Below are 72,089 nucleotides of genomic sequence, written 5' to 3'. Positions count from 1 at the left end.
GAAAATAAATAATTCTGTCAATATAGATCAGAAAATGATCTTCATTACACCAGGGAAAAATACTAAAGAAATTTACCCTCATGACACAAAAAGGCAAGCTCAGAGTTTAGAGCTGAATCTTTAATCTCTAGTGCTCACTTGGCTACTGCCTGCTGTCCTTTCTCCACATTTCTCAGAAAACCAGAAATATTCAGCGTTACAATTTTGACCATTCCTTCCTCACAGCTATTCACCACAACATAGGTGAGAAATGTGACCAAAGACTAAAATACTTCAATTCAAAAATAAACCTCAATATTTTGGACTCTATTCCTATACCTTTTTGCTTTCTCATTAATGAAACTTCTTTTTTCTTTTTTTTTTTCCTCTTTTAGCCTCAAATGAATTTCAAATGCAGCAAAATATATGTTAGTGTAGGAAAATGCTCTTATGGCCTTCATAGGGACATAGTCACTTCACATTTCTTACACCACTGTACAGTCTTCATGTACTTTTCTTAGTTATTATAACTATGTTGCACAGCTACAGAGTAAATCTCATTTATTTTGTGTTTTACAAGGAATTATGTTTTTTCCACTATCACATTTCAAATTAATTCCCCATATGTACCTCCATCTCTTCATCTTTTCATACAGGCCAAAAACTTTAATCTTCTTGGTAATCTAGATTTATTAAAAATAAAGGGCAATACTGAAAAAAATGACAGAGAACAAGACAAAATACACAAACCCACAGCTGGACTACCACTTTGACTGTCACGGGAGAATGGCACTGGCACCACCAACCAAAATGAAAGGGTATTGCACATTTCAGCCATCCAGCTCTGACAGCTAGCAAAACTTTGGAAGAAAAGTTTTACTTCTCCAGAAAATCCATGCCTAAGCAAAATGCTGAAATGTTTGTCTTCTTGTTTACAACATCAATTATTTTAAAAGAACACCCCCTGCCCTACAAACAAGGAACTCAAGCATTTATAATAATATTACATATATAGAACATGAATATTTTAAAATTGGGTTAAAAAAGTCTGGCTTGCATTGCTTAATGGAAGATGGAAAATAACACAGTCAATAGAGAAACATTACACTGCACAAGAGAAATGTTCTAATCTATTCTTAACTCACTTTTATCAATAATCCCCATAGCTGGCTTCTGGCCATCCCACATGAATAATTTAGAGCCAGGAAAAAACAGAGATCTGGACAGACATTGTCCACATCTGTAATTATCTGCCTTGCTATATTAAGTTATTCACCTGTTAAAATCCAATTTCCTACGATATAGTTAAATATGCTTAAAGGTTACACAGCTGAAAATAGCACTGCCTGCAGTATTCTATACTGTAGAATACATAAATTATCCTTGTCAGTATGTTACTTTAAAAAAGCATTGGTTTGTATTTCTAGCAGAAGGCATTTCAAAGATGTCAGGGGTTGCATTTTGGTCAAATAGCTTTGCAGCATATATAAAAGTGTGTTGGTAAAATCACGAAAGATATTTTATTATTGCCACTAAATTGGCAGAAAAAGATACTAGGGTTCTCATAGGGAATAGTAACACATGCCTAAAACTAGTGAAATTATGACATTTTGTTTTTGGGTTTTATTTTCCCCTTAAAGGATTTTTCTCTTGTAGGTGCTCTATGGCTGAACCAACTTCAACCTGCAAATTTCCTTTCTTCAAGGCCACTACCCAAACATGCTCCTTCTTGGAGAAATCTCCACTCTGAGCCTCCTTGAGCAAGAGGGAATGTGGCTTTATTCCACTTTGAGCCCATGAATAAAACCATTTGCGAAACTCTACATGTGAATCACAGCCTCAGCGTTGCTGTTGCTACAGCCCTGGTAGGGCTTTTTGGAATATTTATTGTTTGCTATTATACACAAGGTGGAAAAAAATGCTCTTTGACTCTTGGGATCCTGAGATGACTTTCACTGGCCTAAAAGTGGCAAAGGTTTCAATCTGAATCTGGATCTGGAAACCACTGATATGAGGAGACAACTCCACAGCCTCCATCTCCAGTGGCCAGGACATCAGCCTTCAGTGCCATTCAGCAAGGCTTCACTAGAAATGAAAGAAGATCTCTGCATACAGTCAGTCATTGTCTTGCAGCTTCCTCCTCCTAAAGAAAATGCAGCAGAAAAGCCAATTTGTGGCAGAATGCCAGTTCCATTAAATACAAAGGATGCAGGTAGTAAATTTTTGCCCATAAACCAAGTTATCCAAGGGTCAAAAAAACAATGGAAAATTGTAGTTTTAGCGTCAACACTATGCCAAGTATTGTCAGAAATAGAGAAGGTTTCTGCTCCAACCAAGCAGATGGAAAATATTCTATTGTTCAGAGATAAAGCAGAGTTCCCACCCAGGCCCTTGCCACATAATTACATCTCTCTGTGTGAGCCCAGCCTTTCAATTACCCCCCCCCCCCCCCCATGCAAAGCAGCTTTCAGGAAGAAAGTCTAATACTGCAGCTATTTTTACTTTTGTTCCTTATTTCTCTTGTCCAAAGATGCAAATGCAAGGATGACTGGTTCCACAAAAAAACCAAGAAACTTCCTTTGATAAACAGGATGTTGGGTTTTCTATGGAGTCACACACAGACACACACCTGTTCTCTTTATGGCTGGATAAATATCCTCAGCTCCCCACAGATCCTTTCACACACTGTGCACATCAAGCATCTTGCTCTGGCCCTGTTCCTGGCTGGGCTGCAGTGGGAGCAGCCAGGGTGTTGCTCAGGGTGCCCACGTAGTCAGCAGGGTACATTAATCACTCCTTATCTTGTTTGCAGAGCTGAGACACACAAGCGTAAAGATGAACACACCGATCCATTCACAAACATTGCAAAGAAATACTCAAGTTTTCCTTTCAGCAGAGCAAATATTGGGAAGTGAGCTGACAAAACACGAGGTCAGCTGGCATCCTGGTCTATAGAATGACTTTTATTTACTTTCTCTTGCCTTATCTCCCTTGAATAACTTGCATTTGGGATGTAAGCATACATTCATGTTTATCCTTGCGAATATAGGATCATGGCTGGAGTAAGCCTCTGCGGGAGTGAAATTCCACTCAAGTCAGTGGTATCCAGCCATGTTCCAACATGTGGGCTGGGTTAGCTTTTGTTTTCAATCTTTAGATTACATCCTTAAGCAGGGCTTTAGCTGCACCGAAGTTCAGCACTGCCCACGCTGCCCTTCAGACACAGGGTGTCGGCATGCCAGCCTCTGCTTCCAGCAGGAGGCTTTGGAATGCCAAGCTCACAGGGAGCAGTGTCCACCTCTCCTCACTCCTGTGGTCCATGCCGTTCACCCAGTTTTCTTTTTCATAGCTTCATTTCTCTCCATATCTCCAGATTCATACGGGCCTTCAGTTGCTCACACGTCCCTTTTCCCCGCAATGCCCCCAAGAACCAGACAATCCTGCAGGACAAGCCTTGGCTGCCTTTCTCCAAGGACGTTTACCTGCAGCCTATCAGCAGAATCAGAGAAACATGAGGTGCTCAGAGGCAAAGACAATACACGGCAGAGAGGGCATTACCCTTGAGGCAGGAGGCTCCCCCAGCAGCAGAGGTGTGTGAGCTCTCACTAACTCAAGACTGATTCTAAGCAAGCAAAAGTGCAAATTATTCCCTTTTAAATCAAAGTTATGTGACAGTTTACCAGCTTGAAGAAACCTAGGCTGGCTTAGGGTTCTCTGCAGACAAACAACACTGGTTTCATAAGCTTAACAGGTTTAAACCTCATGAACTCATGAGCCACAGTCAACTTTTATATTTGAATCATTTGACTCTGAAGCTTGAATAGTAAAGAAGTAGCATAGTTATGGACCTGAAACTTTCAGGCTTTGCACATATCAGATTTATGAGCTAAAGTAAATTAAATAAGATGAATGCTTTTGTTACAGCAGCTTCTTTTTAGAAGCTATTTCCCTGATGGACACTGAGTGGATGGATGGTGGTTTCAGAGAGGTAAATGCAAACCATCATCTTGCTGTTCATGGAAAAAAAGCAGTCCTTTGTTACCAGCACCTTGGAAATGAAGTAATAAAACAAAGAACACAGAAATGTTTGATGGCTGTTCTGGATTCCATAGGCTTGTGATTCAGCTTTTAAATTCAGGGTAGCAATTGTCTTGTAAGAGAGATACAATCCAGGTAATAAATGACAGACGATCTTAAAACATTTATAATCTTAATAATCAAAACACAGGGAGAGAGACAGGAAATCAATACATTACTTTTAGAAATAGCATCAAGAACAATGATCTGAGGGAGAATAATAAGAGGAAACCGAGAAGATAAAGGACACTAGTGTAATTTTAGACAGAAAGGCGACAATAACAATCTTCTAATGTAGCAAGGGAGCTACAGTGAGCTGATCTGGGTAGCTACAAGTTATAAATAGTATGAAACAATAGAGACTAAGAAACATCAGAACTTTTCAAGCTGAGGGAGAGAAAAGAAAACTGAGCAGCTGTTGTATTTGTGTTGACCCCAGACGAAGGGAGGAAGGAATGATGAATCTGACTCCATGTTCTAGAAGGCTAATTTATTATTTTATGATACTATAATATATTAAAGAATACTAAACTATACTATACTAAAGACTACAGAAAGGATACTTACAGAATGCTAAAAAGATAGTAATGAAAACTCATGACTATTTCCAGACTCCTGACACAGCTTGGCCCCGACTGGCCAATGAGTGAAAACAACTCGCACCAGAAACTAAGAAAACAATCACCTGTGGTAAACAATATCCAAATACATTCCACATGTGACCACAACATAGGAGAAGAAATGAGATAAGAATTTGTTTCCCTTTTTATCTGAGGCTTTTCAGTTTCCCAGGAGAAAAATCCTGGGCAAAGGGATTTTTTCAGAAAATGTGAATGTGACAAGCAGTCCCATAAAGTTATTTGTGCAGTAACTAATACTCATGTGAGTGGGACACTACTATTTTTCTCATCTGTGTTTACAAGTGTCCCTCTCACTACATGCCAGAGTTAGAAAGACCAGAGCTGAAGCAAAACTTTACCTAATAGCAGGGTTACTCTCATAAAGCCACAGGGCAAGATCAGAAAATTTGTAATTGAGCGTTCCTTTCCACAACTCCTGTTGCCATGATGTTGATGGTAATGATGGATGAGCTCCATGACTGGCTCATCTTTGAGAAGAACCATTTGGGTCTAATAAATTGTTCCTTTTTTTAGAAACAGAGTCATTTCACAGGGATTACATTTTCTCTTCCTGGGAATATTTTACCAGCTCATGATACCCTCTGGTATCATTTGCTTTAATCAAGCATAAAGGTACAATAGGTGCAGACATTTCTACTACTCTGCAATGCACAAGGAGAAGTTACAAACAAGAGGACATGAGAAAGAAGAGATGCAGGAGGGGCAATGGTAGCCAAAATAAGAACCATACTTCTTGTGATTTAAGAATTCTTCGGTATTCCAGTGGCTCAAACTCAGGCAATCCCGTCTCGCAACACATTTAATGACGTGCCCAAATCAGCACCTGGACATTTCACAGAAACCCTTTATTTAGCTTATGGAAACCTATTTATAGCAATCACTGTAACCGTGCAGTTTTCAGACCTTTCATGGATATTTCATGACATTCTCTGTTTCCAAAATGAATCATTCTTCCTTCAGAGTAATTTATGAAGATGACATTACAATATGCAGAGATAATGCAATATTTTCCTCCATACAGACATTTTCTCATTTAATTTCTTATTCCATTACAGAGGACATTATAAAAATGCATAATGGTATATCTATTGTTCATGGGTCATCAGCTGCTTTTAATCAGCAGAGTTTCAGTTCAGTTACAAGTTCTAATGAGATTTTCCCACTGAAACTGATGCCTTGAGAGGCTACCTAGAACAGAGGCTAGACAATATTAAAGGAATAAAGCAGAGATTTATTAAAGGCTTTCACAGGATACACCTTGGGCAGCACAAGAGCCTGGCCGTGGCTACACCCAAGATGGACCCTGGGTCACAAGTTTTCGCACTTTTATAAGTTTTGGTCCATTTCCATATTGGGGTTAATTGTCCAATTCCAGCCACAGGTTGTGCAGTCCCATCCTCCCAGTTTGCTCTCCTCCATTCCCTGTTGTTGGCACTTTCTGGGCCTGAAGCTGCAGTGGTGCCCTTGGTTCTGGGGCTGGAAAAGGATTCTTCTGTGTGACTGAGCTGTGAGGAGAACCTGCCAACACTTTATAAGAAGTTCAGAGTTATAAACTAATGCAGTACAGAATCTGGAAAATATGAAAGCTAAAACTTAAGGCATCAAAACTAGTGGAATGATACAGATAGATATTCGATTAAGTTTTGCCAAATTATGCTAACACCTGTAAACAAGAAATTATTTCTTTATTTTTAAACACTTGGAGAAACAATTAATTTCATTACATAAAAAAGATTAAGGGGAGTATAAATAGGAGGAGCACTGAAACATTATCACATATGTACTACAGTAATATAAAGGGGTAGGCAGAATTCTTTTGGATCAACTAGATCAAACTTTGAAAAATCCCTTGTGAATCACTGGGCAGTTTTCCCCCTAAAAGCAGTGGGAAAACACCTTCTACACCAGCTTGGTCTAAATCTCAGAGTTTGGTAAACATAAATTTGAAATATTTTAATAAAACAAGGTCACTATATTGTGATATTTCCCTGTATTTTAGACATGAGGGGAGAGAGGAGGTAAAGGACACAATCCAAGTTTAAGTTTTGCCACTACCACAACTGCATTTATTTATGTGCCTAAAAGAACCGTGGCCTTCCTCCCAGCTATCCAGGAGGCATTCAGGAAAACTCGTAAATCTGTGACCACCCAAACAGCACAGACATGCAGGATGCTCCGCACAGGTCACTGCCAGATCATAATTTGCAAGTGTTGATTAAAGAGTAATCTTGGCTATTTTTAAATCTAGAAAACAGGCCTAACAAGGACAGAAAAACTATTCGGTATTTGGAAACTTAGTTGCTGATAATGAGTTTGGCTTCCTTTGCCCTTGCTCTGTTCTGACCCTGGTGATTCCATATTTTATCCTCATGTTCAAACTGAAAGACCAGGACAAGACGCACTTGATGTCTATGACTGAGCTCTTTAAATATTCTAACAAATTCTTGTCTTCTCTCTTGCATCTCCTCCTCCCTCTGCTCTCCTACAGGCAAGAAACAAAAATATCTCAACCAACTGAAAGCTCTATTCAACCTCATAATAAAAATTTCAGTCAGAAACAATGCTCTGACAAAAGATTTTGTAATACAATCCCTTCTGCTCTGCTACAGGAACAACTTTAACACTGATTTTCATGTAAATAATATGAAATATGAAAACTATAGAGGTAGTTTTTTCTCGACTTTCTTTATCTTCATCTGGTACATTTTGTGACCAAGAAAAATAAAAACCTGCATTTTGTACAAACCCATGAAGTGAAAAGCAAACAGTCCCTGTTTTGTCCCACAGAAATATATACAGGTTTTAGTATATCTCTAGAAGAACCCACAGCATTCACTTCTGAAGTCAAAACTTCCAAAGTGCTAAAGCTCTTCTAAGTCAGCACAGCATATGGTTTCAGCAGCCCTTAAAATAACCACTGACCAATAATAAATTAGTTAATTGATAAATGTCCTGCAATGTAGAAGACAACTTTAGCCAAGAGATCATCATTTGTCTTTCAGACTTATTTAGGAGATTATATTGACATGTAACATTTGCTAGATTGAAATTTGACAATTCAAGATTCCAACATGTCCCACCACTGTATGTATTTTATATTCAAATAATATTTACAATAATGTAATAGGTAATTTTTTTTTAATCCTTATTTTCATTTTATGGATTGGGGGATTGGGTTGGTTCCTCAAGGCATGTTAGTATGTGTATTTGCCTTCTACTATAGTTCATCTGACATTTGTCGAGTATGTTGAGTAAAATCATACTTAGAGACGGTAAAAAGAATGCAGCATGAGGAGTTTTCATGAAGTCCTACAAAAGGTATTGCAAGTTCTGCAAAAGCAGAGAGGGAAAAGGGTGCAAGAACTGCTCCCCTTGCAGGCATGAGGTTTCTGAAATACCACAGTTCCTTTGCAGCAGTCCATTTTCATAGTGTTCATTGTGTTCCTGAAACATTGGTAGCACAATCCCTCATCTCAGCACTCTCACCTAGAAATCTTAAATATTGCATTTCCTTAGAGTGTATTATATAGGACTAATTACTAGTCTTATAGTACTTTCACCTGTAAAAGTCTAATGAAAGACAAAGTCAAAATATATTCTTCAGTAACACATCATCATTCTCTCTAATCTCCAAATTGAAAGAAGTGAGACTGTCACATTTTTGCAAAGCAGAAATTGGAAGCATAATGGAGATAAGAAACCTCTGCTCCAAAGCTGAGGATAAATCAACAAACCAAGGTTTTTCATGAGAACCTCATCCTCAAAAGGGTGAAAAAAAGTTAAACTTCAGAGTTTCATTTCATCTCCTAAGTTTGGGCATAGATTTTGAGGCAATCTGAATGCAATCTCTGAGGATGCAAAGTTCACAGACGGGACTGTAGAAGTGTATTAAAAGGTCAGTTATATCTACTTTTGCACATAAATGGAAATTATTCCCATCTGTGTATTTACTGGGCTCTTTGACAACATTATGGAATCGATCTGGTCAGTCAGAAGATTATTCAGTATCTTTCAGTGTATCATATGCTTCCCTCAAAGCCATTGCAAAATGGAGAGAGATTTCTGGATTAAGTATCTGAAGACACAGGAAATTTCTTCAAATAACCTTGTTCAATAATTTCCCGGTGATCCCATCCTTACTGTGGCTCTGATTGTTTCTCTCTCCTATCAGATGGGTACTGAAGATAAAGTTGTGCTTAGTCACAGAGGTGGGCTTATTATTTCAGCTCTTATTCTGACAAAATGAACAATACTGCCATGAACTTTCCAGCTAAGCGAGGCCTGGTAAAACATCAAGATGCATCCACCGAACTTCACACCTCTTGACATTTATGTGGGACAGCAAAAAAACTGCAGGTCTGCTGTCCCAGGCCACTCAAAGGCACTTATTTGCAAAAGATAATTCTGTAGGCAAGGAACTGCATGCCTCAAAATCACTGTATTTTCAGGTTTTGAGTTTGTCGTTTTACAAAAGATACAATCCCAATGGAATTTCCACATACTGCAATTCTTATACAAGAGAAATATCAAAATTATCAAAATGGTTATTGAAGCAGCTTATCTGCCAATTTGGCTCAAAGTTGTAAATTATAATAAAGCAGGTCAAATAGTTGTAAATTGTAATAAGGAAGGTCAAATTTTTCTCTCTGCTACCATGCACTTCAACAGGACTAGGGTTGTAACAGAACAGGATTTGTGTCACTTGCAATAAAAGATGACCAAGTCTCACTTCTCTTAAGTAAGTTTCATTTCAAGTAAATAAAAAATCCCAAATCAATCCTGGGAGTTTTGCATTACAGCATTCAGTGAATGCATTACCTCCACCTTATTGAATAATAACACCAATCACACCCAAGAAATTTTCCTTCATCTTACCCATAAGGAGGAGGCTTTGCTTTCCACCGTTTGAATCTGAGAGCAACTTAGTACCAAGGTGTTATTTAAAGCAAGTCCAGTTACTCATGTAGAAATATTTTAAGAATCTGCCTTTAATTTATTGCTGGAAGAAGCAAGACTGTTGAACCTTAAAGCTCTTGCACAATGTGAAAGCTCATAAAGCCTTGAGAGCTTTGTCCACAGACCCCACAATAAGTATGACTCATGGAATACTATTGTTTTCTCAGTATGCAATAAAGAGAAATATTATTTATAGCAGCATACAAACTATTAAGAAACTGTTTTTCTTTAAAGTTTAGACATAGCAAGTTGGACAATCGGCAGTATTTAAAATTTCTTTGAATTAGGGCCACATATCGTATCATTGCAAATATGTGGTTACTATGTAGTATTCCAATTTCTCAAAATAGCTCTGACATCCACAAGTTTGCTGAGGTCTAATATCTTATTGTTTTTGGCTCAGAAGTGACTTGAGCCCTAAGGCAATTTTAAGAGCACAAACAATGGAGCAGTTTCCTTGCCTTAAGGCTCTCACTTCCGTGCCTCACATTTGATCTTTCCATACGTCCTCAAAAAGGTCCTACAGTTCTCAAAAAATGTTCCTGGCTGGATTTGTCAAAAGCCTTCAGCATAGACTCATTTGTTCCCACTAGAATTTGTGGCGAGAGCTTGGTAAAACCCACTAGAGCAAACAGTTGTAACAAGTTGTACATTACATGACTGCTGCTGCACTTATCAGCTGTGCTCTGAGAACTTAAATCATGCAAGAAATCGTTCACCAGTGTTCATGTTATTCCAGACTAAAGAGAGAAAAGAATTCTTCCCAAAATGTCCCAAAGATGACATTTGAGACACAATCAGCTGTTACAAGATGTTCTAGAATGGCACTAGGTTTGTGGCAGATATTTCCTACAGAGAAAAACTGCTCTTTTTCTGAAGCTACTAGGAAGACCAGGAAATACATTCCTACAAAAAATAAAAGGGAATTGCTTCTTTTATATGTAGCAATCAGAGGAGAAATGTACATAGAATTAGAAACAATGCAGTACCTTTTAACTTGAGCTATAATATGCAGTCCAAAATGTGAGCATTTAAAGCTATGCCCAAATACATCAGTTTCAGGCCTACTCTATTTAGGTTAAAGTTTGTTTCGTATGCCTGCAGCTAAGTTGCATTTTCAAAGTTAGTAATAGTTACATAAGACAAAATAAGACAAAATACCCAGTGCAAAAACACTCCACCCTCTGTGAAAAGAAGCATGATAAATGTCTGTCGAAGAGTAGACAAAAGAAAATGGATGTGACTCCCTCTCTTTAGGACTTTCTTCATTCCCCAAGCTCCTGTAGTCAGCGAGGAAGAGAGGAGCCTTCATTGTCAGTCCTGCTAGGAAAATAATGAAAATATCACTAGTTTACTCCGAGAGCAAAATGCTTTTTCCAACAGCTGTTCACTGAAAAAAAATTCAATTTGTGCTGCAGAGTTTAGATGAAAGATTGAAAAATGTGCATACTTTTGATTTTGTCTTCCCTACCTTCCTGGCACGTCGTGAATCCATGCAACACCCACAGACCCTGACAACAGGTGACCTTTCCCGTTATAAACAGAATATTGCTACAAGATTTTGCACTTCCTGTGTTTTCATTCAGTACAACAATACAGGAATCAAATACAATAAAAAGCCATTACTGAAGCATGTTGTGAAAACTACCTGGATTGAAGGAAAAACTGTCACATTTTGCACACAATTCAGAAGGGCATTTGGGTTCCTGCTGTCACCAGTTGCATTTTAATCACTTCAGAACACGATACGCCTGAAACAACGATGCAAGAGCCGCATAACAGCCAATAATTTTCCTCAGGTCGTGTCAGGCAAAAAGTACCAGTTTCTTTTCTGCCCATCTGGTTTTATGCCATGTACTCAGAAAGTTGTTGTCTGGCCTTTTTGTCCCTGTGATATATTGCATCAGTATGCTGGTTCCCACAAGTTCATATTTAAACAGCTTCTGTTCACTTATGCCTGCCTTGTAAAAGGTCTCTTGTGTTGTTTTTCTCCCCACCCCCTTCAAGAGCAATAAACATTCTGCTAAGGAAAGGCCTTAGCATCAACCAGATTTCAGTGCTGATTAGAGGGGAGGCACTCTGGCTGCATTTGAAATGGGCCTCTTTTGACTGTTTTTGCTTCTAAAATTAGCTGGGCCATTTCCTGAGGGAAGCCTTGGGATAGACGCAGACACCCCGGCACACAGTGCCCCCTTCCCACCACGCTGGAGCCGTGTCGGACGGAAAGCACAGGGAGAGAGCTGCAGAGCTGCTCAGGGTGGCTAGGAAGGCCGGGAAGCTGCTCTCCTCCAGGCTGGCAGCGGGGCCGTGCAGAGCCCTGGCTGCCAAACCCGGCCTGCAGGTCGCCGTTTCAAACACTGAGCGTCTGAGGCACCAAGTGGAGGCCCGAAACTGCAGCCAAGGACAAAACCCTGCTCAGCTCCAGCCTCGGCAGAGCCAGGCTGTTATTGTTCATGCCAGGACTTGTTCTGCCTTTGGTTTGCTGCTCAGCAGTCACATTTTTGTGACAGCATTTCCGCTAACAGCAAGGTGTGCATTTCCCAGGGATGCCCTGGGCGCAATACTGCAGAAAGGCAAAGGCAGCAATTCCTCAAAATGTTTCCTGCCCCCATGCACAAAAAGATGCTCTACCTGATTTTCTGGGGACTGTTGAATTCAGCCCATTTACTCAGTTCTGTGAAATTCAATAGAGTAAGTTTTGGACCAGGGCACAAAAGTTCCAATACCCACACTGTAAGTAATGCATGTATCTACGTCAGAATCTGTGCAGGCCCTATTTAGATAGGTTTACAACCTAATAGCAGGACAAAGATAAAATATGTTACTTTTGCAAGACACGCAGGTCTGTCTTTGCTGGGGTTTGCTTTCTCCCACGAGCCAGCCCCTCTTATGAAACAAGAGACAAAAATTTGCTTCAAGTCATAGAGATGTGAGTCTCATGCAAGGGATTTAATAGAAAACATTCCCTTTTAAAATAAAGAACTGGAAAAACATGTCCTGTTATGGAGAGCTCTAGGACGGTGGGCTGAGCATGGATATTTAGATTAAATGCAGTTTCTGACAACAACTCAGAAGAAGACAAGTAAGACAGTGACTCCTTTTGAGGTTCTCCTCTAGCAGTATTCATCAAAAGTAACCAAGTTGTAACAGAATAGGGGGTATATCTAAAATAAGCATATAGATTCTTTATCTAACATGTAATGTATCAATAGAGATCTTCAGTAACCAAATGAAGGCTTTTAAACAAAAGAGACTCAGCCTGAGTTTCCAGGGAACAAATACTATAAATCCTGGGCATCCCTTAGAGGATGGTAACTTGGCAATACTGTGAGAAGCACCTTCAGGTTTTTAGGCAAAGTTTGGGATGAAAGAAAGAGGTAGAAAATCACTTGCTCTTCTGTTTCTTTCTTCTTCTTGACACAATAATTAAAAGATTTGAATTTTAACTTTGAGGATTATTTTTAATATCAAAATTAAGATCAGAAAGAGAGGAGGGAGCATCCCTTTGCAGTTTTGTTATTGTCTTTATGCACCTGAGGTTTGATTTACACAAATTAATGTTTAAATGCAAGCACATGTAACAGTCAAAACCAGTTTAATTTTTTTTTTAATTACTCATACCTACATATACAATAGGAATATTCCCACTCCTGTATTTCAAATATATATTTCAATAGTAATATGCAATGCTAATATACATACTGCTTCTGCTCTCATTCTGAATTTTTACAAAAGGTAAAATTTTGCTTTCAGGAGCTTCATTAGATTTTATTCCCACAATTACATTAACACATGGGAGCTAGTGCTGCTGCAGAATGATTCCACATCACTGAGTGCAGAGGAGATAAACTCATTGATGCCATCTGAGATTTTTGCACACTGTTATTAACTTCTTTTGCTAAATTTATACCACATCTTTTGTGCCATATCTATTAAGCCTTAACTGGAGCCTTTCAGAGGCCACTGCACTATCAACAAGAAAGGACTCCTTCTGAATGCATCTACTCAAAATAAACTTTAAAAAACAGAATTTTCCATTCGTTTCAGGAGAGTGGCTAACTGATATTTCCAAATTCGTATTATAGGTTCATAATTCAGGTAATTTTTTTTCCTGCTGATATGAAATAAAAATTGGAAGTTGTCATAACAGTTTTTTGGCAGATCCACTAAGGATTGAGTGAGCTAAACCCTCCACTTCAGCAACAGCAACTATAACTCAAGCACTCACAGCTAAGCTCTACTTCCAATTCCTCAAGAGCTCTACGGTAGACGTTAGTTTGAAGTCTGTGAATGGCATTTGAAACCCTTGTATTTTTCCATATCCAAAGCTAAACTTTGCAAAAGGAATGTTGTTTTGGACAGAGAACAAGTGAAACACCATGTGAGCTATGCGTACCAATGCAAATAGGATTATTGCACTTGAAATGTCACTAAAAGCCATATTTCTGTTCAAAACAGCTGTGGAATAATGAAAGTTCTTGGTGTTTGTTGGACATACAGGTGTTCAAACCCAGAACGGATGTTGAGAAACAATGCAGTGACTGACAAGCAATTATGCTTTTCTATGTCAGCAGATATCTTATCTTCCCACAAGACTTTTTTCATTTTGGTCTGGCTTTTTTTTTTTTTGGTGGGATGAGAACCTTTCATAGGTGATAACATATCAAAACCATATCAGTGTTTATGCAGTATCTTAATTGCAAATTAAAGGTTGATGAAAAAAAAATTATCAAGATAGTGATGTTGACAATTGTAGGCCAGATTATTTTAATCTACGTGAATACACTGACATAACTATTTAAGAACATAAAATGCAACACCTGTGTGACAGTGTTCACAAGGGTTCTTGGATGAGGGAAGAGATGAGAATGTTGACTCCATGTTCAGAAGGCTTGATTTATTATTTTATGATATATATATATTACATTATAACTATACTAAAAAGAATAGAAGGAAAGGTTTCCTCAGAAAGTTAAGCTAAGAATAGAATAGAAAAGAATGATAACAAAGGCAGCTGGCTTGGATAGAGAGCAAGAGCCAGCTATGCTGTGAGTGGTCACCAAATCCAAACATCCACAGGAGACCAATCATGGATCCACCTGTTGCATTCCACAGCAGCAGATAACCATTGTTTACATTTTGTATCTGAGGCCTCTCAGCTTCTCAGAAGGGAAAAAATCCTAAAGAAAAGGATTTTCACAAAAGATGTCTGCGACACACCTGCTCAGGAGAGTCATAAATAATCAACAAAATAAAGATTAAAAAGATAAAATTGCATTAAAAACCCCAAGGAAAACCAGAAAGCAACTAGTTGCACATCTTGAGGCAAAAATGGGATGCTGCTACCAGAGTGAATTTTTTTTCAATCCTGTTAAGGATTTAGACAGTGTTTTAACTAGAGGCATGACTTCTCTCTTCAATAATTTGTAGGTGTCAAGGACTTGTATAAAGAAGAAGATGCAAGCAAATGGATCATAAGACAGTTGATGCAAATGAACATGAGCACAAACATACTTATTTAATGAATTTCCAAAAATAAAATATAAGGGTGATTTCAGTCTAATCGAGTTAATATTTACTTCTAAGAGTTTGTGAATAATTTAATGTACTCTCTAAATCTGCATATGACTTCTCTACACCAGAAGGTGTACTGCCAGCAACTTCCATGTTATGATTTGCTCCAATTGCAATTTAAGAAATCTTCTTTTTTTCTTTTCATGCTTAAAGCCAAACCATGTTATGCTCTGTAAATTAGAAAGTAATTATAAACAGCACTCAGCTTCTTGTAGCCTAGAACAGGCAAATCCCACATGCTACAGCAGTACCTTGTGGAGAGAATATGAGAATATCTAGCAGGTACTGAGCAGTGGTTGAGTGCAGTCCTGGCTTCACCCAGACCCAGTCCTGCTCTGGGCAGTGATTCTCCCCAGTGCTGCCAGTGAAGAGACACACGTCCAAAAGCCACACATCATGTAAAATGTGTGTCACCAAGGAAGACATCCAAAATGGCTGAGGGTGGTGATTTTCAGAGAAACTCATGGCATCCAACTTCATTAATGAGTCCGAGAGTTTAGGTCTGTATCTTTTAGTCTTTTAGTCTGTCTTTTAGTCTAAACTCCAGGGAAATGTTTACTCCTACAACACTGAGGGGGAATTAGTGTCCAAAACACATCAAGAAGATGGAAACACCTACAAATGGTCTATCCAACCCCCAGTGTAGTATCACAAAGGGTGACACTGTGTGCAGAGTCCAGAGAACACCTGATAAGCACAATCCCACAATTTCCGCTCCCAACAAGAACAGGATTAACACTTTTCTTCTAAAGATGTGCAGAGGAAGAGAGGAGTGGTGGTGCTTACCTGCTCCATAACCTCCCCATGGTTAAAGGATTCTCCAAGGAAGAAGGCAAAAATCGTCTCATTTTTCCACAGGAATTGGGAGTAGCATAACAGGAGGGGCAGATGTACCTTCATCTAGATAAAGGCAGAAAATGAGAGCTCAATAAAAACCCAGAAATACTGTCCACCCTAGCAAACTAGCTTCTACAAGCAAAGTTCCTTCTACATCAATTTCTGCTGGCTCCAGTTTCTGCATTTTCACTCCAATAACCACAATAAATTACAGTTACAGTGTAGCCAGCTTAGAATATGCAGGTACAGCCTGAAAATATGAACAGCAAACATCTAGAGAGGAACCACTGCTATCAGCTCTGTTTTCTCTTAGTTTAGGACAAAATATTCACTGGTCAGGGTGTTCTGAAGGCACTTGTAAACCAGAAGTGGCTCCACCTCAGGAGAATATCCAGACCTGGTGCTCCCCCACGTGGATGAGGGGAAAGGAAAAGTCAAGCTCATCCTCCCAGGCTCCTGACATGTTCAGTTCTACATGACACCCAAGAAATGGGGTTCTCAAGTTAAAAAAGCCTGTTACTGCATGTTTTACCCTCTAAGAAATAAAAATGCAAAAGCATACGTTAGGACTGGACTAGTCAATTAGTCCTTCATGCAAAGCAGATTAGTCTAATATTTAGTAATTTTGAAGTAGTCTTTGCACCTATAAATATTACTCAACTGTTTTTCTTCAACCTCTTTCTATTTGGAACTCATGAAATTGATGTATTTTGCTAGGCCATACTCCAAAAGGAAAAAAGGTCAGGAAAGCAGTGACAAGAGAAACAAAAAATAAGTTTAGATAAATAAGAGGAATGGGAACAGTATATAGAAGATTTTTTATTCATTCAATAGATGGTTTAGCAGAAAAATGGTGACCTCAAACACTGAGAACTTACAGTAAAATATAAAACCTCTTATAAATAATGGACTAAGAACAAAATGAACTGAAGCCCAGACTAAATTAAACATCTCACTTTTAATTCATCACTCTCTCAGAGCTGTTTTGAACTTAGTTTTGTTTACAGTGTGAAAGAAAACACTGAAGGGATTTCTCACCCTCTACAGTTAAGACACCGGGATGTCACATTTGAAAACAATTTAGAAATACAGTGAGCAGTTCCTCAGAGACAGGATCTAATCAAAAACATAAACTGGACACGTAGGCATGAACCTTTCTACATGTCTACATGAGCTGTTTATGTAAGAAATTTGTCTTTAGTAAGACCATTCAAACGCACAGACTTTCAGAACTAAGAATGAGTCAAACTCTACAGAAAAAGCATTCTTCGTATGCAAAACTTTCAAATAGCTCAAGACAAGCCCTGTTATCCCTGTTTTGTAAGGGTTTGAATTGAGGTAAAAATCCTCCTTTCCCCATCGTTTGAGAGTTTTGAGAAAAATCACTTCTTTTCTGCTAATTTAGGGGATTAAATTGAAGGGAAGAAGGGGAGAACACATTTATTTGCCATTGTATTGGTTTAAGGGGAGGTGAACACTCATAGCTTGACAGCTTCGGAGTGTGCTTTTCCAAAAGGAAAAGGAGAAAACACTGACACTTACTTATGTTAGGTAATAAATTTTCTGTTGTGGAGAAAAAAATCAGTAGATGTTGAGGTAGTTCTACAGGTGTGGTTTTGGTTTTTTTGGAGTTGGGGTGTGGCATGGGTTTTTTGGGTCATGGCATGAGGCTTTCTGGTGGTAGCTTGGCTTTTTGGATTGGAGTAAAGTTGAATGGTTTACAAGAATAAGTTACCATTTTGGGAAAATTTTTTTGGTTTAGCTAATAAATGTGAGGTTAGTTTTTAAAAAAAAGTAAAACTTTTTTGGTTTTTTTTTCTTGGTGTTAGACAATATAGCTGAAAGATAATTTGGGGGAGGATGTGATTATTGTATATAAATTGGCAAAATTACAAGCACAAAAATTTGAATGATTTTTAGTATCTACTACCACGTTTTCTACTAATACTGCATCACAAGCAATTCTAAAGCATGCACACCCATTGCCTATATATATAAGGACTGTTTCAGAAGTCTTATTAGGATGAATTTCAAAATGACAGATATTTTGCTCTGTGTCCAAACAAATGTCTTGAGCTATGATTGCATTGCTTTCACAGATAAACCGTTATTGTTCTCAGACAATTCAAGATTCCAAATTAGTATTTTGCTATTTTTCACCAATTTGATGGGCCCATTCTCTATGTTCAGAAAGATAGGGAATAGCTCCACCATGATTTAGCCCTAATGCAATAACAGGAAATCTCAAATGCACTGAGGCATTGCTTATGGTTAACACAAAAGCTGTGGCTCTGTTTGAAATGGGGTCATAAGTAAAATTCACCAAGTTCCACCAGGATTGGAATTCTCTTTCAAAATCAGTGGCACTGTCCCAAATTATTTTCTGAATTTCAGTAGGAAAAGTACCTTCTTCTCCTTCTCTTGTAATTGAGGCAGCAACCGAGTGCATCCACAGTTGTGCCTGGATACAGCTAAGAGCCAAAGAAGTGTTGTTTTGTGTAGCACCAAATGCATCAATTACCAATTTGTGATAATTTACATTTACCTTTTACCAATTTGGTAGTATGTTTGATAACAACCACTGATGTGTTCCCAAAGCCAAGAAGGATGACTGCGGTGGTTGTTGTAATTTAGTCAAATGTAGGAAAGGCATTTTGTGCTGTTCTTGTGAGCCAGCAAAGGCTTTCTGAAGATAAGGAAAGCCCCGTATCTCTCTTGAGGAAGACACCAATGATGACTATGATGAAGGAGAGAAAGTTCAAAGATACGGACTTTAGTTGGCTCACAGAATGACGTGGCTCCTTGTTCACCTACTGAGAACTTTGTTTCTTTCTTATGACCGATGGGCAGTGAATGTGTCTGTTTCAGTAAATGTAAATATCCTGTAAAACCATAAAGGCAACACGTTGCTGTAATTAAATCTCTCTTGTGTGCCCTTCTGATGGAGTCTCGGTGCTTGCGCCGTGTCGCGCTCTGTGGCCGCCCGCGTGATTGCAACTGGACTGGAAAAAAGGAGAGAGAAAAAAAGAGAGGAAAAAAAAAGTTGAAGGGCACCCTGAAAATGAGCGAAGGCAGCAAGGACGCTGCCGAGGTCTGGATCTAATTCAGACATCTGATTAGAGGTGAGCGATTGGGAAAAATAATGGGAAATGATTTATCAAACGAGGAAAAGACTGTTTTGTCCACATGGAAAACTTTACTGAAAAGACAAAATGTTCAAGCTTCTGATTATGCTCTTTGTAGATTGCTGATATGGTGTAAATCACAGAACTTTGAAGCTGATGCTGACACTGCCTTCAGTGTCCAGGCTTGTAAAAAGGTTGGGAAGTGATATCTAAGGGAGATAAGAGCGTTGTCGATTTGGCTACTATCTGGAGACTGTTTTATGAGGCATTGAAGGAATGGGAAAAGATGGAAGGGAGGAATTGGAGGAGCAGGAATTAGAGCAAGAAACTGAAGTAGAAGAACAGGACGAAGATGAGGCTGAGCCTGTGGATGAATCTCCCCCTGAGGAGCCTGCTGCAGCTGCTGTGGAGGTTCCCCCAGGGTTTGCCATCATGAGAATCAAGCGGCAGGCTAAGACTGTTCCTCGGTATTTATCTCCCCAGGCCTGCTGTGTCTTGGGCTCTGCCTCCCTGCCAGAGGAGGCTGTAACTCCTTGACACTCTTTACAATTTTGGGAGCATGTGAGAATGAAAGCAGCTGAAGTGGGAGACTGGAATTTGTTAGAGAAAATAGGTCCACCTAAAAGGATGGAGATGGCTGCTGCTGCTGCTTCTGGTGGGCCTGTGGCTTTTCCTGTTTTCAAAGCTGCTCCTAATTCAGGACAACAAGATAGTCATCAGGTTTTTGCATGGAGCGTTGTACAGGACTTCTAGCCAAAAGTAGATTAGTATGGTGCTAACTCTTCGCAGGTGATGCAAGTGTTCTAAATGCTGATGTACTTGCACGTTAGGATATTGTTCACCTTGCTACAATTCTGTTTCAGCCAGTGCAGTATGGTGTGTTTCAAGCTACCTGGAAACAAATGGTTGAAAGAGTAGCATTGGACAATAAGCAGTTACCTGAGCAGGATCCACATCACACTGTTGACGCCTTGCTGGGCAATGGACCATTTTCTAACCCGGATTTGCAGGCAAGAAGGGACCCCCTGGTTCTTGCACAGGACGAGCAGCCGGGTATGAGTGCCTTACTTGAAACAATGGAGATGGCAGCTCCTAAACCGAGGTATATTACCATCCAGCAAGGGGTAAAGGAACCTTTTCTGCAGTTTGTGGAGAGGGCTGCTGCAGACCTTGAGAAGCAAGTAGAAGATGATGAGTTGAGGCAAATTTTATGGAGATAGCTAGCACGAGAAAATGCAAATTATGATTGTAGGAGAATTATTGATTCTTTACCAGGAGAACCCTCACTGTTTGATCCTGTAGTTCCTTGCTCAAAGGTTGGTTCAGTTGAGCATAAAAGGGCTGCTTTGGCAACAGTCATGAAGTCCTCACCCAGATGTTCTGCCTGTGAAGAATCAGAGCGTGTGAAGACCCGATGCCCTCAAACTGCTGGGCGATGTGCACACTCTAGGGTAATTTGGACCAGTAAAGTGCCTTGTTATTGTTGTGGTAACTTTGGCCATATTGCTAAATTTTGGAAGTTGAGATCTTTTTCAGATGGTCGAAAGTGCAGGGAAACTGGAAGAGGAATGTGAAGGGGCACATGGAGATACAAATACCCTGACAGCAATCACAAGCCCTGCCAGCGCTGCAAAGCTCTCCATTTGTGACCTTTGTGACCGATACGCAGGGGCCACAAGGGGCTCGGCAGGGATTGATATACTGGTAGCTGACACAGTGACTATTTTGACAAGAGGTATATGTAAAGTGCCTCTGGATGCTTATGGTCCTACAGGCCAAGGTTTGAGTGCTTTTCTGATGGGAAGATCTAGTAGCACTATTCAAGGTATTAATGTCCATTTGGGTCTTATTGATTCTGATTATGTGGGACAAATTCAGGCTATGGTGTCTGTTAGTGAGCCTCCTGTTGTTATTCAGAAAGGTACTTGTATTGCTCAACTTGTTCCTTTTATGAGTTGTGTTCCAACTGTAGTGGACTGGAGTTGTGGCACTAGAGGTTTTGAATCTACAGGACCACCTCAGGTTCTCTGGACTCAAAAGGTGTGAAAAAGTGACAGATGAGTGTCCGGTAATACGTTTGGTCACTGCTAAGGGATATCACCCAGAAACTACAACAATATCCGGTTTACTTGACACAGGAGCAGATGTAACTACAATTTCACAGCTTGTTTGGCCTCCAACATGGCCCCTCACTCAATCAACCTTTGGAGTTGTTGGGTTAGGTGGGTCAACTGCTGGTGCTTTATCTGCTATCGAGATCACTGTAACACATCTGAAAGGCCAACAAGCTAACATTAGACCGTATGTTACTAATGCTCAGCCTAATTTATGGGGACGTGATTGCTTAACCCAATGGGGTGTTAAAATCACAATGGATTTTTAGTGGGGGCCACTGGGATGCAAGGTTTAAACATCCAATCATGTCCTTGACATGGCTGACAGATAAGCCTGTCTGGATTGATCAATGGCCTCTGCCTATTGAAGAGCTTCTTGGCCTGCGAGGCTTAATGAAAGAACAGTTATTAGCTGGACACATTGAAAAATCATTTAGCCAATGGAATACACCAGTGTTTGTAATAAAAAAGAAATCTGGTAAATGGAGACTTTTGCACAATAAACGCTGTGATGGCCACAATGGGTGCTTTACAATCAGGTCTCCCAACACCTCCAATGATTCCACAAGGATGGGAAATAATTGTCATTGATTTGAAAGATTGCTTTTTTACAATTCCATTGGCTGATCAGGATAAGGAAAAATTTGCCTTTATTGTACCTTCTTTAAGTCATGAGGAACCAGCCCAAAGATATCAGTGGACAGTTTTGCCTCAAGGAATGATAAATTCTCTAAGTATTTGTCAATGGTTTGTGGCACAGGCTTTATCTAAGGTCCAAGTGCAATTTAGCAATTGTTATTGCTATCATTATATGGATGATATCTTGTTGGCATCCGAAAATAAACAACAATTGTCGGCTCTCAAACAATGTGCTCTGAAAAATTTAGAAGCCTTTGGTTTGGTTTTCACCCTGGAGAAAGTTCAAAGACAGATACCTTGGAGATATTTGGGCTTGATAATCACCAATACACAAATTGTGCCTCAATCTGTGAAACTGGACATTGATATTAAAAGTGCTGTTGACATATGCAATAGATTGGCCTAGGCCATACTTGGGGATAACCAATTATCAACTGCAACCTTTGTATGACTTACTATCAGGGATAGCTTCCTCTGCCGATGATAGACATTTGACTGCTGCACCAGAAAGGCTGTAGAAGAAATTGAATTGGCCTTGACATCTAAATTTGTTGCTAGGATAGATGTTTCTGCTGGTGTGCAATTATTTATTTTGAGAGATGATGAAATACCATGTGTATTGTTCTGTCAATGGAATGATAAATGTGAAGATAAATTGCATATTTTGGAGTGGATATTTTTGTCTTTCAGGTCCCGAAAAACAGCTCCAGGCCTGTATGAGCTTTTTGCAGACATCATTATCAAAAGTCGCAGATGCTGCCATGAGATCTTGGGCCATGATCCTGTAACTATTGTCATACCGGTACAACAATGGTATTTTGAGTGGTGTTTTCAAAACAATCATGAGTTGCAATCTGCCTTATCTTCTCTTACAGGTCAAATAGCATATAATTTACCTTCTCATCCTATTTTGAATTTCACTAAGAGGATTCCTTTTCAGGGGAAACAACTTTGCTCTTCTGTGCCAATGGAAGGTGTGACAGTTTTTACAGATGGAACAGGAAGAACCTGGAAAAGCTGCTGTAGCCTGGAAGAAAGATGACCGCTGGGAATATGAAGTAATGGTTCAACAAGGGTCTTCTCAGTTGATTGAACTCTGTGCCATACTCTTGGCCTTTATCTTATTTCCTAAGTCCGTAAATATAGTTACTGTGTTTATGTTGCTAATTTAGTGAAGCATTTGGATCAAGCTGTGTTGTATAATGTAAAGGAGAAACCATTATTTGTTATGCTGTTGAAACTGTGGACGGTTATTAGTAATCGAAAACATTCTTATTTTATTATGCATATTCATAGGTATACATCACTAGCTGGGTTCTTGGGTGAAGGTAACCCATATGTGGATTCCCTTGTGGCTGCCTCAGCAGTAAAAACGGTGCCTAATGTGTTACAACCTGTTCTATCTCACCAATTTTTTCATCAGGGTGCTCAGGCACTACGGCAGCAATTTAAATTATCACATTGTGAAGCAAAGTCAATTATTTCTTCTTGCCCTGATTTTCATATGTCTTATGTTTCACAATATTATGGTACTAATGCTAGAGGATTACTCCCTTTGCAAGAATGGCAAACAGATGTTACAAAAATACCTGAATTTGGCCGTTTAAAGTATGTTCACGTCACAATCGACACCTTTTCTCATGCCGTGGTTGCTTCAGCATTGGCAGGTGAAACAGCTCGGGATGTTGTTCATCATTTTTGCCATGCCTTTTCCATCTTAGGCGTTCCATCACATTTAAAGACCTGTCATATGTTTCAAAGAAATTGCAAGTGTATTTTTATGCCTGGAGCATTGGTCATTCTACTGGTATCCCTTATGCTTGGACAGGCCAAGCAATTATTGAACATGCTCATGGTGTGTTGAAGCACCAGGTACAAAAACAAAAAGGGGGAATGCAGAGGGAGTCACCTCAAGTGAGATTAGACAAAGCCATTTATGTCTTAAACTTTTTGTGTCCTTTACCTGACTTACAAGTGTCTCCTATATTCTACCATTTTTCATCTTTGAATACAAAACAGCCAAACTTTAAGAAAGGTATTAAGGTATGGGTAAAAGATTTAATCACAGCAAAGTGGACTGGACATAGTGGAACATGGGGAAGAGGATATGCATGTGTTTTAACAGGAAGTGGCCCTCGATGGGTCTCTGCCTGTTGTGTTAAACCTTATTTGGAGCACAAAGAAAAAGGACAGGATGGGGGGTTCTACAGTGAGAGCAAAATGAGTAGGTAATAGCATTGGTTATTAGGTGGATGGAAGCATGGACCCTTCAAGGAATGTGTGGTAAAGATGGTAATTCAAGACAGAGTAAAGGTAGTTATAGGCTTACACTGAAAATCCTAAATTTAAGTTAGTGGATGTTACTTTTGCTTCTTTTCCTTGAATTCTCTTATAGAGAGGTTGGTACTACTGAGAAGTGTGTCTTGCACCATTTCCTTTTGCAGGACACCGACAGTCCCAATATAGGGGAATTTGATGCACCTAAGGGAGAAGTGTTGCCTTTGCATAGGGGTTGAATTAGTAGCTGAAGTCCACACTTGTAGCAACTACGTTGGTTGCCCATTATGATAGCAGCAACCAGTTGTAAAGTTAAATGGATGTTATTTGGTTCTAAGTGGTGACTAGGTAGATAACTTGGTCTCTGATTCTGAGTGGAAGAAATTTATTTGATTTAGAGGTGAAGGTGCCATTCTGCTACAAATGTGTCATCTGGAAATTGCGAGGTCTGTAACGGTATTTGAAGATCTGTCTTTATGTGCTCTGTTTGTATATGAACCTGATGACTGTGAGGGTGTGTGTGTTGTGGAGCTGGTAAAAGTTGGTTATCCGTAAGTGAATGAAGAATGGATCCTCCATCTGCTTGGATTTTTGCAAGGGTCCTGCAGAAATCCTTAGCTGTTGTATTTGTGGGTCAAATACAAAAAGGGGGAATTGTAGGAAAGACATTCTGTGCTGTTCTTGTTAGCCAGCAAAGGCTTCCTGATGATAAGGAGAGCCCCATAGAGGAAGGTTGTCACCATGAAGACATGATGAAGGAGACAAAGTTAAGAGATAAGGACTCTAGCTGGCTCACAGAGTGACGTGGCTGCTTGGTCACCCACTGAGAACTTTGTTTCTTTCCTATAACCAATGGGCAGTGAATGTGTCTGTTAAGTGAATGTAAATATCTTGAAAAAGTATAAAAGCAACGTGTTGCTGTAATAAATCTCTCTTGCACCCTTCTGATGGAGTCGTGGTACTTTGTACTGTGTCGTGCTCTATAACGACAATTTTCTTTCACTCACTTTGAAGATTACAAACAACAGTTCGTATGCACGTTTGTTTCTATGTACATGTTATGAAGGAAACTTTAGGCAGCAATCTTAGGCAATGCAGAGATTTTTTTCATCATCCATATGGAGAAGACTGCTTTCAGGACTCATATGAGCAGCAAAGAGAGAGATCCCTGCAGAACAGCTTTGCAGCTTCTTTGCAGCACCAAGCAAAGATTTACTTTTTTGGGTTTCTGCCTTTTGTGAATGTATTTGGAAGTTGTGGACTCCGGTTTAGATCCATCAAATTAAAAGGCTAATATGGTTTACCATCCCATGTATTGTGGATGGAAATTATCTGAATGTGCTGCATTTCCTTGTATTATGTCTGAAGTATTTCACAATGTCTGGAAATGTATGCTGCTGAAATAAACTGTAGAGCTCTGAACAGGTCCGTTTAATTTGTTCAAGAATCTCCCAAATCTTTGAAGCTGAGGTTGTTGAGGGTTAGCTTGTTCAAAATGTTTCTTCCTGATACTGCTTAGGAGTTGTGTTTCACAAAATGTCTTCCAAGCCAAATTGCCGATTTCTGTTGGTTTTTTTTTTTTTAATTTTCCTCTCTATGAATGTTACAAATTCCATTCCAGTGTACTATTACAGCCTCTGAGAGGCTTCTTCATACAAATGTGGGTTCCTGCAAGCAGCAAACTATTCCTTCTTGACTGTAATTTGGACAGACACCTGCTGATATTTGAGCAATTATTCCAGGTGTAATATTTGTAAAGCAGGATAAATAATTTGCATGGCTAGCGGATGCCAGACACTGTAGCATTGTATCTTTTATATGGGTTTTATTGTAAAGTCGGTCATTTTTTTTATGAGTTAAGAATTTGGTTTGACCCTCGGTTCCCCCCATGTTCTCCCTCCAGCCAGTTAACTGTCAATCATTGTAACTGTCCCCCTTTCATTTCGAGAAATTTCTGTGTCAATCTTCCCCTACCCAACATATGATTTGTCCCCCGAGCCTTTTCCCTCCCCTGGGCCCTTCCTATTGGTTCAGTGTGTCCCTTCATTGTGGCCGAGGCTAGGCTTGGTAGGCCATAGGTGCAAGTTGTTGGTGCTCTTCTGGTTTTTCAGTTTAGAGTAGGTTCAAATAGTTCTAAGGAAAAAAGGAAAACTATAGTTGCGGGAACTTCTCTGCTTCAGCTAGCTAAAAACGAACTAAAAGCAAAGGGCAGTGCTGTCTTGCTGTCTGTCTGTGCTGTAGTCTAGGAGCTGGAATGTGGAGTGAGTTCAGTTTCAGAAACAAACTGTGCACTTCTTTCCCCTTCTTTTGCTCTCAGAACCAGTCTTAAAGGTGTAAAATTATCTTTGGGCTAAACAGATTAATGGGGATACAATTCAGCATCAAAAAGTCATCTAGGACATTCCACCTCATATCCCTATATCATCAGCTTACTACTACAATATATATTCTATCTCTACAAACGCATATATTATGCATACATGTATATATACAGTATATAGTAATATACAGACAGTGGTAGTAATATTTAGCAAAGAGTAATATTTACACATCATTCTTGCTTAACAATCAGATCTTTTTGAGGTATACATTGTGTTGTTTTATTTTTTTTGTATTATTTATTATGTGCAATTTGGTTTCTGAGTCAAGACAATCCCACTAATGGGTTTGTGTGTACTTGAGGCAGAATTAATCTAAATAGTTTTTCTTCATAAACTTTTGATATGTATTATTGGGACTTTGTTTAGTGTATGTATGGGTTTAGATTAGGTAGGGCGTATTTGCTTGGCGGAACTTTGAGTGTTAACTAACTAGGTGGCTTTTGCTAAATGTTGCTCTTAATTTTTCGTAGATGTCTCATTTTATATTTTTAAGGTGGTTTTTACTAGTTTATTGTACTTGTCTATTTTGCTTGTAGTTGGTGTATGGTAGAGGATATGGTACACTTACTTAATGCTATGTTTTCTAGCATAGGTGTTGATAACATTGTTCTTGAAATGAGTCCTGTAATTTGATTTAATTTTTTTAGGGGTACTATGCCTTTAAAGGGTTTGGTTTTTAAGGCTTGGGATGGTGTTACGGGCTGTAGTGTGAGGCACAGGGTAGGTTTCTAGCTATTTTGTGGTGGTTTTTACTATTGTAAGTACATAGTGCTTACTTTGGAGGGTTGGAGGTAGTGTGATGTAGTTAATTTGCTAGACTTCTCTATACTTATATTTGCACTACCGCTTACTATACTATAGGGGTTTTAACTGCTAGGCTTGCTTGATGACAGCACACAACTTATAGTCATGGACCATTTGAGAAATATTGTTTATGGTTAAATCCATTTTTTGGTCTTGTGCTTATTTATAAGTGGCATTTGTATCTTGATGACTTGAGGCATCATGGGCTTATTGAGCTAGGAATAACATTTTTGTGTTCCTAATCTATGTTTATTTTTGACAGTTCTATTTTTGTACTTTGATTTACTTGTTTATTGTTTTGGTGTTTTTTATTAGGTTTTTCTCTGGGCACATGGATATTTATATGGCAGATTTTTATAGGCAGCTTTTCTACTCTGGTAATGATGTTTTTTTACTCTTTAGCAGCCTAAACTGGGTTTTTTTTTGTGCTGTTAATTAGTTTCTAAAAATTTTTTTAGCTATCTCTATAGAGCATTTGTTACTATCTACAAATTAGTGTAGAGGTGGTGTTTTGGCTACTTTTCTTTTTTAGGAGTGTTTAGGGATAATTGAACAGTTTGGAGTTAAGCAAGTTGCCTTGATTTTTTAAGTAGCTTTTGTAGCTTGTTGTGTTGGGTTTTATACAGTTGTTTTCTACTTTTGTTTTATTTCTACAATGCAACAAGAACTGTCAGTGAAAAGAGTAAAATGTGTTTCTTTTGCTGACAGTTGTATGGTGGAGCTTCTTTAGTTACTTCTCTGTATTTTTTGGCAATGAGACTAAAGTTTTTACTTTCAGGCTAATTTGTAATTGTTTCTAAAATCTTAGGGTGATTTATTTTTTTAATATGGATTTGTTGTGTGATGACTGCAATCTACTTGCTCTATGTGGTATGGGTGGTATGGTGGGTAGAGGGAATATTTGTTTTGAATATGTACTTTAGTATTGGTAGTTGGGCTATCAGGAGTTGTGTTTTAGTGCTTATTATTTTTGAGGTGGTTTGAATTTTTTATAAGCTGCTAAAATTTTTCTTTTGTTGGAGTGTAGTTGGCTTCTGATTTTTTTGTAGTTTTGATTCTAAAATCTTGATGGTTGGTTTAGAATTTTATTAGGTATTTTTTTGTTAAAGGCTTTGGACAGATTATGGTTTTTGGTTGTAGAGTATGGTTTTTATATTTGGTCTTGTCTTGATTGGGTTAAGGGCTATGGTATGAGTGATTTCTTGCTTAATTTGGGCAAAGGTTTAGTTGTTGTTTAGGGCTCTCTTGGAAAGTGTTATCTTGTGGGTAACTAGGTAGAGAGGGCTTATGATTTGGTTGTACTTAGGAATATGTGTTCTCTAAAATCTTACGGCACTTAAGAAAACTTGCAGGTTTTTTTTGTTGGTGGTGGTGGAGATGGGATTTTGTTGATGACATTGGTGGGAATTTGATGTTGTTTATTTTGTTATTTTATTCTTAGGAATTGGATTTTTTTCAGTAGGTTTTTTGACCTTTGTTTTGATGGCAAAATGGTCTTTTAGGAGAATTCAGATTATTTCTTAAAATTCTTTTGGGTTTTTTTTTATGCAATTATATTATTGATGCACTGCAGATGTTTTGGAGCTTTACTTTTTTAGTATAGTTTGGATTAGTTTATGGTACATGGTGGGCTTGTGTTGCTATTTTTGGGGTAGTTGGTTTTAGGTGTATTGTATGTTTTTTATGGGAAGGCAAATTGAGTCTTGTATTTTGTTGTTAAAGAAATGGAGAAAAATGTATTTCTAATTCTAAGAGTGTTGTATTACTTTGTCTTGGATTTTAGTTTGTATTGAAGTTTTAATATGTTTGGTACAGTAGTGCTTGATGGTGGAGTTACTTCATTTAAGGTATGGTAGTCTACAGTTAATTTTTTTTAATATTTGTGTATAGGCTAAATGGGGTTGTTTAAGGGTGAATGGTTTTTGTTGATTACTTTTTGGTTTTTTAGTTGATGGATTATTTTATGAATGGGAATTATATTATTCTGAGTTGTTTTGTATTGTTGGTGGTGTATTGTTGAAGTGATAATCGCTATTTGTTGTGTTTTTAATTTTAGGAGTTTTATTGTAGATAGGTTTTTTTGATAGTTTAGTAAGGTGTTAAATTGTTTAATGTTTTCTGGTTTTATAGCTGCTATTTGAAATGCTTCCTTGAGGGTTTTTTGGGTTTTTGAAATATTTCTTTTGGGGGGAGTTTATGCTTAAAATGTATCGGGCTTCTGGGCTACAGTTACAATAGGGTGTTTCTTCTACTTATTTTTAGTCAGGTTTACATTAGCTTTTACTAAAGTAAAATCTTGTGATCTTCTTGTCATGTTAGCAATAGAAAGAGATTTTGTCTTTACATGTCTTGATGGGATTAATGTGCACTGCGCATCAGTGTTGACTAAGGCTTCATATTTTTGTGGTTCTGATGTGCTACTCTGATGAATTCACACAGTCTAAAAACCACAGTTTTCTCCAGCCTCTACTTGGCTAGAGGCAGAGCCCCTCTGAGCTTGGTTTTGGGTGTTTTTGGGCATATGTTTTGGAGGTTTTCTTAAGGGGATTGGACATGTCACCATCATTACATTTGTCATTTCAGCTATGGACTATTGAAGTGACTTTTTTTGGTGGCACTTTTTTTCTAAGTCTTGCTGTTTTTCAGTTCAAGCACTTGTGCTAGAGCAGTAGTAGATTTTCTATCTCATCTCTTCATGTTTTCTGTACAATCATGCAGGAAGAACTACAGCTCAGCTTGTGGGGTATACTTTTTATCTTTATTTGGGGGGACGTTTGCGTTTGGTACTAGAACTTTTGATCTGTACTGCTGAGATTTGGAGAAGGTCTTTTTTAATCTCTGTAATGAGGTTCTATATGTTTAATAAACAACAAAATTGAATTTAGCAGCAATTTCAATTGAATAGCAATTGTATATAAATGAATACAATCAAGTATATTAAATATAATCGAGCATATACAAAAAAAATTGGCAGTGATTAATTAAGTATCATTAAGGTTGGTATAAAGCATAAGCAAAACCCACCGGGATGCAGGGAGGGCTTCTCAGTCTGCCTCACGTACAAAACAAAGTAATCCAAACTAAACTTATATACTGTATGCCAATACATACTCATCAGTTTTTTTGTAAATCTCCACCTATTTTCAATTCTTGAAATCTGTGTCACTATGTGCTGTACTGCAATAGCACATACTCCCCTTGTTGTTAGGGGGTCTCCTGGCTTTTTGGTGGTCTTTTCAGAAGAAGGCTTGCCGTCTTCCTTGCTGTCCTCTGAATAACCCTGCAGGTTGTGCGTGTGCATTAAGGTTTGGGTTAGGTAAGTAAGCATTATGTTCCAAAAATAAGCCTTATTGTTTCATAGATAAAACCTCAACTTAGATTCCATGCCTGGAATCATCCCAGCTTTGTTCATGCCAAGGCCGATTCTGTTTTGGCATCTAGCTTATCTCAATACTACATCACGTATCCTATTTTTCACATGTAACATCTACAAAGGGGCCCATCTGCTTTGTTACTCTAATCACATATATTTTTCTGTTATTACTTTATAACAATTATTTTCTAAAATATTGATATACTTACAATTTAGTTAGCATGAATGATATCTATCACCATTTCCCCTTTTGATCATATTGATTAGTGATTTTTATTAAAAAACTGAATCTTGGTATCTTCTAAATTCCCAATAATGCAGGTTCTCATGTTCTCTCATTTCTGCTTCTAATTTTTCTGACATCTCCATGATGTGTCAAGCTATTTGCACTCTTTCTCAGATTTGGTTAGCATTTCTTGTGCTAGTGTATTCTCTTTACATTTGGTCAACCTCTTTTCAGTTTCTTTCCCTTGAGTGTGAGTAGATCTTGCTTTTAATATCATCAAAGAATTTGGTTTCTTTTTTGCTGCCAATTCTGGATCAATGGGCATTGCTGTAGTTTGCAGTCCTTGAATTACTGAGTGGATTCGTCTAATAAGGCATGGAATCATACAAGGTAAAAACTACAATCCTAAAACAGAACATAATAGTATAAATCCCAGCTTCTTCCACCAAGCACCTCTAAAGAGGTTATCCCACCAATCAGCTTTCAGAATAGAATTCCACTTTTGAACTCGTACATGTACCACTCTTTTAATTTCTTCAGCAAGTTTTGTGATGGCTTCCCCATGATCATCTATCTCCACACAGCACTCAGATTCATTTAATCTTCCAAACTCTCTCTTCTTCTGGTAACAGATAGTCTAGGGCAACTCTGTTTTGATATACAAATGCTTGCATTTATGAATGCTGCTTGGCCAGCAATTTTAGGGCATCAGAAGTATGGTTTGAAACAACCTCAGCTACTGTGCCTGAAGCCTTATCAACCGATTCGATATATAAATTGGGTTTCTATATCCCCAAGATCCATCCTCAGCCCAAGTAGCTATGTCATAATAGGCTATAATTCTTTCTGCAGGCCCTTCATCTTCCCCGAGTTCTGGTTTCTTCCTGCTTTTGGAAAGTTGAGGTTTAAGTCTCTTTTATTCCTTTCTAGGGTTTCATAAAATGGTGTTCCTAGTATATTGCTCCTGGACCTTGGTATGATGAAGAAGGAGGGTCGTATAACTCCTAAGGTACAGGTTCCTTCCCACTTTTGAGGTAATTTACTGTACACTCATTGTCCACAAATCCAATATATTTCATTAGGGGCTTTTCATTTGTTATCTGTTTTATCTGGTTGTCCTCAATAGGATTTTAGGTCGTGTATGGATTGGTAGGGGTTAGCTCCAGGACTTCTATGCCAGCACAAATCAGTTTGATTATCCCACTCGCAATCCATTTTTGTTATTCCCCAATATCCAGTAGGAATTCTGAGTTACCAGGTCTTAGTATTATTATCTGAATTTACTACTAAAGTAGATATACAAGGAGTATATCCTAGCACTTCATTCCATTTCCTTCCTTCTCGAGTTATACCAACTGTTCCAATTACTTGATTACTCCATCAAGTCATCAAGTCCATCCCCCAGGGTCATTTTAATGTCTTGGGAATTTGAGTATGATTCCATTTTAAAAATTGTTCTGGAGCTAGACTGTCACCTCTCCCTGGCCATCTTTCAGCCATTCTAAGTCCCCCACAAATCCAGCATTTGGATAATTCTGTGGCAATTTTTTGCATCAAATCTAGAAAAAGGTTCTTAGTTGAGGTTGGCAAATCGCACTCACTATGCTGTTGTTTTAACTGTTTATACAACTCATTCAGTTCCTCTAATTCTTTTCCTTTTCATATTCCTTTTTGTTTCATTTTGTTTTTCTTCTATTTTCTCCTTTAATGCTCTGCCTCTTACATTTGTACTTGAATAATTTCTATTCTCATCTTTCTCAAAACAAAAAAATGTTTAATATCAAGGACAAATTTGATCACTGCAAGGATAAGGAACTTGTCCATTGAACCCTAAGTTTTTCCCTACCCAATGCATTTTTCTATTTTTAACACAAACATCTATAGAACTGCTGCAATCGTAGCAGGCAGCGCTAACATATGGATGTACCACGAACACAGGTTCCATCTTGTCCCTGACCCACATAGAGTGATTGCATTTGTCACAGGGGTCAGAATTATTGGGACTTTGTGTTGGGGAAGATGAAACAGGAAAGCCTTATAAATATGATTGCCTGGCAAAAGATTTTAAGAATATAGAAACTGTAAGTGAGATTGAAATGAAAGCAAGCTTTGAGACACCTCAGTTACTGAACAACTGGAAAACAATGGTGTGGCCAGCTGAAGGTGATCCCCTTTTGATGAAGCAACACCCTCTGCTTGCAGACAGCTCCAAGGGTCAGAGCAGACCCTGCCAGCTTGGCAGAAGGGGTCCAAAGAGAAGTTTTTAGGGTTTAAAATGTAACACAGTATGGTAATGTAGTGATTCTTTTAGGCTGTATGTAAATGCTATAGGACTTGTATATTGTACTAGATTGGTTAGTAAGAATAAGAATATTCAACACAGAAGAAGATTCGCTCTCTTACCCCCTTTTACTCTCTTATGCTTTTGCCTTCTTACCTTTTTTATGCTCTTACCCTCTCATGCTCTCTGCCCCTCCCTTCTCTCAGGCCTGCTCTGAGCTGTGGCTGTCAGCTCCCAGCAGGGCCCTGCACCCAGGCCCTTTGCAATAAACTGCAAATTCCACGATCTGGCTTCAGAGATCTCTCATCTCCATCCACCCCTACTGTTCTACAACTTTGGTTTTGCATAGTTTGTTTTCTCATTGCTTGCTCTTGCACTGCTTGTTTTATCATCGCTTGTTCCTGCATTGCTTGTTCCCTTCTTATTTCTTGGACTCTGTCCCAGGCAGCTTTATGGTTTGGGGCAGTTGCCACGGGTATCATAATAAGCACAGTGAAAATTACCCTCAATAGTTCTGACTTTCTACCTTCCTCAAGGCCCTTTGCGTTGCAGCCAAGGGCCAAGATGTCATTCTTCTTGGTAGCAAAGTTTCTCTCCTGGGATCTACTCACTGGTGCATTTGGTCCCCCTGGTACCCTTAGCCTCATAAAGTTTGTAGGAGCCATTTTAACTATTTTTGTTTTCAGAATGGCACAAATTACTTACAGTTTTGCAGCACTGCCCTATCTCTCTTCCTTGGTTAGTCAGCTCTTCCTTTTTTTCTTTTTTTTTTTTTTTTAATCTGAATCACCAAAGCTCCAGAGATGTGCCAACCACAATAAAATCTGCCTTCACCCTACTTCAGCTAACTATCCACTTTTTTGGTTGCTTTTTGCTCTGAAGTCAGGGTTCATTGACACACTCAGAATGCCAGTCTGTGTCAGGAATGTGTCTATGGCATGGTACACAGATTCCTTCTCCACAGCCACTGTTAATTATGATACACTGGTCTATAATATTATGGATCATTTGCTCTCATACCCACTCAAAACCTAATACAGCAAGGACTCATTTAAATTCTGAATTCTCTATTAGTTGAACCACTGCATAAAAGGTTTCATCTTCCTGTCTCAAAGGTGTTCCAAAACATTGCTAAAAAGGTTTTCTAATGTTAGCTGTTCACACATGCAATCCAAGCAAGCTAAACAAATCAATTGCCTCTTTTTCTTCTGCTCTGGTTACTCTCCACCACAAATTAAAGCAAAACGTACAAATAACACAAATCCATGGGTGACACTCTAAGCCATGCTTAATACACTTCCAGTGTGTTAATTGTTTTTTGATTCTCTTAATAACAGTCTCTTTTTCTGGAATTGCAGCTCCTCAATAAAATCTGTTAGTGTTTATTGCTGGAGGCCTCTGTGAAAATTTTTAATTCGTCCAGGCTGTTCCCACTGATCAAGGAAGCGTTGAATTCTTTCCCGTTGGCTTTGTTCTGCCTCCAGACTCAACAGAGTTGTGGTCAGCAGCCAATCCAGAATGCCTAATTTTTCTAATAGATTAAAGATAGTTGTGATTACAAAACACAAACCTTTAATGGTTAATTATCAAAGGAGTTCTATCGTCTGCAATTGAAACAGATTAAGCAAGACAATTAATTATCTTTTTCTGTTGTTTCTGGGTATCCTACTATGTCTGCATCTCACTTTTATTACTTTTTGTTGTTCTTCCAGTGTTCTCCAAGCCACTAATCTTTCTGCGTGATAATGCTAAGTAAATAAATGCTCTTTGTGCTTGATCTTCTATTATAAATTGTTGCAAGTAAGTATCAATGCTGGTCTGTACTAAAACCCAATTGTGCATTCTAAAGTCTTGCTCTATTACACTAAAACATCATATACAATCCATCATGAAAACTACATCTCTTTGGTCCCAAGGTGTCACGATCTGCTCATACAAGTGGGGCTTGTGATGGTTCATTTTACTGATCTCAGGGTGCAAAACACAACACAGTGGGGATTTCGGTATTAATCAAAACAAATGCACCTTTTATTGAACGACCACAGCAAATGTGATAGAGAGATTAAGGGAGAGAAAAAACATAGAGAAAGGAGGAGAAAGAGGTGGGGTTAAAGATACCAAACGTAGAGATGAAGTCCTTTGCAGTCTGGCTGAGATCCACCTGTTACATCGGGGAAACCTTGAAATCTCTGGTTACCTCAGGGGGTTTTATCATGATAAACCATTGCAGGGGGGAAGAGAGAAGTCTATTCAAAACTGCCGAGGGGGGAAAGAGAAACAATAAGGAATAGATGTAACAGGTAGTCCATGGGAAACAGAAACAATAAGGAATAGATGTAACAGGTAGTCCATGTTCTCAGCAGTAGGTGAGAACTGTTGTCTTCGTGGTCCAATGGCCACACCTGCAGGCAAATACCTCGCTTTGGTCAAATCAGCTCCCCCACACACTTCCCTCATGTTAGGGGTTTCAGGCTCAGTCCTTGGGAGGGGGGAGCTTCTCCGTACAGAGGTCTCATGTCTCAGTCCTTGAGAGAGAGGCTTCTTCCATCTTAGTCTGTCTGCCGCGGTGGTTGAAAAGCAGATGGGGGGTCTTCCGTGGGGGGACCACCAAAGCTTACCCCAGAAAAGTCCAACCAGGTCAAGAGGTGGGGAAATCCACATGCTATTGGAGCAGGAACCGTGAAGCAGGTGCAAGCATTCAGGGCAAGTTGCCCCCCTTTACCAGGCTCAGTGTGCCATGGCAGCAAACACGCCTGCAAACAACGTCTTGGTAAACCAACAGGGTTCTCAGGATCTTGGTGAGCAATCCTTTCAAGCAAGGCCAGAATTCTGACCGGGGTCTTTTCAGTGGCCCAAGTTTCTCTCCTTTCACGTTGATTGTGAGGCAGATGAGAGAAACTTCTGACAGAGACTTACACAAGGTACAGCTGTTCTATGCCAATATAATTATCTTAACCACTTCATTTTCACCACTTTACACTGCTCACATTTTACTATGCAATAAGGGGCACACCGATGACCATGTTTGGGTATCCTGGGGTTGTGTTATTCTTTTGACATGTGGGTAGCACACCAAACGTATTGGCAGGATTACTTGAAATCCACAGCCGAAAAGGATTTTCCATACGAGCTGTAGCCTCTGGGCACCAAGTACTCTCGTCAGCCATGTCATGGATTAATTACAATTTTACTTTTTACTGTAGTTTTGGACCTTAGTAAAAAAGGTTTAATCAATTTTAAGTCCTTTTTAATTTTACTTTCAGGTCTCCTGGTGTCAAAATAATTTTCCAGTCTTTATTAGGTATAGGTCCTTTCACCTGTGAAGCACGAGTCCAGCCTCTTTCTGCCATTCGAACTGCGGTTTCTGTGGTTAAAAGAACAACAAACAGTCCTTCCCACTGAGGTTCTAAACTTTCTCCTCTCCAGCATTTTATCAACACGTACTGTCATGGTCAAACAGAATGTATTGGAAAATTGAAGGGAGTTGTCTGAGTTAAAATGCCTTTCTCTCTTAGCTCCCTCAAATTGTTTGTGATAGTTGTAATACACCCCTGAATGGTTTTGCCCCCGGTTACTGAGGGATCCATTGTCATCCCTTGAGGGTAAGGCAATCCATATAACAACTCATATGGTGAGATGCCAGTTTCAGAGTGGGACTTAGTTCTAATATTTAACAGGGCCAAGGGAAGGCACTGGTCTAAAGCAGTTTGGTTTCTGTCATTAACTTAGTTGCCATTTAATAGTTTGATTCATCCTTTCAATTCATCCTGAGCTTTCAGGATGCCATGGAGTATGATATTCCCAAGTAATTCCTAATGTTTGACTCAAGTTTTTAATTTTTCGTGACCCAAATCAATAGCCTGTGCTAATCCAAATCTTGGAATAATATGCTCCAACAAAATCTTGGCTACTGTTTGAACTGTAGCTCGAGCCTCAGGGAATGCTTCTGCCCACTGGGCCAATTGATCTACTATAACTAATAGATATTTCCACCAGCCCACTCTGTGTAATTTGGTAAAATCAACTTGGATCTTTTCAAACGGCCTGTAGGCTGTCCAGCAGCCTCCAGAGGGAGGACTACTCAACACTTTTTTGTTCACTTTTTGACAGATGAGACATCCCTGAGTAATTTGTTTCTCAATTTCAAATATTCCTATACACCCATAAACTTTCAGAAAGTGATCACAAAGTGCTTTTGTTCCCCTCTGAGTCTGTCAGTGTAAGTTGTCTAAGATCTATTGGGCTAAAGGTTGTACTATATTCCTACCTTCAGAGAGAATCCATTGTCCCACTTTCAGAGTTGCCCCTAGCTTCTTTATGGCTTCTACCTCTGCTAAGGAAAAGTATAGTGTTTCGATCTGTGTTTCTGCTTCATGAAAAATCATAATTACACTGCTGTTTGCCCTCAAAAGGGCAGCTTTTTAAGCTTCATCATCAGCCAAATTGTTTCCTCTGGTTTTAATATGTCTCCTTCTCTGGTGTCCTTTCACATGAACTGCTGCGATCTTTTTTGGACCCTTCAAAGCTTTGAGTATTTGAATTACCAATTCCTGGTGTATTAATCCTTTTCCTTGAGTGTTTATAAGTCCCCTTTCTTTCCAAATTTTTCCAAAAGTGTGCACTACTCCAAAAGCATATTTTGAGTCTGTGTAAATGGCCCCTTCCTGATCCTTTAATAACAACAATGCATGAAATAATGCATAAAGTTCACAGGCTTGTGCTGACTGGAAGGAGCTAAGGGGACCAGGTTCCTTTACTTCTAGTTTTTCTCCACTAATTATGGCATACCCAAATTTTCTTTTCCCATCTATCACTTGAGATGATTCGTCTATAAATAATTTTTCTCCTGTTTGTAGTTCTTGTTCTCTTAGATCTGGATGTATTTTTGTTTGAAGCTCTATGACCTCTGTGCAGTCATGTATTAGTTCTTCCTCTAGGGCTCCCTAGAGAAACTGGGCAGGGCTCTGTACATTTGTCACTCTCAGCTCTAATTCAGGGGAGGTTATCAAGATAGACTCATATTTTAATATTCAGCTATCAGTTAACCATTTTTCAGCCTTTTGAGTGAGAATTCCTCTAATATTGTGGGGAGTGTATACTTCCAATGGTTCCCCAAAGGTTACTTTTCAAGCCTCTTCTCCTAACAAAGCAGTTGCTACTAGAGCTTGTAAACATGTTGGCCATGTTACTAACTGGATCTAGTAATTTGGAATAATAACCTACTGGCTTTCGCCTTCCCACCCAGTCTGGAGTCAATATTCCATAAGCTGTTGGATCAGTTGTATTAACAAATAATTGAAAAGGCTTGTCTAAAAAGGGAAGACAGGACAGGAGCTTGCAGTAGGGCTTCTTTAACTTGCTCAAAAATTTCCTGATCCTTTTTGATCCATTTAAGTGATTTGTTGTTAATTTCTCATATAAGAATTTTACTTTTCCACCAAATCCTTCTATCCACTGCCTGCAATATCCCAGAAGACCCAAAAACTGCCTTATTTCTCTTTTTGACTTCAGGGGTCCCATGTTTAATATTCCTGAGACCCAGCCAGGGTTTAGTTTTTTCTTTCCCTTACTGATCAAATGACCTAAATAACGCACTTCTGACTCCACAAATTGATAATTTTGGCCTGAATGTCTTCAGCCTGTTTTCTCCCAAAAAATTTAAAAGCTTAATAGTACCCTTTCTACTTTCCTCTTCGGTTTCTCCTGCTACTAACAAAACATCTACATACTGTAGCAATTTCATTCCTTTGGGGAACTCACAGAACTTCAAAAGATTTTCTAATGCTCTCCTAAAAAGATTCAGTGAATCAGTGAAACCTTGGGGTAGTACTGTCCACCTAAGCTATTCTTTTCTGCCTGTGTCTGAATCTTCCCACTCAAAACTGAAATAATCCCTGCTGCCTTCATCCGGAGGGCAAGTCCAAAAAGCATCCTTTAAATTCACTACATTGTACCAAGTGTAATTAGGGGGTAATTGGTTTAGTAATGTGTATGGATTAGCTACTACTGGAGAGCAGGTAATGGTTCTTTGATTTAACACTCTGAGATCCTGAACTAGTCAGTAACTACCATTGAGCTTCTTTACCAGCAGAATGGGGGTGTTATGTGAAGACATACAGGGTTCTAATATTCCCTGATGTATTAAATTCTCAGTAGCCATTTTCAATCCCTTCCAACCCTCTAATGATATTGGATATTGTTTTACTCTAATTGGGATTTCTGGGTTCTGTATTTCAACACTAATAGAGTTTTCCTACTTCATCAGAATACCATATGGTGTCACTAATCTCCAGATAGTCATCTGCAGTTAAAGAATAGATTTTAAGTTTTCCTTCACAAGGTGTTATTTTAATCCCCAAGGTTATTAATAAATCCCTTCCTAGTAAATTATTATCAGCCTCAAGTATTAGTAACAAATCATTCAATCCAAATTTTTTGCACATTTCAATTTGCACATTTTTAATCACAGTGACCTGAAAAGCTTCTCTCTTAACCCAAATTACTGGGACACATTCACAGCTTATTTCACATCCTGTGATAATTTCCTAACTGTGGACCTAGAGGCCCCCATGTCCACTAAAAATGTGATTTCTTCATTGTGAGGATTTATCTTCAGTTTTATCAAGTGCTCTTCTGGCGTTTTGGTCCTCATTAAATAGAGCCGCTGATCTCCCTAATCTTCTTGAAACATTTTTTCATCCTGTTGCCTTTTTCTACAGACTTTTTGCAGATGTCCTTTTTTTGCGGCAATAAAAACCGGTGGGTCCTGTACCCCCAGAGGTAGGACAAGAATTTTGTAAGTGTCCCTTCTTGTGGCAGGAAAAACATGTGGGTCTCATCCCTAGAGGTGGGCCCTGATTTTTTCTGCTGTTTATACTTTCCTGAGGACTTCCCTGTGTTCATGGCTGCCTGTGTTTCCCTGACTGCTGTTATCAAAATCTTTGTTTTCGTCTTTTGCTTTTGCTCATCCCTTCTTACATGCACTTTCTGTTCTCCCCTCAACAATTCCTGAAGCCCCCTATCCCCTATCCTGCCAATCTTCTAATTTTTCCTGTTTCTTCCTGATGTCTCCCCAGGACTTAGCTACAAATTGTGTTTTCAAAAGCACCTACCCTGCTGCAGTATCGGGGTCTATGCATGAGTATAACTGCAAATCTTTTCTTAGTCTCTCTTACCATTCTGCCAGGGATTCATCCTTCCCTTGATGCTCACTTAGAGTTTTTCCTATATTTTGCCCCCTGGGCACTGATTCCTGCAATCCTCTGATAATCATTCACTGGAAATCACTCATATTCTGCCTATGTCCCACCTCCTGATTATTCCAATTTGGATCTTGCATAGGCCATTTCTGATCCTCCCTGTCCTGCCCCTGATGTTCTCTATCCCAAACTCGCATTTCTGAATGTCTAATCATTTCTCTCTCTTCCATTGTAAACAAGATTCTTAGCATAGACTGCAGGTTCACCCAGGTGTATATATTTGACTCCAAGAACTGATCTAATCTCTCTGCCACTCCAATGGTGTGGTGGTACCAGTTATCGGTTTCTTTGGGTCTGGATTGAAGGCACTTGAGATGGTAGTTCATGTTCAGACTCAAGTGTTTATTATTTCTTACCAGTAAAACAGTCTCACTACTGTGAGTTCGGTAGCTTTTCATTAGAAGGCACAAAATGGCCAACAATCTCTTGTTCCAAGGTCTCCTAAGACTAAACTATCCAATTAAGAACTGACACCTGGATTATTTTCCCTTTTAACCCAGTAACTGATCCCAAAGAGCCCTCAATGCAGACTTTTCTGCCCAATTACAAAATGCCACCCAAACCCATGAAGAAGAAGAAGAAGCATAAAGAGGAAACCCAGGACGACACCCTGTCCCCTCCATCTGCTGCCATCCACAACACACTGAAAATCCCAAACCCTAAATTTCTCACCAAGTGATACACCTACACTATTCTCTATAATCTATTTCACACTTTTGTGGATTCCAGTCTACCTTGAAGTCTAGGAAACTTTCTCCATGGATGAGGGTCAGAGTCAAAGCTTCCCTGGGGGTCAGGGCACCCCAGAGCAGGCAGAGAATTATTCCCGGTGCCCTGGGTTTCCACACAATAGGATCCTCTAACAGCTTGCCCATCTCTTTCTTAAATTCTCTAACGTCCCCTGTGTTCAGGGGAGCATTCACATACCAACAGGTCCCTGTCCTGCCTCTGGATTTGCCATTGGAACCTCTCTGAGAGGGTATAATCAATCATCCTTGTCTGCTTCCCCATCTCCCTCATCACTTTCTTCTCCCCATCCCCTCCCACCTCTAGTTCTCTGTGCTTCTGGCTCCTCCTGAATAGGGGGTGCATTTGCCTTTACAGGAGGACCTTCAGGGTCTTGGGGCTGAATGGGCTGATTACGTTGTCTGTAAGGGGGTGGGAGGTGATTTAATGGATCCCATGGCTGTTGTCTGTCCTTTTTGTCTGCTTGCCCTCTAGTTTGTAAAGGGTACAATGGATAATACTCACTTTCCTGCCTTCAGGCAATAAATTCACCCCTCCCCTGGGAAAGCCACACGGCAGCATAGTTGCTCTCTTCCTGATCAAAAGGGTCCTTTGAATTTACATACAGATTTAAATCCTGACAAATCCAATCTTCAGGTGATCCGAACTTTGGCCAGTATAAGTTATCATTCCAGATAATTTCCTTAGTCCAGTCAAACATACAATAATTGATCATTTTCTGCTTGCTTTTTCCTCTTTGAAATTTCCATGCATCCCAAAATCATAACATCGTCCCCAGTGGAGTGTCCTGAGGAATGCTCTCTTCCTGAAAACCCTCCTCTTGGTTGCCAGGTATCCCAGGTTCTTGCAAATTACCCTCATAATTCGCAAGCCCTGGGTCTAAGGACTTACTCTTCCTCTGACCCATTTTTGGCAGCAACAAACGAAGTCCCCAGTCTTTACCTCACATGCTTTGTGGTCCTACTCGTGCACTTAATGTTATTCTGTTACACTATCTCATTTCTCACCAACTACTTGCCTTATGCCTAATCTAATCTGCCTCTCCCTCTCAATCTGTCTTCCCTGATTAGGTTCTTCTGGCCACTTCCCCTCACAGTCCCTCTTAGTCTCATATTAAAGTAGCCAACTATTTTCATTTCATGGAAAGTTGAACCTGACTCAATCACTCCCCTCCTTAGTCACCCCACTGAGCCCGTGGGTTCTCAGACTGGGACCCTCCCTGCCAGTCCCTCCCAGGGATCCTCGCTCATTCTCCTCTTTTGCTTCCCTCCTTTCCTGGCCAGTCTCCTCGCAGAGAGCCAAAAATGCGGAGGTCCACACTCACTTCAAGGCTCCAGGCTACTCAGCCCTTGTCTCAAATACTCCGCACACAAACACACACACACACACACACACACACACACACACAAAAGCACACAGCCGCCCCCCTGCCCAACCCATAGTACTCACACAGTCTGCTTTTCCTCACTGTTCTTGGCCACAAGGCATTTTACAGGCACCTTTACCTTTAGCTGGCACTCCTAAAGGGAGCCCTTTTGTGTGCTTCCCATTGCTAGCTTCTTTTGTTTATGCTTTATCATAATTTGAACTCCTTCTCCAAGGGAACCGAGTCTAACCTTGGGATCACCTTAAAGACTGGTGGGGAGCTCCTTCCCAAGACTAGCCTCCCTTCCACCAGGCTGGAGTTCCCAGGTTTCATCACCAAATTGTTATGAATGAAGTTCGATATGTCTAATTTAATAAACAACAAAATTGAATTTAGCAGCAATTTTAATCGAACAGCAATTTTACATAAAATGAATACAATCAAGTATATAAAATATAGTCAAGCATATACAAAAATTTGGCAGTGATTAATTAAGTATGATTAAGGTTCATACAAAGCATAAGTAAAACCGACCGGGGTACGGGGGGCATTTCTTACCCTGCCTCCCTTAAAAGGAACAATGGAATGCAAACACAGCTTATATACTGTATGCACATACATATTCATCAGTATTTTCCCGCAAATCTCCTATTTGGGATTCTTAAAATCTACGTCACTATACTGCATAGCACATGTTCCGCTAGGGGTCTTCTGGTTTTTTTTTGGTGGTCTTTTCAGAGGAAGGCTCATCTTCCTCGCTGCTCCCTGAATAACCTTGCAGGTTGTGCATGTGCATTAAGCTTTGTGTTATGTAAAGTAAGCATTATGTTCCAAATAAGCCTTATTATTTCATAGATAAGACCACTACTCTACCACTACATATCTGGAATTGTCCCAACTTTGCTCATCCCAAGGCTGATTCTGTTTTAGGATCTAGCTTATCTCAATACTACATCCTGTATCCTATTTTTCACATGTAACAACTGTAAAGGGCCCATCTGCTTTCCCATTATTAGCAAATGTTTTTTAAAATATTGCTATAGTTACAATGCAGTTAGCACAAATCATATCCATTTATCACGGAGGTATACTGGGGGCAGCTGAGGGAAGCTGAAGGAGATGAGGGGGTAGGGGTTTGTTGTACTGGGAGAGACTGGGGATACCAGAAAGCGCACTGGGACGACTGGGGGGGGGGTGGGTACTGGCATATACTGTCACTCCCCCACTGCCTCCCCAGCATTTTCCCACAATTCTCAGGATTTTATCCCAGGTCACCCGCAAATGTCATTTTCTCCCAGGTTTCATTTTGGGGGTGAAAGCGCAGTTTTGGCACTTAAAAAAATCCAGGTTTTCTGCATCTGAGGCTGTTTGAGGATGATGCCAGTGATAGGGCCTGGCCACCCAGGTGAAATGTCAATTTTTCACATCACTGGGTGGGAAGAAAGGCAAAATCAAGGGGGACTTTGTGGCAGTTTCCCCCAATTTAGGGTCTTTTCCCCCTTTTCTGGACTTGTTATGCCCATTTTTTAACTCTCTTCCCTCTGTTGTTCGTCTCTTTCCCCAATTTGAGAGTTTATTTCCCCCTTTTTTATTTGCTTTTCCCTTATTTTGGAATCTTTTTTCCCCCCTTTTCTTATGCTTCTCTCCCACTACTTTGTGGGGGGCTCTTTCCGCCATTTCTGGTGTCACTCTTTTTTGTCTCTCTTTCTCCCTAATTTTTTGCACTCTTGCTCCCTTTTTAATATTCATTTCCCCCATTCTTGGGTCCTTCACTCATTTTTGGTGTCTTTCCCATTCCTTTGAGTTTCTGTTCTCATTTGGGGGATCCTTTACACCTTCTTTTCTCTTTTTTTGATCTCTTTCCACTTGTTTCAGTATTTTTCCTCTGTTGGCTCCTTTCCCCATGTGTGGTCTCTTTTCCCATCTTTTGGGGTTATTCCCCCCCATCCCCCATGCTCTTGCTCCTTTTTTTGGTCTCTTATCCTGAATTTTGGGGTCCTTTCCCCAGTTTTGGCTCTTCCCCCTCTTTTTGGTCTCCTTTCCCATCTTTTCAGGGCTCTTTTCTCCCTTTTGGGGATCTCTTTTTCCTCTTTTCAGTCTCTTTTCCATCTTTTGGGCCTTCTTTCCCTTCTTTGGGGGATTATTCCCCTCTCTTTTAGGCTAATTTTCTCCCTTTTTTTGGCACTGTTCCCCCCAGTGCCACCCCCAGGACACCCCAATATCCCCTCTACAAGTGTCCCCCTGGTGTCACCCACCTGGGTGATTGTGGATGTGACAGCCTGATCAAAGCGAGAGAAAACTAGATAAGTTTTCCCAGAATCGGCCTGGGAAGGTTTAGGGAGCTGGAGATAAACAATGACAGCCAAATATTAAAAAAGCCTGCAGGTGGTGTTTTTCTAATAATCTGTTTTTCTCATAAGATTGTTTACAAATGGGTGTCTTGTTAATTAGCCAATCAGGTGAAATGTGTTGATTAAATGACCCATCAGGTCTACCTGTCACAAACTAAGCTATAGAAGAAGTGAGGATGAAATAAACGAGAGTTTTTGCCACTTTGCTTTCTAATCCAACTACGCGCCATCTCTGACTCAATGGTGACAGGTGAAGTCCGGTGCCCACCAGGCCTCGGCCAGTGCCCGTGCGTCGCTCGTCACCGTGCCGTCGGGCCCTCGCAGGTCATTGCCCACAGCACCGTCGTAGTCGCCGCAGAGGCCACAGAGCCTCGCCCGTGCCTCCCTGGGCACCTCCACTGTCACCCCCAGGGCGCCCAGTTCCACCAGGAATCCCGGGCTTCGGCTGATCTGGAGGGTCGTGCGTGTCTCTGTGATGGTCAACGGTCCCGGGAACTCCGCAGGCAGGGCAGTGGGGATCCCGTTGAGCTGGAAAACACCGAATTAATGGAAAAAAGGGGATTTGGGGCGATGCAGGGGTGAAGTGTAGTTGGAAGAATCTGGATGGAAAAGAGGGAGTTTGTGGAAAAATGATGGGATGCATCAAGGCATGGTGGGGATAGGATGAGGGACAACCCATGTAGGTGATTCTCTGACATGAAATTGGGAGAATAATGAGGAATTTTTGTCAAAATTATGGGTTGTGTCAGTTTATGGATGTCTCTTAGTGACCATAACCCACACAGGTGCTTCACTGGCAGGAAACTGGGAGCATAATAGAGCAATTTGGGAAAAATCAAGGTAAGGACATCCTGTGGTGCTGGCAGAATGGGACAACCCATGTAAGAGTCTACATGGTCAGAAATTAGGGAAAAAAAAAATCAATTTTTTTAAAATTAAAATGAAGGTTAGAAGGATGTTTAGGGTGACAACACGCAGTGGTGACAGCATTTTTGGGTACCAGCCAGGGTGGTGAAAACTTACCCAGACCTTCCTGTTCCTCTGCACGGTGATGAGGCCATGGTGGGTGAAGAGGTGAAGTGCCACCACTGCTGGCTGGTCCCCAACATCCCTGACGTCCCCCAGCAGCCGGAACCACACGGGGTCCCGGGGGTCACACACGCTGGCCACCACATAGGTGCCAGTGAGCAGGGTGGGTCCAGTGACACCATCAAAGGTGACGAAGCGAGTGGCAGGGGACAGAGCACAGCGCCCTGGGTGTGCGATGCAGGTGTGGGTGCCATCACGGAGGCCGCAGGTGTGGCCAAAGGGGCAAGTGAAGGGACGGCACTGGAGGCCCCCGGGCCCTCGACAGGTGCAGGATTGGGAGCAGTCAGAGGTCAGGATGGTCTCAGCGATCTATTTTCCACGGATAAAATGCGAAAAGTGGGGAAAAGTGGCCTAAAATGGCCAAAACATGGGGATGATGATGCTGTGAGGTCTCATGGGAGGAAGGAAAGGGGCCCATGGCTCCCAAATCCCCTGTGTGTCTCCATATTCCCAGTGGGTGCCCATGGGGACCACCAGCATGTCCCCAGCATGTGGTCATGTCCCCACACATCCCCATGTCCCCCATGGGGGGCACAGTGGGGGACCTGGGACCTGCTTGGGAACACTGGTGAAGATACAGGGAGACACTGGGAAGGACACTAAGTTACCCCACTAAGAAACTGGGATGCATTGGAGGAACTGTGGAGGCAACAGAGACAAATTGGGAGGGATTGGGAACACTGAGGAGGAAACTGGGGGAGGACTCGATTGCCCTGGGAGGGACAGTGGACAATAGAGGGAATACCAGGGGAGACTGGAAGGGAGGGGAGACCCTGAGCTCTCACTGTGAGGACAGACCCTGGGCTAAAGGGTCCACTGGAGCATGTGTTTAGGGAAAGTGGAACACACAAGGAGAAATAATGACATGGGGGATGCTGGGGTGTACTGGGAGGGACTGGGGACACTGTGGGGGCACACTGAAGGGACCCAGGATCATCATGGGGAGCTTGGAAGGAGCTAGGGCTGGAGCTGGGCTGTACTGGGAGGCACTGGGGCCACACTCACCTGGAAGTAGCGCCCCTGGTGGAGGCAGCCGCAGGTGCCCGGTGGGACGCAGCGGGCCCCGTCGAACAGCAGCCCCTCGGCGCACTGACACCCCTCGAAGCAGCGCTCACTGCAGGGGGGCGGGGCCGACACACCTGCACAGGTGTGCTCACAGGTGCGGGCACACAACTGGTAGTGGGTCTTGGGTGGGCAGGTGAGGGCTGGGAAAAAGAGGGAAGAAACAAAGGGAGTCAATGGGGGGCAGTGGAGCTACTGGGGGGTCATCTGGGGTCAACAGGTGTCTTCTGAGATCAATGCCATCCTATCTGTGGGGTGGGTGCTCCCATGGGGCTCCCATTTGGAGACGAGGGGGGCCCCACTGGTTGTACAGGGTTCCCCCGGAGGACACAGGCTTCCTGTTTTGGGGGGGAGGTCCCCTTTGCGGGTGTGATTTGGGCATTCCCCAGGTGGGGGCTTAGCATTACAGACATGTGTCCCTTTTTCCATGCAGGAATGAGACCCTGCTCCACTCCCCCAGACCTCCAAATTCCCACCCCCACCAAAATTTCCACTCCCTGCAGAATTCCTGTCCCCACAAAAATCCTGACCCGTGAATTCCCACCCTCCCGAAACTTCACCGCCCCAAACTCCCAACTCCAATCTTCCTGTCACCTCAAATTCCCGACCCCCTCCAAAATTCCCAAGCCCTCCATGTACTCACAGCAACCCGTGGCCTCCCGCCACTCCCGGAGTGCACCTCCAGCTGCCTGGCACGCTGCTGCATAGCCCTGAAAGCCGGGGCAGGGGTCTCCATCCCCCCCGCACACCTGGCGCTCACAGGTGAGCAGGTATGTGCGGGGCGGCACCACCCCGTGACACCCCGCAAAGGGTCCCTCGGGGTCCGCGAGCACCGCGCAGCGCCCCGCCTGGGCCGGGGAGCAGCTGGGCGAGGGCACCAGGCGGGTGCAGTTTGTGGGGGCGCTGCCCAGAGCCGCCTCGTCAGGGTCGTCGTCGTGTGGGTCCCCGTTGAAGTTGCCGCAGAGGCCCCGGGGGCGGTGGGATGCCGGGGGCAGCGTCAGCACCATATACGCGTTGCCATCGTAGAGAATTTTGGGACCCCCCTGGACCTGGAGCAGCCTGTGGGACCCCACCTGCGCCACCCCCACCGCGCCCTCACGCAGCCACAGCGGCAGCAAGTGGCGCTCGCCATCCACCTGGGGGAGACAGCGGTGAGGATCTCGAAAGGGAAGTCGGACGACCAAGGGTGGGGTTAATCCCCCAAATTAGGTTTTGCAACCCCAAAAACAGGGTTTGCACCCTCAAAACTAGGGTCTGGACTTCCTTCTGTGCACCTCAAACCCATGGTTTACATCCTAAAAAGGGATGGTGATTACACTCCAAAAAGAGAGTTTTCAACCCCAAAATCATGGTTTCTGCCTCAATCACACCGTTAGCACACCAGAAAGGATCTGTACAGCCCAAAAGTGGTGTGTGTACCCCAAACAGGGTTTGTACCTGTGAAACTAGGCTTTCCTCCCCAAAAGCATTGCCCTCAAAACATTGCTTGCTCCTGAAAAACAGGGTGTGCACCCCAAAATCAGAGCTTTCACCTTAAACAAGGCCTTTCCTCACTGCTGCACCTCCCAAAACCCCATTTCCATCCCCTTTTTTGCCCCCCAAGGATCTTTTTGCCCCCAAAACCAGGGCTTGCAACCCCAAGCCCCCAGGGCTTCCACTCACCATCACCTCCCACTGCTGTCCCCTGTCCATCACCACAGTCACCCCATGTGCCGTCACCGTCACCCGCTGCACCTCCGTGTCCTCCTGCTCCAAGGCCACCGTGATAGGCTCCAGCTCTTCTTCAGGCTCACCCCTCTCCAGCTCCAGCAGTAGGAGGGTGCAGGACCCCCCAAAATTCCCCAGGTGTCCATCGAAGGTGCTGTAAGCCCCTGCCCCCAAAACCTGGCACTGTTTGCAGGTGCGGGGGTGGCACCCCAGTACCCCATCCTGTACTGTGCATTCCTCGTTACTGGAGCAGCCTGGAGTGGGGTGACACTCCAGCCTCCCATTTTCGGAGCAGATGCAGCGCTCAGTGCAGGGAGGAGCAGGGTAAAACTGCTCTCCACGGGGGTAGTAGCGGCCCTCCGAAACACAGCCACACTGGGGGAGGGGCACACAGTCATCCCCACTCCTGAAAAATCCGGGATCACAGAAACAACCTTCAAAGCATGTGGAGGCATCAGAGCAGTCCTGAGGTCCAACTTCGCCTTGGCAGGTGGGAGGGCACGGGGGGCCGCAGAGCTCATAGTGCTGGTTCAGGGGGCACACAGGGCCTGTCAGGAAGGGAGAAGGGTTGGGAACACCAAAACCCCTGCAAAAACCCCCTGCAAAGCCTCAAAACCCTAACGGACACCCCAAATTCCCATGGATTTCCCAAAACTTCCTTGTCTGAACCCTAGAATCCCTCATCCACGTCTCCCCTTGTGAGACCTCAAATCCCCCATGGACACCCCAAAACTCCCTGTGTAGACCCCAAAACCCCTGGGAACACTTCAAACCTGCCATGGAAACCCCAAAGCCCCCACAGACAGCCCCCACTCCCCTTCCCCCTGCCAGACACCCCAAATACCTCCACGGACAGCCCAAAACTCTTTCCCAAACCCTGTGTCCCTCTCTGCCCTCCAAAACCCCCCTGCACTCTCCCAAGTGCCCCAGGTCCCCCCATACTGCAGAAGGCAGCCGTTCTCCATGGCCGCACGGCAACACCCTGGCTCTGGCACGCAGCAACATAGGTGGCAATGGCTGGGCACACGGTGTCCTGGTGTCCCTCATACAGGCAGGCGTCAAAGAGACAGTCATCCAAGTAAGGGCCGGGCTCGATGATGTCGTGGCAGGCGGCAAAGGGCCCCCGTTTCTTCCCCAGCAGCCCACAGTGCTTATCTCCACGGTAGGCACGTTTCTGGGCATCACTGCACACCTGGCAGCCCTCGCTGCACCCAGCTGAGCATCCAGGGACATCGCTGACCTTCCAGCTGTCCCCTAAGTGGGTCTCATTGTCAGCACGGTGGCCATCACGGGTGACAAAGTCATCATGGGGGTCACCATTGGCGTTGCCGCAGAGGCCACAGACGGCTCCAGCGTAGGTGTTGGGGATGATGACACGGGCATAGCTGTACCAGTCAAAGGTGACAGTGACACCCATCTCAGTGGTGATGAAGCCATGGACACCACGGAGAGACACCTGGAGCTGATGGTTGTGGGTGAAGGGAAGGTCCAACAGGACACCATTAACCTGGCAAGAGAGTTGCAGGTGGCATGAGGTCACGCAATGAAGTTGAAACCCACCCAGGTGTCATAGAATGACCTTGAAGACCACCTAGATACCACATGAAACCCTCCTGAAGACCATACAATAACCTTGAAACCTAACCCAATGCCATGGAATGGCCCTGAAACCCACAGATGCCACACAATGGCTTTGTAGCCCACCAAGACACCATGCAATGACTTTGAAGCCCATCAAGGTGATTTTGTAGCCACCCAGACACCACCCCAATGACTTTGAAACCCATCTAAACACCATACAAGAATCCTGAAACCCAACCAAATGCCTTGAAATGACTTTGAAACCCACCTAAACACCTTAAAAGAACCTTGAAACTCCACCCAAGTGTCATGTGATGACCTTGAAGCACACTTGAGGACCATACCATGACCTTGAGCTCTCACCAGATGCCATGCAATGACTCTGAACCACCCCCATCATCCCTACCTTGACCTTCTGGGGATGTTCCTGGCTGAGGCTGAGGGTCATGTTGTACACCTCCATGGTGACCACCTTGGTGAAGGAGACCAGGTGGCTGCCACGGTGATTGTTCTCCACAGTGACAGCAAAGGGGATGAGGGTGGGGTCAGTGGAGCAGAGCCCAGCTAACAGGTAGACACAGGTACCCATGAAGTCGTAGCGGCGCCCATCGAAGGTGGTATAGTGGGGGTCACCAGTGGCCACACAGATGGAGCGTCTGTTGGCCACACACCGCCGCACGCCCTTCACCACTGCACACACCTCACCCGGCTTGCACCCGGAGTCCTCGCACACCACCATTCCCAGCTCCATGTCACACCTGCACCGGGAGTGACAGGTGTCATCGCCCCAAAACTCCTCACCAGGCTGGTAGTAACGGCCATCACGGGTGCAGCCACAGCGGGACACCGGCACACACTGTCCACCACTGAGCACGTGGCCAGTGTTACAGGCACAGGTCTCCATACAGGGCTGGTCACAGGTGGTTGTACTGTCCCAGTTGGAGCAGGTGGCTGGACAGGCATTGCCACAGGACTCATAGTGGCTGTTTTCGGGGCAAGATAAGGCTGCAGAGGGAGGAAACGGGGATGAGGGAGGGATTAGGGGAGTGGACAGCATTCAACAGAGTAGGTGGGGATTGGGAAAGTGTCTTGAATATGGGGAAGAGTCTGGAAAACAAGAAGGGCCTGGATTGCAAGGAGGAAGGTTTGGGAAATGTGGGAAGACTGGGACAAGAGGGATGAGGTCTGAGCCACGTGGCAAGGGTCTGGGCCTTGGGGGATGGGGTCTGGAATGCACAAGATGAGGTCTGGAACACAATGATAAAGGCCTGGAACATGTGGGAAAGATCTTGGAAATGTGGGATGGATTCTTGGAAAGATGGGGTGGGTTCTGGGACACAAGAAGCAGCTGGAGCACCAGGAGAACTTCCAAGGATCACCTGAGAGATTTGAGGGTTTCAACCTAGGATGCATCCCACTCCATTCCCCTCCTCCCCCACTCTGGCTCCTTCCCTTCTCAAAGAAAACCCCAGCCCTTACGGCATCCTGATGGCGTCCTCCAGTCATGGACCATGGCCCCATGCTTCTGACACGTCGCTGCGTAGGTCTCCAGCACCTGGCAGAGGATTGACCTTGCCCCATTGCTCAGACACAGGTCAGACAGGCAGTTGCGATAGAAGTCATGAGGCTTCACTACGTTGTGACATGCTCTGAAGGGTCCCTGGAAGGATTTTTTGATGATCCCACAATAGTGGTACCCGCCATAAAGCTCCTTCTTTTTCTCATCACACACTGGGCATACTCCATCACAATAATCCCAACAAATTGGGTCATCAACCTCAAAGTCAGCACTTTTCCAGTTTTTGGCCCATGTGACAATTGCAGTGATGTTGTCACCAGCCTCGGGGATGTCATCAAGGGGCTTGAGGTTGAAATTCCCGCAGAGACCACGGACGTGGCGGTAGTAGCTGCTGGAGAGGTTGATCTGGAGGTGCCAGTTCCAGTCATAGGAGACCTGGAGACCAAAATCTGTCTCCAGAGCAACACGGAGCCCACTGGGATGGACCCGCACCTTCCCGTCTGCCAGGAGCACAGGGAGCAGCGTCACCTCCCCGTTCACCTGCCAATGGCCCAACATTCCCAGTTATCTCAATATTTTATTCTCAACATACACCAATATTTTATTCCAAATGTATCCTAATATTTTATTCCTCACATATCTCAATTCTTTATTCCCAGCATATTCCAACACTAAATCTCATCATGTCCCCACATTTTACATATCCCAACATTTTATTCCAGGGATATTTTATTACTGATAGGTCCCAATATTCTATTCCCACTATGACCCAATATTTTATTCCCAGAATATCCAAACATTCCACAGTATTTTATTTCTGTTGCATCCCAACATTTTATTCCTGAAATATCCTAATATTTTATTCCCTACACACAGCAACATTTTATCCCAGTTTACCCCAACATCTTATTCCTGTGTTTTTGCTGACTTACCCCAGTATTTTATTCCCAACATCTTATTCCAATCTTATCACAACATTCTGTTCCTGACATATCCAAATATTCTATTCCCCATATTTTGTTCCCATAATTTCTCAGCTTTTTATTCCTGACATATCCCAACATTTTATTCCCAAAATATGTCAATATTTCAACAATCAGCCTCCTGGTCTGACTGATTTATCCCAAAATAACATTGGCACTGCTGGATGAAGAAGGATGTAGGGAAGAGCTGGATGAAGCAAAAAGTTGGGAAAAAGCCCAAATTCTCACATTTCCACCCAACTCACCCGGACTCTTCCATTTTCATTCCGGTGGAAGGAGATGCGTTGTCCATAGACGTCAACTTTGACCAGGGAGACATAGGACACAGATTGGATCCCACCACGGATATCATTCTTGGCCTGGACCCTGAAGGGCACCAGCCCAGGATCATTCCCATGGGATTCAGCCATGGTGTAGGTGCAGGTTCCTTGGAAGTCAAAGTCAAGGCCATCGAAGGTTCGGAAGTGTGGGTCACCCCATGCCCAGCATGTGGCGACCAGGGCTGGGACACAGCGGGATTGGGCACCGCGGGGCCGGCAGCGCTCCTTGGGGCGGCAGTGCAGGGACTTGCAGGGGTCTGGGAGGGGAGGGAGAGCAGGATCAGCCATGGGCTGGGTGAAATAGGAGATAAACATCGGGGGAAGCCATGGGTTGGGCAAAAGGATGGAGAAGAAAGTGAGGGGAAGTCATATAAGAAAGAAAATTGCAAGATGGGAAAGACCATGGAATAGGAAAAATCACAGGATGGAAGAAACTATGGGAACAAACATGGAATGAACCATGGGAGAAATCATAGCATGGAAAACCACGGGAAAAACAATGAGAAAAAGCATGGGAAAGATCATGGAAGAAACCATGGGATGGGAGAAAACATGGGAGGAACCATGGGAAACATCATGGGATGGGGAACAAAAATAAGCAAGAAACCTTGGGAGAAACCATGGGAAGAATTGTCCCATTCCTGACCCTTAGAGGCAGAATTCTGTTCCCTCCACCTCCCCTTCCCTTTTTCCCCCATTCTACCCCTCAATCTCTCCCAGATCCACTTTGCATCTAAAACTCCCCTCTTCCCTCAACTTTTCCTCACTTTTTTTGATGCATCCCAAGACCCCGTCCTGGATTTCACAGAATTCGTCCTCAGTGCAAGTGTGGTCGTGGCAGGTAAGGCCCTGGCCAGGGACACAGGTGCAACGGTGCTGGCAGTGATCCTGGAAAAGCATCTCATGGGGCTGTGGGGGGGGAGAAGGGAGAAAGGGAAATCCATGAAAATAGGAGATAAAAAGGAAAAATGCAGAAAAAAGGATGTAAGTGCAGAAGAATAGGGAAAATAGTGAACAAATTGCTAGGCAAAGGGATGTACATGCACACCTTCTCTATAAAAAGTGGGAAAAAAGGGTAAATGCAGGAAAAAAAGACATAAATGTATAAAAATAGGGGGGAAATGCTGGGGAAAAGCATAAATAAAGGAAAAATGGGGAAAATGCAGAAAAATAAATGCAAACACAGAACACAGAGAAAAATACAGGCAAGAAAAACAATGTAACTGCCTAGAAATAGGGGGAAAGAAAGGGAACGCAGGGGAAATATGGCATAAAAATAGGAGGATGGAAAGGGGAAAATGTTGGGAAAATGAGAAAGAAAAGTAGGGAAAAATGCTAGAAAGAAAGGTGTAAATGCATAAGAAATAGAGAAAATGTGAGGAAATTATTTTTAAAAATATAAATACATCAAGCTAGGAAAAAAAAGAAAACACCATGATAACAGAGGTAAATGCAGAGAAATATGAGAAAAATAAATGCACGAAAAATATAGGTAAGGACATAAAAACAAAAAGGAAGAAGGAATATAAGGAAAAAGGAAGCAAAGGTATAAAAATAGGGAGAAAATGAAGGGAAAAAAGACACAAATGCCTAAAAACAGGAAAAAAAGGACAGAAAAACTACCTTATAGTATTCCCCATCCCTGAAGCATTCACAGTAATCCTCGGGAACGCATCTGTGTCCATCAAAGACAGAACCCTGGTGGCACTGGCAGCCCTCAGCGCAGGTCTGGGGACAGGTGGTGGTATTTCCGGTGCAGATGTTGGCACAGGTGTTGGTGCAAAGCGAGTACGTGCTGTTGGCTGGGCAGGTGGGGGCTGGAATTTTCATGGAATCATGTATTGAGTTGGGTTGGAAGGGACTTTAAAGCTCACCCCATCACCATCATCCCATGTCCTGTGTGTCACCACTGTCACCCAGACCCAAACAGGAACATTCACCCCTTGCCCTCCCAAACTCACAGCAGAAGGATGAGGTCCTCCAAGTCCCCACAGCGACACCGGCACCTTGGCATGCAGTGACATAGCTCTGGATACTCTGGCACAGGACATGTGTGTCCCCTCCCGTCATGCAGAGGTCATGGATGCAGGATTGGGAATACGGGACGGGGTCAATGATGCGATGGCAGGAACCAAAGGGACCTTCAGGGGCCGTGAGTAGGCCACAATAGTTGGGTTTTTGGAGGACTGCCACTTTCTCCTCTGTGCAGGTGGGACATTCATCCTTGGGACAGGTGTCATTGCAAGGTGTATCTGTTGTTTTCCATGCAGATCCAAAGGCTGTTGCATCTGGAGCCAGCTGGCCACTGGAAAGCTGGAACTCATCATTGCCTTGGCCATTGTAGTTGCCGCAGAGGCCACACAAGCGCCCCATGTAGGTCTGGGGGACTGTGACCATCACGTGCTGGATGAGGTCATAGTGGACAATGAGGCCGAAGTCAGTGCGGAGCAGGACACCTGTCCCATGTGGGTAGACCTGGACCTGTCCCTCACTCAGGATGGTGGGAAGGTGGTGGGAAATGGAATCCACCTGGGATAGAGAAGGAAGAGTCCTCCAGTGAGGAGGTGGGACCAAACACTTGGGGGAAACACCTTCCAAACAATATTCTGACCGATTTGTGGATCCCACTTGGAAGAAAAAGTTTGAATGAGAATGGATTAGTCTTGGAGATGGGATGAGGGCTCCCCTCACCAAGGAAACAGAGTTTCGGGGTTGATTGAGGTAGAACGAAAAATTTAGGGAAAACAACTTCCAACCAAGGTTTTAATGCATTTACAGATCTTGCTTAGAAAGAAAAGTTGGACTGGGATGGGAGATGGGCTGAGGTGTCCCTTCTATAAAGAAACCCAGTTTGGGGGGATCCCATGAGATTTGAAACATTAAGCGCCTTGTTACCATGACATCTGCCCTTTTTCCTTGTTTCAAGGTCAAGGTGACCCCATAGACATCCACAGACAACACTTGGATCCCGGAGACCTTCCCCTTCTGCCGCGCCTCCTTCTGGATTGTGACCATAAATGATCTCACGTTGTCACTTGTGCAGGTCTGGGTGAGGATGTAGGAGCAAGTACCAGTGATGTTGAAGGCCATCCCATCAAAGGTAACATAGGTGTGGTCACCTGTGGCTACACAGGTGCTGGACAGCTGCAAGGGAGACTGGACGACATCACTGATGACCTTCTCATGGCCACCATCAGGACGGTTAGTATTTTGGCACTCCACAGTGCCACCAAAGAGGCACTGGCACATCTCCTGCTTTGTGGGGTAGAACGTCTCCCCCTCTTTGTAGTAGACTCCATGGTGGCTGCAGCCACAGTGGGACATGGGGACACACTCGTCACCGCTGAGCATGAAGCCATCCTGACATGTGCAGCCCTCGCGGCACCGCCCTCGGCATGTGGCAGAGTCAATACCGCAGGTGTGCTGGCAGGTGTGGGAGCAGAGCTCATAGGAGCTGTTGGAAGGACAGGGAATATCTGCCGGGAAACAATGGGATTCATAAGGAATCAGGAAATTCCAAGCCAAATCCTGGAACATTCCTGGAATTCAGGTGCAAACTTCACCAAATACAGGGTTTTTTAGCCCATGGCAAGCTCTCAATTTTCATCCCTGTGCACATGACAAGGGACATCATCAAATGACGATCCAATGATTATCTGATGATGATCCAATGATCATCCATAAGGAACATCCCAGCCCATTTCAATAGGAATTTTTCCACTAAACTACCCAATTTCTCACATTTCTATGGAGAAAAATGTAACATTCACTCAAAGAATGGGATCACTCCACATTGGGTCCTCAACTGATCTCCAGGCTGAATCCCTTTAACCCAATTCCACTATTTTTGGTACATTTTTTGATGGTTCTCCCTCTAAATTATCCACCTTTTAGCCAATACCAGGAAATTGGAGATTTTGAGGGGGTAAATTATTCCAGATGAGACAACTTCTTCCTTAGGAAAGGTTTAATTTGGGTAGATTATGGGATCAACCAAAACTTTGGGTGGAATTTCCACTGGATTCCCATGCACCTCTGGGTTGTTCATACATGGATTTGGAGCAGATTTGAGGATCCTTTGGATACTGCTGAAGGAAAAACCCTCCCATTGTCCCAACTTACAGCAGAAATTATATGTCCTCCACCTCCCGATGGACACACCAGCAGCCTGGCATGCGGTGGCGTAGAGGGCAATGATTGGACAGATCCCTTCTTCCTGATCAGGGAACAGGCAGGAGTCATGGATGCAGCTCTGGAAGTACTGGTGGCCATCAACATGACTATGACATGCTCTAAAAGGTCCATCCACTTCCAAAATAATTTCACACCCCATCCCAGAGACTTCCTGCTGCAGCCAGGAAGGTGCAAGTGTGCTGGAACATTCCACTGTTGACCTCTCACCACATCCTGGGACATCTGTGACCTTCCAGCTGCTCCCAAAGGCATCTGGGTCTGACGTCACATGGTTGTTCCTCATCATCATGTCGTCACTTGCAGCACCATTGTAGTTCCCACAGAGCCCACATAGGGCATTGGTGAAGCCACTGGGCACCATGGTGGTGACGTGGCTGTACCAGTCATAGGTGACAACGAGGCCAAAGTCGGTCACTACCACCGCATCCTGCCCGTGACGATAGACAACAATCTTTCTTTCACTGTAGTGATATGGGAGATTGATCAACTGCTCATCAATCTGGGGAGAAAACCATAACAATTGATCAACTTTGCAAACTGATAGTAAACTACTTTCAACAGCCAGAGCAATAAAAAAGCATTAATTGAATTAAATTTTGAATTGAATTAAATTTTGGATTTAAGAGAATGAGAAGGACCAAGTCCCAAGAGGAGGTTGATCAACCACTCCTTGATCTGGAACAGGCAAATTATGTTGATTTAATTACATTTTAGATGTTAATAGGATGAGGTTTGGGACAAGGTGGAGAATGTGGTGAAAAAAGAAGGGACCATTTCCTAAACTCACCATGATTTTTCCAGGATGTTCCCTGCTAATGCTGATGGTTTTGTTGTAGACTTTGACTGTCACCATGGCAATGGACAACATGAGGTTGTCACTTCGGTGGCCATTCTGCACCAACACCTGGAATCCCACCAAATTTTGGGTGTCCTCACACAACCCTACCAACAGGTAGACACATGTCCCCTGGAAGATGAACCTCTTGCCATCAAAGGTCTCATAGTGGGTGGCTCCAACAGCAGTGCAAACCCCAAAACTTCTGGGATAACAATCCTGGATCCCCTCCTCCACCCGGCATTCCTCCTCAGTGCCACAACCAGAATCCCGGCACACTGCCTGCCGCTGCTCTGCATCACACACACAGCGTTGAGTGCAAGTGAGGTCACCCCAAAATTCCTCTCCAAGGCCATAGAAGAGACCCCGAAAGACACAGCCACATTCAGAGGGGGGGATGCAGGTGTTGGCATCAAGGACAAGGCCCTCGTGGCACACGCAAGTGTCTACGCAGGTGGTGACAGCGGCACAGCTGGATGACACAGCGGGGATGTTGCAGGAAGGGAGGAAGGCGAGGCCACAGGAGCTGTAGGTGCTGTTGGGCGGGCAAGTGAGAGCTGGACAGGGAGGGAGATAGCAGTCAGGGTGGGGCGGCACATGGTGGAACAGACTTCTTTGACTATCTACACAGATATCCTGGAGTCTCCATGGATTTTATGGAGTCTCCATGGACTTCCTAGGCCTTCTGCCTGGACATTCTGGAGTGTCTGAGGACTTCTTGTTCAGACTTTCTAGAGACTCCATGGACTTTGTGGACTTTCTACATGGACTTTCTGGAATCTCCCTGGACTTCCATGGATTTCCTGCTTGGATCTGCTGCCATAATCTTTCCCAGCCCATGATCCTATGGATCGTTAGTCCCACAATAATTAGGCTCTGCCCATCCCAAGGAGCATTTTCACCCAACCATCCTCTACTCACGACATCCCACTGTTGTCCTCCAATCAGAAACATTGATCCCCTCCTCCTGGCAGTCATCAGCATAGGTCTCGAAGGCGTGGCACAGCACATCATGGTGCCCCTCATTGGCACACAGGTCATAGATACAGTTCTTCACGTAGATATTAGGACTGATAGTGTCATGACATGACCGGAATGGCCCAGAATGTTGGGACAACTTCCCACACCAGGTCTCTGCCTTGTATGTCACCACCTGGTCCCATCTGCACCGCCCACAGTCACCGTCGCAAGTGTCCTGGCAGCGGCTACTCTCACTGGTCACCTTCCAGCTCTGCCCAAATTCCACAATATCCCACACTTGTTTTCCATCAGGAGAGAGAGTGTCATCCTGGGGATTCCCATTGTTGTTCCCACACATTCCGCACACTTTTCCAGAAAGAGCAGCCGGAAGTTTGATCACTATATGATCATCCCAGTTGTAGAGGACTTTCAGCTTGAAATTTGATTGGATCAACATGGATTTACCCTTCTGGCGGATGCGGAGCTTCCCATGGGAGAGGGAGATGGGAAGGTGCGAGCGGTGGTTGTTCACCTGGAGGACAACAAAAACCATCAAAACAAACAAAATCCTTCAAAATTTGGCATAGAGTTTAAGAAGACTAGAAGTGTTTTCATGCAAGGGTTACCTGCACACCAGCAAACCCAGGAATTATTTAGGATAAGACCCTCAGGATCATTGATAAATATGCAATTTCAGCAAAATTTTTAAAAATTGGGAAATTATGATGGCTTACCCTCACCATCCCATTCTCTGACTGGACAGCAGTGATGGTGACGTTGTCGACATGGATGGTGATGGAGCTGATGGAGGAAACTTTGGAGTTCTCCTTTTCCTTCTTTGTGACCTCAACAGAGAAGGCAGGAAGGGTGGGATCGGGATCGCAGATGGTGGTCAAGGTGTAGGCACATGTTCCCATGAAATCAAAGGTTTTTCCATCAAAACTGCGGTAGTGTGACCCGCCAGCAAGCCAACAGGTGGAGAAAGTCTCCTGGATGCACTCTGGTTGTCCATCCACCAGCTCACACCTCTCCTCACATACCAAATCCTCATAGGAGAGTGATGTGGGGACTGAAAAAAAGGGGAAAACCCATGAATGGTCAACTGCACAAGGCCCAATCATTGGGGTGACACAACAGTGGACTGACTGTACTCACTGGTGGCACAGAGCCCCGGGAAGCCATATCCAGTGTGACTCTGGAACCCAAATACCAGGAGCCCAATAGGCACCTGTGAGTTCTCAGCGCTCTGCATTTTTGCTCCCACAGCGATGCTGGCCCAGGAGAAATCTGTGCCAGGAATGGCCTGCCATGCCATGGTGTTGTCTGGCTGATGGTTGAGGGTGGTGGTGGCAGTGGCAGTGGTGGGTGCAATGAGGATGGCATGATTATACTGGCTGGGCACACTGCTAAAGCGGAATGCAGTGCAATGGGCGGTGACAGGTGGGACAACAAGGAGGAAGGGATCTTGCCAAGACGAGCCGCTGAAGAAAAACACCACCTGCACAGCTGCCACCGCACTGATGTACAGATGGGAGTTACGGTTCAGCACAAATCTCTGCACCTCCCCTGCCGCCATGGCCACAGTCGCATTCCCACTCCCGGTGTTGTAGGTGATGGTGTTGTCTTCATCTGTCACCACGTAAACGAAGTCAACGTCTGTCTGCAGTGGATTGGGTGGCACCACATAGCTCCTCCCCCATGCTGTCATTGGGAGGAGCTGCTCCACCACAAAGTCAAAGCCAGCAGACACCTTGACACAGGTGTGGCCACTGAGGACAGCCACAGGGGCGTCCGCCACCACAACTGTGCCAGTGAAGTCCTGGCTGCTCTGGAGCTGCAGGCTGTGGTAGGGTTGCAGGAACAGGCGGAGCACGGCACCAGGGACGTAAGTGGCCCCAGCATAGTGGAAAGTGGCAGTGGTGGTGATGCTGATAGCGGTGGTGGTGGCGCCGGTGGCCACCACGAACTCAGTCAGGCCATAAGTGTAGTTCCCAACCGGTGTCACCACATAGTACCTGTTGCCCAGGCTCTCCATAGGTAGGAGGGCAGTGGCACCCACAGTGTAGCCCTTGGTGCTGACAGACACCACAGAGATGTCACCGCTGGCCTGGACCACCAAGGTTTTATCGAAAGTGTGGCTTCCAGTGAGTTCCAGGTTAGCAGGGAGAGGCAAGGGCACAGTGACATCTGGCCTCAGGGTGATGTTCTTGGTGACAGAGCCGCCACGGAGCGTCACTGACACCTGGGTGTCAGCAGGGCCATAGGAGGTGAGCAGCAGCTGCAGGTGCGCACTGGGGGACTCGTCATCATTCTGTGGGAACACGGCCAGGAACTCCTGGCCCCGGTAGCTGGCACTGGAGAGTGCTGGGAAAAGAGGGGGAAAAAGAGGCCTTGGTTAATTTTTATGTTAACCAACAGGTTAAATAAAAGGGGCTTTTATATTTTTATATCAATTCTGTACGTGTTTATATATCAATTTTCCTATTTTGCAGTAGGAATTGTACTGAAATTACATTAAAGATATGACTGCAGTATCCAATTTATAGAGTTCATTTTTATATATAATCATAATATAAATTCTATTTACAGCATGTTATGTTAATAAACAGCATTTGTATTCTATTAGCAAATTATTAAAACACATCAATGTGTTAAAAATATGAAATAATGTTGTATTATTAACTAATATTAATTCCTTAATAAAACAGTATTACTAGATATTTATATTATTACACCTTGTGTTCATGATATATTACTAATATTATGTAATATACTTTAGTATATTACTACTGATTAGTACGCTGATAAAATATTAATAATATAGGACTCATATATCAGTGAAAATACGTCAATTACATTTCAGCCTGTTACGGTATTATTATACTTGTTATCCATTATATAACTTTGTTATATAATTTTCTATGTTATTATTATACAGATCTATTAATTATAAAATTGTGATATACAATACTTATATTTAAATATATAGTAGTATTTTTTCTATTACTTTGTACTTAATTTTGATAGAAATATCAGCAAATATTTAATCCAACTCCATAAACATTAAAAATAATTAAAGTAATACAATAATAAACACTGTGGCTATTGAATTTATTTCAGTATTAATAATAATAGAAAATATATTTACATGTTATTTTTATAATTATATAAAACAGTAGATGATTTATATTTTCTCTATAAAATTATACAGATAATGATTTTAAATAATTTTTTTCTTGTTTTCATAGAAACGGTTTGGGAAAAAATTGTAAAAATCAAGCAAAAATAAGCAGTAAGGTGCAAAATTACAAAGGTAGAGAATATATTAGAGAAAAGAATAGAAATAATATACCATTGTATTACACTATATTGCAATATAATCTATGATTATATGTATCATTAATATAACAATTATAAAAGTAGATATTACATTGTAATGCAGAATATAATAATATATAATTATGTAAATAAATATTATATGCATAAATTACATACTGTTATAATACAATAACAATACAATATAATATAATAACAATGGCATTCATATAATATGCAACTCTACATAATATTATATTGTAAAGTAAGAATTGTATTATATAATTATATTTGTAGTAATTTATATCTATTCTATAGTTAATAATTATATCTTAATAACTAGATAGTTATATATAACAGCAATATATAGTCTGCCATATTAATAAATTCAGTAATATATTATATGAATAGAAAATATATTACATTCTCCTAGTTCACATCTTTTGTACATCCATACAAACTTTTAAATAAGTTTATACTGAATTTTTAGAGAAATTTTTACTAAAAAATGCAAATCAAGAATAATTATAATAACAATATAATTACAGCATTATAGATCATACGTTGTATTTTTTATAATTACAGTAGAGATTATATTATATATTCAGATAGAACTGTTGTACTGTATGTATATTATTAATATATCCTCAACACATAAAAATATAGATAAGTAATAATAAGCAATTACTGTCCTATTGATCAATATGATGCTATTCAATTACACTATTTAATATTATTATTAGCCAAATAAAATTTTATGTATTTTGTATAAGATAAAATGCATATATAAAAATATACATTATATATATAAAGATATATAAAGGAAGACTAAACAAAAGATACTTTAAAAGAATCAAAAGTATTTTTTCATTTTTTTTAATGCTACAAACCAACAAAATAGCCATTTTTTGCCCCAAAACAGGCTTAAAAGAGTGGGTATCTTCTCCTAATTAAAAGGGAGAAAAAAAAACCATCTTCAGATTGGCAGGGAAAAAAAAAAGGAAAATGAGATGAAAATTGAATAAAACTCAGCATATACATAAAAGCCCATCATAAGGATTTTTTTTAATTTAAAAAATAGGTAATTGGGGATGTTAGATTAAAAAAATAATTCTGGTGATTGTTTTGGAAAAAAATGGAATTTGAGTGTTTTGGCGGAAAAACAGGGAATAATGAGGTTTAACTTTGAATAAAAAAAGAGGATTAAAAGGGGCTTTCTGAAATAATACATGAATAAGAGTTGTGTTTTTAAAAAAGGGGGATTATGAAGAAACATTAAGAGGGAAATGAGCAATTGGAATTTTAAAAACTATAACAGAGTAAAAGAAGTTTTTTTTTCTTTAAAGTACTTGAAACCTAAAAAAGAGTTCAAGAGGGCTTTTTTTCCTCATTAAATAAATTTTTAAAATAAAATTAAACAAAAAAACCCACAAGAAAATATTAAGAGAATAAAAAGTATTTTTTTCTTTAGAACATTACCTAAAAATTGGGTTGATAAAAGGTTTTAATGACAATGAGAAAAAAGCCAGGAAAATAAGGAATAAAAGGGTTTTTTTTTTCCTTAAGAACTAACTTCTTTTATTTAAAAAGAGCAAATAAAAGGACTTTTGTTTCATCTAAAAACATCTTTTAAAAGTAGATATTTTTTCCCTGGAAGAAAATACAGTTCCAGCAAATAAATCTTGGGGTTTTGTCCTGGAAAAACACTAAAACTAATCATTTGAATTTTAGCTAAAAAAAAAAAACATCAAAAAACCAAAAAACACACACACAAAAAAACCAAAACAAAACAAAAAAACCCCAAACCAAAAAACTAAACCAAAATAACCAGGACAAAGTGCATTTTTTTTTCCCATAGAAACTGAGGAAAAAGGGGATTTCTCCCCATGAAATTATAGAGGCATTCATGAAAAAAAAGAAGATTCTAAAGGTTTTTGGATTAAAAAAATATTTCAAAATGGGGGCTTTTGGTTAAAAATAATAAATCTGCAGCTGAGAGGTTGTTGGAGGAATTTTCAGGCAAAAACAAGCCCAGGGACTCAGGATTTCATTTTCTGTGCTAAAAAGCCTGGAAATATGTACAAAATCCATGAAATTTGGAGATTTTGTGTGGAAAACAGCAGTTTTACTTACCACAGAATGGAAGGAAGAGCCACAATATCCCATCTTGTGCCATCCCTAAGAAAAACAACGAAAATCACTAAAAACTGTTATTTTATGGGAAAAATCCATGTGAGTCCTGGGATGTCTCCAGAAGCCTCAAATAACCTCCAAATTACCCAAAAATGTCTTTTTTCAGCAAATGGAAACCTCTTGGGGCTTATTTTGGTCCCCACTGCCTCAAAATCTACTCCAAACATTTGAAACTATAAAATTTTTGTCCAAAATTCTCCACATTTGGATCAAAATGGATTTCCTTCCCAAATTATCCCATTTTGGGTTAAAATATATTTTCCCCCCAATCTCCACCCCCCCACTTCCCCCCCCCGCCACCTCTATTGGTCAAAATGGCATTAAACAGGATTAAACATTCCCTTGAGGCCACATCGGAGTCTACATCTATATCACGTTCCCTCTAAAAACAAAGGAATTTTAACTAAAATCACCTAGATTCACGTCAAAATGGAGTCAAAAATGCTGATACAGCATTCCCACCAACCCCTGCCCTTGATGTCACCTCAATACCCCATTTCTACCAAATCCACAATAAAACTTCATGGAAAGGATGAATTTTCCCCCAAATCCCCTCAGTTTAAGTCAAAATGGGTAGTTTTGTGGCCAACATCCCCCAAATTCAGATCAAAATGGGGCTCAACATCCAGGAAAACCCTTCACTCACCTTGTCCCATACAAACCCTCCCAAATGCTGAATTTGGCCTCAAAAAGGTGAAGAAAAAACCCACGAATTTTTGGGCATGACGAGGACAAAAAAACCTGAAATTTGGGAGAAAGATGCACAAAAAGAGCAAACCCACGAGACTTGGGAAAAGAAGTGTTTAAAACCCAACATTTTGAAAGAAAAAGGGCTAAAATTACGAAACTTGTGGGGGAAAGGGGGCCAAAGTCATATAATTCGAGAAGGGAAAGGGTAAAAAAAATCTGAAATTTGGGCAGAAAAAATCCTCAATTTCTGCCCATCACCAAACAACAAGGAAAACCAGGAATAAACAGGGAATTAAGCCTCCCCCCTCTTCCCCACTCACCAGCCCCTTGGCAGTTCAATTCCTGGGCCCCTTCAGACACAGAATGTTTGTCCCAAAGTCACTCTTTTTATACCCAAATAAAACATACCCAAGACACAGCCAAACCATACAGATTTGGGTGGATTCAGCAGAATTTCAGGATGGGAGCCGGGGGAGGAAAGCAAGAGGGCATGACTCAAAGTTCCAGAGAATTTGAGACCTGGCAGCTGGATCTTGTCAGGGATAGGAAATGCTGGGAGTGGAACTCACAGAACATCTTGATGGATGTGACTGACAGGGATGTTGTGACACGTGTGGAACCACAGGAATGTCATAACAGGCACCCACAGCAATCATGCCAAATTCCCTGAACTCCCAGAATTGCTGTCCCCATGGTACCTTCTGGCCCCATGACATTGGGGAAAGGACAAGCCAAGTCCAGATGTTTTTATCAAAAATTAATGATCCAAGTCCCAGCGGGGAATTCCAGGGAATGGGAAATTCTGGCCCAAATGACTGAAAAAGCTGAAGAAAACCAGCTGGAGCCAGGAGAGACAATGGTAAACAGGGAATTAAAGGGCCTTTTCCTTAAAATGAAGACATAAAAATGGGGAACCCCTGAACACCACAGAGATCCTCAAAACTGTCCAGAGACAGAGACCCCACCCCTAAAGCCATCCAGGGACCTCCAAAACTACATGGGGATCCCCCCAAACTACCCAGGGATCCCCTCAGCCCTCTGAACCTCCCAAACCACAAGGTCCCTCTGGGGAGATGGGGGTCCCTGGAAGGGTTTTGGGACTCCTGATAAATGACACGAAAAAGAGAAATTTTCAATTGCCCTGAAGATGCTGGATGGAGCTTAAAGACAACTGGCAGAAAAGCTGAAAGGATTTAAAGGCATGGGCAGAGCATCGCAAGCACAGCTGGAATATAGTGGGATTTTTGTCAAGTTATGTAACAAGAAGTAACAGTGCACGCTCAAGGGAAAGGTTCACGGAAAGGTCACATGTAATATGGAAGCATTCAGTGAATATGACCACCAGAGACCTGTTCGTGGCCCGTACAGGACCATGCCCTGTGGCAGTTTCACCGCACATATCAGATTAAAGGAGAAGTCCTTCAGTGTGTCCTGCACAGATAAAGAATGCCTGCTTTCTAATGCTTCAAATTGTGTTAGAAAGTTTATTTGCCAGCCAATTTTTCTATCATTCCCTTGAATGGGGTTACAGATCTAAGGGGAGCTGAGAGAGTCCTGTCGGGATCTGGGAGTCCCTGGGAAGGTTTGGAGTTTCTAGGCAAGATTTGGGAGGTTCTATGGGGGATATGGAGGGTCTCTGTCAGTGGGATCCCAGCTCTCTGCCACTTTAACCAACCCGAGGCCCTCTCAAACCACATGGGGATCCCCTAAACCCTCCTGCACCAGTCCCTTCTAGGATGTCCAGAACCACACCAACCTCCCTCCATCCCAAGCCTTTCCCTGGGGATCCCAAACAACCTCTCTGAGATCATCAAAACCATCCCAGTGAACCCCCAGAACTCCCTGGGCATCTCTCAGTGTCCCCAGACCCCCAAACCCCTCCAGGAATCCCCAAAGCCCTCCCAAGGACCCCTCCCCTCCCCCGCTTCCCATTGGCTGCAGCGCCCGCCCGTCTCCGCCCTGAACCAATCATCGCCCAAGCTCAGAGCGCTGGGGCGAAACCAAATGGGAGCGTGGGCGATGGAGTGCGTCAGGCCTGAGGGCTCCGGATGCAACCGAGGGAGGACTTTGCGGGGCTCGGGACGGTTCCGTGTCACTTCTCGCATACCTCCCGCAGAGGCTCAGCCTGGAGCAGAGAACGGAGCGTCCGGTGCAAAGGAGGTGAGAGAGCAGCCCGGCCTCAAGTGCTCCTCAGGATCCCCAGGTGCCCCCTGGGGGCTCCAGTCTGCTCCCCCGTTCCCTCAAGTATTCCTTTAAGGACTCCAAGTGCTCCCCAGACCCCTAAGTGCCTGCCAATTCCCTCCCTTGTGCCCGTGCTCCCCAAGAGCGCCTTGAGGACCCCCAACTACCCCACCCGATCGCAGGTGATGCCCCGGACCCGCCATTCTGCCCATAAGTGCATCCTGCAGCCCCTCAAACTCCTCCCGAGACCACCAGCCCTGTGGGGGTCACTGCAGGGTCAGCATTTCGGGGGTCCTCGCGCCTCCCCAACACCCTCCTGCTGCCCCGCCAGGCCATGCTCAGGCCGCGCCGCTGCAGGCTGTAAGGGGCGGAGCCAAACAGAGGCTGAAGCTCCACCCTCGATGATCCCCTTGTCCAATGGTGCTTGAGGTGACGCCAAGGGGAGGAGCCAGCACTGGACACGCCCCTGGTGGGCAGGGCCCTGCTGAGCTCTGCTGCTTCCCGGGGTTCCCTGCAGGGAGTGTCACGCGGGAGGTCACCTGATACCCCCAGGACCCTGCAGGTGGCAGTGCCCAGGCAGTCACGTGACCCACCTGAGGCACTTCTGCATTCACCAGCGGGCGTCTTCCCCCCAGGCTGTCTCCCAGGAACCCTTGTGGCAGGATCCATGGTGGAGGCCACACGACTCCCACAAGACCCTCTGGCCAATGGGAAGCAGCTCTCTGGATACCCTGCAGGGGGCACTATGCTCACAGTCCCGCGACTCCCACCATGCCCCGCGGCAAATCAGCAGCAGCTGCTATGCCCCTCTGCACCAGGGGCTGCCACCCAATGGGAAGCAAGACTCCCATGAGCCTTTGCTGCAGGAACCATTTTGGTGGTCACATGACGGCCTCAGGGCTCTGTGGTGTGCACCATGTTGGAAGCCACACGGCTCCCAGGATGCCCTGCGGCCTGCAAGGGAGGCACTTCCTGAGCCCCCACGCCAGGGAGGGCCCAGCTTCAGGTCACGTGACCCCCGTGAGGCCCCACCCCCCCCAGCTAATCAGGAGCTGTGCACATGATGCCCTACAGGGGGCGCCATGGCAGCAGCCACTGCGTGAGGAACCAGAGGAGCCCTGGAGGGTCATGGGGGTCGCTTGAGGGCCATGGGGTCACTTGTGGGTCATTGGGTCATTTGAGGGTCATGGGGGGTGCCTGTCAGCCAGGGAGTCAATCAAAGGCTGGGGGCTGCTGAGGGTCATGAGGCACCTTTGTGGGGCTGGGGGGCCCTTTTTTGGGTCAGAGGGGTCACTGATGGGCCTGGATGTGCCCTTCTGGGCTCACGTGGTAATTTGTGGGCCAGGGCGGTCACTTGTGGGGTGGTGGGGGAAGTTGTGGGTCCGCGGTCATGCGAGGGGCTGAGGGGGCACTTGTGGGCTAGGGAAACACTCCTGGTAAAGGAAATCTCTTGTGGGGATGGGAGAACACTTGTGGGACTGCCACCCCCCGTGACATGCAGCCCCCTCAAGGCCCTCTTGGGGACCTCCTCCTCCTCTGGATGCTGTGATGCCACTGCCAGGCCGTAAGGGGACGCCTTTGGTAAGACAACCCCACCCCCAAATTTCAGGCCTCTGCCCCTGCGCCTCCCCCAGGTCCCCCTAACTCCCCATTTGCTCTCTCTTCCCTCTCCCAGGGCCATTGAGACACTCCTGGAATGCCCACCTGGGCACCCCCAGCCCATGGTGGAGCCAATAAAGCAATGACACCCCAAAATTGCACCTGGGAGGTGGGGAGACCCCCAAAACTCTCTCCCTTATCTCCCCCACCTTTGGGATTGCCCCCAATGCCCTCTCTCTCCAAATGTCCCCAAGAGCATTTGGGGGCTTCTGTGGGCTCAAAAGCGCCTGTTGGTGGGGCGCTGGGTGTCTCTAGGGGGTCTCTGAGGGTCTTTGGCGTGTTTGGAGGGGCTCTGAGGCTGAGGAAGGGATTTGGGGGGTTTATCGGGAGAGGCTGCAAGTGCACTGGGTGTCTCTCGGGCACCTAGAAGAGGTCTGTGGGATTTTTGGGGGAGACCCTAGGAGTGCTGAGGAAAATCTGTGAAAGGTATTTAGCGTCCAGGTAGGGCTTTTGGGAGTCTTTAGCGGTCCGGGGTTGTGGGGGATATTTTGGGGGGCCCAGGACAGTGTTGGGAGGTCTATGAGGACTAAGAAGTCTATAGGGGCGCCTCGGGATTTATTGGGAGCATCAGGGCGGGGAACCCCCAAACCCGTGGGAGTGGGGCTCACCTGTCTTCTTCACCTTCACACGGCCGACATGGCGGCAGGGGGTTCTGGTATCCCTATGCCCCTGAGGGTGCTGGGGGGGGCGGTTATGGGGGCGTCAGAAGCTCCCCCTAAGCCCCGAAAAATCCCTCGTGGCCCCCCCTCGTCTCTCACTGGCCGCTGGTTCCGCGCCAGTTTACTCACTTCCTGGACTACAACTCCCGAAAGACCGCGGGGCCCCGTAGGTCGCCGATAGAGCCGGGACTGCGGTTCCCGTCATGTCCGGCGGCCCGCCAGAGGCCCGTCAGGGCCGGGACTGTCCCCTAAGCACCGTCCCAGCTGCTCCCCGAGTGCTCCCCTGAACCGTGAGTGCGCCCCGGGGCCCCGTAAGTACCCCCACTTTCCCTCTCCTGACCCCCAAGTGCCCCTCAGGGTCCCGAAGTCCTCCCGCCCCCTACTTGCCCCCAAAATGCCCCCTGTGTGTCCCCTCGGACTTCCAAATGCTCTCCAACTGCCGCCCCGCCCCCTAAGCGCCCCTACAGATCCATTAATGATCCCACAAGCACCCCCAGCTGGCCTCCAAGCGCCCCTCGAGTGTCTCCTGGGAATTGGCGTGATGACAACAATGTAGAGAAAGACTCTGACTCTATCGCAGTATCAGCAACACTTCAGCCTTTAATTAAAATTTGAATCAAAACTGCAATTGCCTCTAATATTTTGTGGGTACAGCTGGAATTAGGTGGCCTGCACCTAAACCACTCGGGCTCACAAGTTCTAAGAGTGGCAGATCAGGTCTATTATGAAATTAGTTATTTATTGAATAGACAGGAGATAATAGAGAAAAGGTCTTGAACAGAGTTACTTACTACATAGTATAAAACAGAAGAACTACTAGTAGATTACATGAAACAGCTCACAACATTAAGGTACCTATATCAAAGCTAGGAAAGAAATAGTACAGATTAGGAGTCAATGTAACTTACCACCAAACTGGCAAGAGTGTGCATAGAGTCCTTTCACTCAACCCTCAAGAAAGGAACCACAAAACCAGCATCCCAACTTTGCGGGGAAAGCCCCACACATTTCCAGGGAATGTGCAGAAACTTCTACTTTGTGAAAGTTTGGTGTAGCTTTAATAGATTGTGAAGCAAAGTGTCTGTCAGAAATTCCAGCTTATCTTTCCATAATCTTGCTTCCACAGCAAGATGTTTATTGTCAGCTACAAGTGCTGCTTCCATGGCACCCAAATAACCATGACACAAGTGGCCTTTAGTGATTTACTTCACCAATTAGCAAGCTCTTGAGGCAGGGAACACGTCCTGCTACACTGGCCCCAGCTGGATTTAGTTCCATTCCCCACCACTCTCTGGGCTTGGGCATCAGCCAGTTTTTCATCCAGCAAACAGCTGCCCTGTCCAATCCATGAGCAGCCAGCTCCTCCAGTGCCAAAAGCTTTACTGCTGTCTATAAATATCCATCCACGGCCCTTCCCTCATCTCCTGAGTGGGTCATTCTGCCACCACCTGCAGCCCCTTGGCCTGGGCGGGAACAACCTGTGGCACTGGGCAGCCGTGGCATTCCAGGGCCTCCCGCTGCTTTGCCGGCTTTCCCTGGCCCGCAGCTGCTGCTGGAGGTGAGCGTGGCCGCACTGCAGGCGGTGCAGGTGACCCTGGGCGTGCTGGAGCTGCTGCCAATGTGCTGCACTGCCTGAGCCCACACCTGCGGCAGCTGCCGCCTTTCCGCTCCCTGCACGGCCTCTGAGAGCTGAAGCTGCAGGTGCAGCAGCCACAGGGGATGCGCGTGGTCCCACAACGCTTCTTCCAGGGCCTCAGTGCCTTGTGCTCGCTCTGCCTGTCACAGAACTCGCTCTCAGCCATCCCTGCCGATGCCTTCGGTGACCTGGCACAGCTGGAGTGTTGCAGCCTGAATAGCTGCTAGGAAAGCCCAGGGTAAAGAAGCAAAAATGGGCTGTGCATGGTATCCATAGATGTTTAATTCAGCCACGCGGTAACATGTTCAGGTCCCAGGCACACACACATGGAGGGTCCAGGTTTCTGTCTCCCCAGGGGCCCGGGGTCACTATGGTCTCGGGGCAGTACAAAGGGAATGGCCAATCAGGGAATAGGGAGGGAGTGCCTCAGGGCCACGGGGTAAGGAAGGAGCCAATGGGGTCTTATTGGCTTTTTGAGGGAAGCTTCTTGTGTTTCCCC

The 72,089-nt window shown here is 43.2% G+C and overlaps 1 protein-coding gene and 1 long non-coding RNA gene across 2 annotated transcripts; both read right to left on the bottom strand.

Annotated features, from left to right (window-relative positions):
- Nucleotides 1–46,708: 46,708 nt before the first annotated feature.
- Nucleotides 46,709–65,437, bottom strand: LOC131087008 (IgGFc-binding protein-like). The gene is made up of 20 exons (XM_058030356.1): nt 65,412–65,437; nt 64,706–64,750; nt 60,413–61,621; nt 59,992–60,326; nt 59,219–59,789; nt 58,250–58,854; nt 57,391–57,961; nt 56,164–56,744; nt 55,230–55,797; nt 54,892–55,085; nt 54,036–54,177; nt 53,194–53,525; nt 51,926–52,505; nt 50,853–51,451; nt 49,808–50,372; nt 49,343–49,413; nt 48,821–49,240; nt 47,802–48,294; nt 47,102–47,301; nt 46,709–46,735 (listed from the first exon to the last, which is right to left on the bottom strand). The coding sequence occupies exons 1-20, from the start codon at nt 65,419–65,421 to the stop codon at nt 46,709–46,711; spliced, it is 8,118 nt and encodes a 2,705-aa protein (XP_057886339.1). The 5' UTR covers nt 65,422–65,437.
- Nucleotides 65,438–67,531: 2,094 nt separating this feature from the next.
- On the bottom strand, nt 67,532–70,938 carry LOC131086916 (uncharacterized). Its single transcript, XR_009114804.1, has 3 exons — nt 69,904–70,938; nt 68,230–68,367; nt 67,532–67,580 (listed from the first exon to the last, which is right to left on the bottom strand). It is a non-coding gene; the product is annotated as an uncharacterized LOC131086916 (long non-coding RNA).
- Nucleotides 70,939–72,089: the final 1,151 nt, after the last annotated feature.

This window comes from Melospiza georgiana, chromosome 9 (genome assembly GCF_028018845.1).
Source record: "Melospiza georgiana isolate bMelGeo1 chromosome 9, bMelGeo1.pri, whole genome shotgun sequence".
In the NCBI taxonomy this organism is placed as follows: domain Eukaryota; kingdom Metazoa; phylum Chordata; class Aves; order Passeriformes; family Passerellidae; genus Melospiza; species Melospiza georgiana.
Note: the sequence above shows the minus strand (reverse complement) of the source record. Positions and strands in the feature narration are given on the sequence as shown.

Excerpts from the sequence above, each read along its gene's own strand:
- LOC131087008 (XM_058030356.1), bottom strand. Across the intron at positions 55,798-56,163 it reads GAAAAAGGGCAGATGTCATG|GTGGATTCCATTTCCCACCA; the intron begins GTAACAAGGCGC and ends TCTCTATCCCAG. Across the intron at positions 46,736-47,101 it reads ACCAGGGGCGCTACTTCCAG|TTCCTCCAATGCATCCCAGT; the intron begins GTGAGTGTGGCC and ends TTGCCTCCACAG.